General features: G+C 47.4%; 1 protein-coding gene across 3 annotated transcripts; it reads right to left on the bottom strand.

The window, feature by feature from the left end:
- Positions 1–17,104: 17,104 nt before the first annotated feature.
- On the bottom strand, positions 17,105–48,698 carry LGI2 (leucine rich repeat LGI family member 2). Of its 3 annotated transcripts, none has more exons than XM_024573803.4 (8): positions 48,263–48,698; positions 46,267–46,338; positions 44,524–44,595; positions 42,544–42,615; positions 37,290–37,361; positions 36,456–36,625; positions 30,099–30,263; positions 17,105–22,527 (listed from the first exon to the last, which is right to left on the bottom strand). In XM_024573803.4, exons 1-8 carry the CDS (start codon positions 48,463–48,465, stop codon positions 21,710–21,712), a joined length of 1,644 nt encoding a protein of 547 aa, XP_024429571.2. In that variant the 5' UTR covers positions 48,466–48,698; the 3' UTR covers positions 17,105–21,709. The 3 variants fall into 3 exon arrangements, with proteins under 3 accessions (XP_024429571.2, XP_045038957.2, XP_053779297.1); XM_045183022.2 differs by lacking the exon at positions 48,263–48,698 and adding an exon at positions 47,896–48,079; XM_053923322.2 differs by lacking the exon at positions 46,267–46,338.
- Between the last annotated feature and the right edge of the window lie 23,073 nt (positions 48,699–71,771).

The following is a 71,771-nucleotide window of genomic DNA, read 5'->3' as shown; positions in this document are numbered from 1 at the left end:
GTCTCCTGTCCTCCCACATGCACACCCCCTCCCCATTATCAGCATCCATCACCAGAAGGTCCATTTGTTAGAACAGGTGAGCCTACGTAGACACATCCAAGTCACCCAAAGTCCATCATTCACAGTACAGTTCACAGTTCACTCTTGGGGCTGAACATTCTGTGGGCTCCAGCAAATGTATAGAAACATGTAGCCATCACAATAGTACCAAACACAGTGTTTTCACTGCCCTAAAACTCCTCTGTGCTCTGCCTATGCACCCTCCCACCCCACCCCAACTTTTTCATCTTCTCACTGAAGCTCTATAACCAAAACCAATAACTCCCCATTTCCCCCTGGTAAACATCCTTCCACTTTCTGTTTCTGCGAATTCGACTACTGTAGACACCTCAATTTTGTGGAATCATAGAGTATTTGTCTTTTTTGCCACGACTTTTCATAGGGCTGGATTTCATCATTCTTGTTAGGAGGCAATTGTGACATCACCGGAGAAATCCTCGATACTTCTGCAACGCTCCGTGCGACCCACCTGCCCTCCCGCACAGCATTCCCTTCCCCAGCGACAGAGCGTGCTCCCCTTCCCACAGTTGTCCACGTCTGTGATCAGGCGGGTCCAACCTCTTGGCGTCTCTGGGCCACATTGGAAGGAGAAGATCTGTCTTGGGCCACACATTAAATACATTGCAACACGCAATCACACAAAAAGACTCAACATTTTAAGTAAATTTACAATTTTGTGTTCGGCCACATCCACAGCCATCCTGAGCACCTGGTGACAGGTCCACAGGAGTCGACCTCCTCTCCCTCGCCTGCATGGCTGCAGGGCTGTCCCGGGTTACTGTCAGCCCTGGAAGGTCCATGGCTCCTGGGGGGTAAGATAACTCCTTCCAGGCCTGAGAGACAGTGAAATCAAATGCCCCTGGTGGGGAGGCAAGGAGTGGGGAGTGTCATACCTAGACTATATTTGAAGAAGGCATTTTGAAGAAACAAAAATAAAACTCTTCTAGGAACTTCAGTTACAGGACATTACCTCCTCCCAAACTGAAGGGAAATAGGGTGGGGGGAGGATGAGGAGAGTGAAGGGGGGTCAAATATATGGCGATGGAGGGAGAGTAGACTTTGGGTGATGAGCACACAATGCAATACACAAGGATGGATGATAGAATTGTACACCTGAAACTTATAAAATGCTATTAGCCAATGTCATCCCAATAAATTTAGTTTTAAAACAGAGGAAAACAGTCTTTGCTTTCATCTTCACCCAAGAAGATGACAGGAAACTTAATGAATGTCTTAGACTCTGGAAGTGGTTCTGAAAAAATTGAGGCACAATTGTTAGACTATTGAGAGGCAAAAATATACACCTCAAAGTTTTCATGTATCTTCTACCAAATTAATTGGATCGGTGCTGAGTCATTTCTCCCTCTGCTGAGGGAGAAGCCCGAGCGCTTCCTGTGAGATGAGGGAAAACCTAGTTAACCCAACCTGACCCCATAAGGGGCAAGTTCAAGTTTCAAGGATTTTTGTGAACTCGCCCCAGGCCTGATGATCCCAACTCACCCCCTGGTGACCCTCTATTAACATATGTGAAGACTTTCAAAGTGACTTCTAAAGCTGTCCTGTTGTGTTTAAAGGCTGCTGACTCCCTTCTCCAGACTGAATTTGTGGATTTACCACACTGCCATGCTGTGCGGACTGGAGCAGATCTAGGCCATTGCAGGCTATAATGTAAATTATTTCAGTGATCCGTTACCTCAGTTCCTCCCGGTACACACCCCACACTCACACCACCTTCTGGCTCATAGAACATGGTGTTTCTTAGGGGGAGACCGCTGGGCAGCCAGCGAGTGTGCTGTTCAATATGCATCACCGGGAGGCGAAGGATGGTGAGAAGACTGAGGTCAGCCATCTTAATAGGAAGGCATGACAAGAGCTAATTAAACTCAGAGCAATCCAGGACTCACAACCCTTGCCCCATATATACCGTATGATTCCATAAACATAAAACTCTAGAATACGCTAATTAATAGAAAGTGACGGAAAACAGATCTGTAGTTACTGGGGATGGGAGAAAAGGAGGAGTGCGGTGGGGGAATTACAATGACAACTTTGTTCAAGTCATGGATACACTCGCAGTCTTGATTGCGGGGATGGTTTCATGGGTGTGTACATATGACAATGCTTATCAAACTATACATTCTAAATACATACTGCTTACTGTATATCAATTATGCCCCAATAAAAGTGTTTAAAAATTATCAGGGAGAGGAAATGTTCTTTTTGGTTGAACTTGGAGTGGTACATTCGTAAGCCTGAGGCTGCTGGCAGCCACCTTGACATTGTGAAGAGAAAACCTGCTTGACAATAACGTCAACACAGAGGAAATAGGACCAAAAGAAGGCCAGGGGAAGACCAGATTCCAGTGATTCACTGAGCACCTGGATCTAGCTATACCTGAAACTACCCTTTGAATTTTTGCTGTGTATGTGAGAGAGAGAGAGGGAGACAGAGACAAAGACAGACCCGAAGATTAATTAACTTGCTTCAAATCAGGTTTTCTCTGTAGCAGTTAGTATTCTGCACATACTGCTCACGGTCAGCCAGGCAGCCTGCAAGCCCTTCTTAATTGGCACATAGCTTAGGAGGGGACTCGTTCCAGGGCGATGGGAGTGACCAGTGCTGCCTGTCTTAAGGCAGGAAGGCTGTGCCCCTGAGCCGAGGCCCAACAGGAGGCTTCAGGGCTGTGCGCTGGGCTGTCACTGGAGAGTCACGGCCAGTTGCGCATCTGCTCTGGAGGAGTATTTTTAGAGGCAAATAGAGTGGTTTGTGAAAAAACAAACGCCTGGCACAAATCCTGAAACGGAGAGCGCCGGTGTGCAGCCCACTGTCAAACTAGGTCAGCCTCGGGCACAAGTACATGTGACAGTTCGCTCCCAGAGGTGACCTGCAGGTGCCGGCTCTGGTCCCCACCAATCAGCCGTCTGAGGTTGGAGACTCTCAGGCCTGGAAGAGACCTGGGACGCAGTGGGCTCCATGCCCCCACTTCCATGTGGGTTCACCCCCACCCCACTCAGAACCCAGGGGGGTGAAATTTCCCTGAATTCCACCAAGGGAGACCTCACTGCTTTCTCCATCAGTAAATCTGGGAGATGTCGTCTTGTCCAGCACCTACTAGAGATTAAAAGGGATTTTTTAAAAGGTGACATGAACACAGACAAAATACGTGCCACCTGATGGAGGCACACAGGACTGAACTCTAGCTCAGGCACCAGCCCGGCTACCCCCAAGGGATACAAGATAGCTAAACGCCCCTGGTAGTACCTCCCCCTGAGGTGGCATCATGATGAGGATGATGATCCAAGGTGTCTGCCTCTTAGGAACACTGACCAAATGATGATAAGCATATGAAAGCATTTTGAAACTACACAGCAACATGTTATGTTCCAAATGTCCTCCTAGAGTAGCTCCTCCTCTATGAGTAGTTCCAAATGGCTGCCCGACACAGCAGCCATCAGCCACATGTAGCTACTGAGAGCTTAAAATACGACTCGCCTGCATTTAACCGTGCTCTAAGTGTAAATGCACACTGACTTTTGGAGGCTTTTTGTATTTTTAATAGTGTAAATATCACGTTAGTAATTTTTATACTGACTACCTGTTGAAAGGATGGTATTTGTGGTAATTGGGTTAAGTGAAATATATCGCTGAAATTAATTTCACCTGTTGCTTTTCCCTCATTTGACATGAATACGAGCAAACTTTAAACTGCACGTGTGACATGCGTTTGGAGCTCGCACTGTATTTCTACTGGACACCAGGAGTCTAAATTTGAGGGGTGCTGCGTCGTGGGTGTGGGAGGTCAGTGAGTGGAGCAAACCTCAGATCAGGCGATGGGGGGTGGGCTAGGGCAGCATTTGAAACCGGTCTGCTTTGGCTGTCGGGCTGTCATCCCTGGTTCCCTGTGAACAAAATGGGCTGTCTTCCCTTTTCCCACCCTGCCTCCCACCATTCACCACCCACCAGCCTCCACAGGATGAAATGGGCTCAGCAGAGAAAACGCTGGCGATCTGGATGCAGATTCTATTCTGCAGATGCTCCCTGGTTTCCCTCCCTGAAAGGACCACATCCAGAAAGGAGCTCAGCTGACTTTTCCGAGTGGGATATGTCTTTAGGAATTCTTGAGTGACATCTGCAGTTTGCTGTCCAATGTCCACGTGCCCCTTTCTGGAAGCACCACATCTTGTTCTTAGCTTGGTTGCCCCCAAAAGATCCTGAGACAAAGATTTGGGTGCAAGTGATTTTGCAGGGAGAGAAACCCAAAGAGCACTGTGAGGTCGTGGGGATGTGACACCAGGAAAGGATGGAAACTGACAAAGGAGGAACTGATTAGACTCTGCTGTGGGCAGTGGGGCTCAGCTCTGTGGGGGACTTTGAGATGTGATGTGGAGCACATACCATAATCATCCCACTAGGAGTGAGAAGGCTAAGCTATTTATTCACTCCCTTTTATTTATTTTTCTATATTGGCAGTCATTTTGGAGGTATTAACTCTCTGGTATTTCCAGCTTATTGTGTATACATTCTCCTAGGGACAGAGAATTCCCTCAGTAAGAAAAATGTAGGGAATCTTTCTTTAAAGTGTATAAAAAAAATGTCTTCAAGTGGACTTCAAGAAAGACTGAGCAGACATGGGAAATGCACACCTTAGAAGAAACAGAGGAGAGATGGGGAGAAATGGGATTTGGGTGATGGTTCTGATCTGCTGGGTCAAGCCTTACCTGAAGCCTACTAGATCTCTCATTTATCCGAACCTATAAATTCCATATACTGTTTAAGTTGGTTTGAATTGAGTTTTCTGGTGTTTGCAACATAATAATTCCTAGCTCATTCCTTTCCTAACCTTGTTCCCGCAACTAAGAAGCTTTCCCATGGTTTCACAATGAGGAAACAGGGCTGATGGGTAAGTCACGCCATCATTTCCTTCCTGAAACCAGGGAGCAATGGTAAGGAAACGAGGAGCTGCATGAAATGATAGCTCAGTTCTCCTTGTGACCCAGCAGCCATTCCAGGGAAGGGGACCTCGCTGGAAAGCTCACACAACTCTGTCTGAACACTGTCCAAACCCCACACCCAATGAATCAAGGTTTATTCCAGAATCACATCAAGAATCTTCGTATGGAAACACAAAGTTTAATAGGTTTCTTTGATGCTCTAAGAATTTTCACAGAGCAATAAGTGCAAAATATCATATTCCATATAATATAAATACATATATTTTATATACAATATAAAACAATTATTTCCACAAATAACTCATTAAAAGCATCTAAGGAAGAATTTAAACAGGAGAAGAAAACAACTTTCTCCTGCCATTCACATCATTTCACAAAGTTTCATGGATTCAGGATGACATCCAGGCTCCAGAAAGAGTTAACATAACATGTGAGGCTGCCCCAAAGCCCGCCTCTCCAGTATCCAATCCCAGACCCACCAGCTCAGCTGGTTAGATCTCCGTTTTGCCTTTGGGGGTGAGTGTAGAGGTGGGAATTGATACAGCTCCATTGTTGAAATAGCCACAAGAGGGAGCTCCCAATGGTTGGCCGTACCTGAAAGGAAATCACTGTCCACTCCCTGGAAAGTGACAAAGAGAACTTGACAAAGAAAAGATTTCTTCTGATAAACCTCGGCATCTTCTTGCTGATGTGCAAAGAACCATCACTGAACACGTCCGGTCTGTTCAATGCATCCTCTCAGGATCTAAGGAAGAAGCCTTGTCCTATTTAATCTAGGTCATTCGATTTGGGGCATCGGTTTGTCTTAGGAGCTGCTCCTACATTTCACAGGGTGAATTTTGGAGTGACAAGATTAAAGACTCAGAAAGTGGGTAAAGTTAACGCTGAGCCCTTGGGGCCTCGTAAACTGGCGATCGAGCCAGAATGACTGTTCTCCATCCTGCAGCTCGGAGCCTCAATTCATAGGCGCTTCTGAAGAAGGCCTCCATCGCCTCCCTTCCCAGTACTGGTCTGAGTCCTTTCAACTCATGTTCCAGTTGCTCCTCTCTCCCCTTTCTCTCTTTCGCTATTTTTTTATTATTATTATCATTTTGCCAGGGACTTTGGATCATCACAAGATTGTGGGTAATGACAGACTATAATTAAGCTTAAAACAGATTTTTCTTGTAGGGGAGAGGAGACTCTGGTCTGGCTGAGACTCCAGATTGCTGGGCTGTAATTTGCGGGGCTGTCACAAAGGGGGCCTTTTTCCGCACAGTGCTCGGCGATGATGAGCGTGGAGCTAAAGTTGAGGGGTGCGTGCCTCTCCCCACGCTCTCTCGGAGCCGGAGCCAGCAGAATGGACGCCTAAATAGCTGAGTATAGCTTGAGGCTGATTACAGGCCAGATCCTGCTATTGTGCCTCATCAGTTGTCATTGTTGAGGCTGCAATTGCACGGTGTGTTTCTCTTTGTCGTCTGCTCCAAGCTCGTTTCCAGGACAGGGGGGAACTGTGCCGTGAGCCTGAGGCCGGGGTGGGGAGGCTTGTTCTTCTGGTGTGTCGCCCAGGGAAGGGCTGGCCGCTCTTTGGGAATGACAGATCGATCAGCTGGCTCCCACCACGACGTCTGTAACCTTGGTATTGGTTTGGCTCCCAGCCTTACCACGGATAATCTCCAACAAAGAGGAGGAAGTCAGGGCTCTGCCCTCACTGGCTGTGTGAACTTAGGCAAGCAGCTCAACTTCTCTGGCCTTAGTTTCCTCATCTGTACACTGGGGTTAATATTAGTTATGTTCTATTCTGATGGCAGAGTTGAGTACCAATAAAATGAAATATAAAAAGCCCTGACACACATACACACACACACTACACATATATATATGACTTGTAGATATAAATAGCAACTACTAATATATACTATTATGGGTATTGTGTGTGTGTGTATGTGTGTGTATAGTTTCTTAGTAATAGGAGTCAGATTATAGAGGGTTTTATATGCCAGGAAATGAAGTCTGGCCTTGGCTGCCTAATAATAATAACAATAATGACAAACGTGCATTGGGTGCTTCCTGTGAGCCAGGCATTTCCCTGGGCACTTCACGTGCATCAAAGGAGTGATTCTCCATAGAGGACCACTGGCATCTGGGAAAGACCGTTCTTCATCCTCTTTGGCTAGTCCTGGTCGTTTTATGACATCGAGATTCTTGTAGAATGCTCAGCTCCTGTGCCCACTGTGCACAGCTAGAGAGCATCCTTACTCATGAGAGAGCTCGACTCCTCTACACTTTTTAAAACATCCAGCAGAGAACCAGCTTCCTAAAGTGAAGGCCTAGGTTGTCCAGTACAGGAGCTACTGGCCACCTGTGGCTACGGAGCACTGGAAATGAAGCCAGTCCAAGGTGAGATGTGCCAGAAGTGTAAAATAATGCACACTTGGCTGAACAGACTTGGCATGAAAAAAAAAACCCATAAATATCTCATATATTTTTATATTGATTGCATGGTGCAATGATAACACCTTGGATATATTGCATTAAATAAGATACTTAAATTAATTTCACCTGTTTCTTGGTACTTTTAAAAAGGCGGCTACTAGGAACTGGGAAAGCCCACCTGCAGCAAGCTTTTGTGGTTTGCGTGACATTTCTTTTGGACGATGTGGAGGGGTTTTGAGCCAGGCCTTTTTTACTATAAAATGGGAATAATATTTACCTGAAAGTTTGCCGTGAGAATTAAATGAGGAAATGGTTCCTATGTGCTTAGCCCAGTGCCCGGAAATAGTACGTTGTGAGCAAATGGTAACTGCTAATTTTCTCACGTGTTCCCTGATGGCCGAGGCTCCCGGCTGCCCCGCTGACCTCCACATATTCAGGGCGCATGTGGGGACAAAGCTGACACCCGCTGCAGCATCAAGGAGGCGGGAAACCTTAGGCAACCAAGAACTCCCAGAGGTGAGATTTTGGTTCAGTTCTTCCCTAATAAAAAGGCACATTGAACTTCTCTCTGACTTTGATGCTGCCGATGGAGTTTCCTAGACAACTCTACAATGAGAAGTCTAGGCCATGTGATTAGCCAGAAATGCCACAGGCCACAGCAGGAGTTCTGAGCCGCCTCCCTCTCCTGATGCACAGACACCTGTCTGCACTGGAAAGGACTGAGGATTGGGGATCAGACAGACCCTTCCCTCAAAGTGCTCTGGGCCTCACCTCTCTCTCATTCCAGACGCTGCGCAGTGGCCAGCTCCAGGCAGACCCTGACCAGCTTGGTGCAGGGGCGAGCAGACCTGTTGTGTGGGGCACGCACTGCTGTCCTGCTGTGGGAGGACGTACATCCTGATGCCGTCCTACAGGGCACCCCTGGTGAATGCCTGCAAGGCCAACTGTGGCCAATGGGAGTCGAGGACTGGTGGATACGTGCTTCCCTTTCATCCCCTGTGCAGGCGGCCCAGAAACCCTGTTCACACAGCCATTTAGGCGGGCCTCATGGGATTGGGAGGTAGCCCGCGTGGCACCAGCCACCTTGCTTCTTCTTCCGGCCCTGTGAATTATTCCCCACAGTAGTAACCCCTTCCAACAAAGCCTTTGTCTCAGGCCCTGCATGCTGGGGGCCCAAGCCAAGACAATCCTCGTGACTCCCCTGAAATGAAATTCATTCATCCGACATCCACTCATATTTTTTTAAATCAATATAATGCCCCAACTGTATTTTAATGGAGCAATAATAGATATAGGCTATAAAATAAAATGTCTTTCAATGTGTGCAAGTTCAGGCAGAGCTCTTGTAGAAGACCACGGGAGCGGTTAGGGATGCGGGCGCCTTTGTGTGGATGTGACCTTGTGGTCAGAGCCCTGAGGAGGTCAGGGGACCTGGCTCTAGGCATCAGCTCTGCCATTAACCTCCTGTGTCATCTGAGTCCTTTACTCTGGGCCCCTGTCTTCTCAAGGATAAAATGTGGCCTTGAACCGTATGCCCGCTTAGGTCCACTTCTGCTCTATTTCTGTATGGCTTTCTGATCTTCTGACCTTTTCTGAACACTGGTTTCCTTATTCTGGTCTCCCTGCAGCTGTTAGAGCAGCCATCGACAGTTAAAGTAATAATGTTCACACTGAGGATCCACATCTTCCGGATGCAGACAGAGACACGAAGCCTGGCCATCGGGGAATTTACACGCAGGGAGGTGGTAGGGGGTGGAGAACAGGCAACAAGCAAACAGCTAAACATAAGGTGTGCCGGATAGGAAGAGTTGCAGAGAAAAGTAAAACAGGTCAGGGCTAGGGAACGTGGAGGTAGGAAGCAAGGGAGGGTTGCTGAATAAATACATCCCTTACGATGTCCATCTCAGGGAGTTATACATGAGCTCTCTCTCATTTGGAATGCCTGCTATTCCGGGTACTATTGCTGCATAAAGAATAGTCCAACATGTAGTAGCTTCAAACAGTAACCATTTCATCATCTCGAATGGTTTCTGCTGGCCAGGACTTTGGAAAGCGCACGGCAGGTGGTTCTGGTGTGGGGTCTCTTCCGCAAGGCAGTCAGACGGGGCTGGAGCTGCAGCAGCAGGGGGGGGAGGGGGTGTGAGACATCGCTCTCCTTCCCGTGGGCGCAGGGGTTTCCAGGGGGTCTCCCCACATGGGGTGGTGGGAGCTTCCTCATGGCAGGAGGTGTTTGCACAGTCAGCCCCCTTACATGGTACACGGAGCCCCTGGTGAGCATCCCAGCAAATCAATGGATATCCTAACACCTTTTGTGGTGACGGTCCCTAGAGAGGCCCCAGGATTCTTGTCCCCTAATGCCTACTCCCTGTGGAATCCCCTCCCCTCAGGGTTGGCAGGAAGTGTGACCTCATTCTAATGAGTGGACTGGGGCAAGGCAATGGGCTGTCACTCCCGATTGTGTTATCTAAATGACAAAAGAGTAAAGGTTTTTCAGATGGAAAGGTTGTAACTTTGAGTCCATGACCCTGAGCTAATGACAAGAAACCCATGGAAGGTCTAGACCTTGCCTGAAGCGAGAGGCTCCAAGGAGCAGACACTCCCTCTGTCCATTGCTCGGGGGCTGACTGTGCCCCCTTTAAATTCATACGCTGAAGAACTAACCCCTGGTACCTTAGAATGCGACTATTTGGAGAGAGCGCCTTTCAAGAGATGATTAAGCTAGAAGGAGCCATTAGAGTGGCCCTTCAGCCAATCCAACTGGCAACCTCATAAGAATAAGAACTTAGAACACAGAGGCAGACACTAGGGATACCTGTGCACAGAGAAAGGACCATGTGCAGACAAGGGCAGCAAGAAGGCCGCCATTTGCAGGCCAGACCTCAGAAGAAACTAAACCTGTGGACACCTTGATCTCAGACTTCCAGCCTCCAGACCTGTGAGATAATGAATTTCTGTGGTTTAAGCCGCCTGACCTGTGGTGTTCTGTTACAACGGCCCCAGCAGACTAATACACTTGCCTTGAAGGAGCCAGCTCCTGCGAAGTCTACAGTCACAAGGAAATAAATTCTGCCAAGAGCCTGAGGAGCCTTAGAACTACATCCTTCCCTACTGGAGCTTCTTGCAAAGAGCACGGCCCAGTCAACGCCTAGATTTCACCTGTGGGAGACCCAGCCACGGCATACTCCAACATACGACCCACAGAAAGCGCAATAGATGATACTGAATGGCGTGGTAAGCTGTGAGGCGTGCGGTCATTTGTTATGCAGCGTAGAGCCCGAACGCATCTTTTACGATTCAGCCTTGAGGGTCACAGCACCACTTCTGCTGCATTTTACTGGGTGCAAGGGAGCCATAAGCCCACCCAGACTCCAGCCTTGGGATGGGAGGTATTGCCGTGGCCAAATTCGAAAAGCACAGCCTGTGGCACCGACATAAATGAACTGCAGTTTGTGGCTCACATTCAAAACCGTAGTCTGCCCTCTGCGTTGACATCACGTTCATTGGCGCTGCCTGGTCGCTCCTGGGTCTTCCACTGAGGCCTGTCTGAGCCCCTCTGCAGGACATCTGTCTGTCCCTTTGAAGAGCCCCCAACCCACACATTATGGCATGTATTATAACACAGCTCTTCCAAGCGTGCGCTCCATTTTTGATGACCCTTCAGTCAGGCATGCTCTTGTGTAGTAGGTAGAAACATTTATTTCTCTTTATAGAAACTCCTTCCCCCCACCTTTGCCGCTGCTGCTGGCTGGTTCCATCAGCTAAGCCTGGGAAAGCATGAGTGTAGGGAGCCAATTGGAAGTGTGAGTCTTGGCACCTCATGAAGTGGCCCTGAAATCAGTTCACTCAGCCAGCCCTCGGGGGTGTAGCTGCTCTGAAAAACCCCCGGCCTGGACTGGCACTGCTCAGGGGGGCATAATGAGAAAGGCACAGTCCAGAGCCCCGGCCCCAGGCCGGAACGCCAGAGGTACCCTGGGAGCTCTCTCAGCCAGGCCTCCCTCGCTGGTGCCCCCAGCCAGGAAGGACCTTAGGCCATTCTGGCAGCTGAGGCTCAGTCCCTTCGACAACATCCCCACCTAGTGGACCTGCCAGAGTGCTTCTCCTCGGGGATAATAATAACTCCCAGTTGCCCCCAGAAGGCGAGGGCAGGTTCAACCCTGAAGAAAGAGGCTATTCATCAGCTTGAGCCTCTAAGCTGCCTTCCTTGACCTCTTTAGCAAGACCATAGTTTTGACAGCCAGGTGCTGTCAAAAGAAAAGAATTTTCTAAATGCCTCCAGTTTTATTGGCCTACTGAATCGTAGTTTTACCTCAAGACAGAGGAAAAGGGAAGTCCATTCCTTCTACTTTGGGGATGGTAGGAGGGAGAGGAGAGAAGCAGGGGCCAGATTCCGGATGTGGGGGGTATGCTGCCAAGGTCCAGGGCAGAGTCAAGAATTCTACAGAGCCAGTGACACTTCCCCACACATCCCAGGCAGAGGCTGCCAGGGTCTAGGAGAAGCCCACCAAGTGACTTCTTCCCACATGGCACAAGATAAGGGACAACAGCCGTAACAGAGCAGCCCTCCTGTCCCCTTGGGATCTCAACGTTTACCACCTGCCCTGGTGAGTGACCGTAGGTGCTGAGAGGGCTGGCAGAGCGGCCTGTGACAGGGATGAAGAGGATGCTGCAGGTGAATGCCTAAGACTGGGGCAAGTGGCCCAGATCCAGCGATGGGCCCGGCCAACAGCAACAACGTGAGACGTGTATCAAACACTCGCTACACATGAGGTATCGCTCAAAGCATTTCTCATCTGTCATCTCATTTATCCTTTGCATTCATGGGGCGAGGTAGATGCTATTACAATCACAATTTTGCAGAGGAGGGAGCTGCCCATGGTTACTTGGGAGATTATATAGGGTCAGCCAGACCTTAGTGGTCCCAAAGCCAAGTACCAAACAAGGGCAGGGGAAAAGCCAGGCAGTACCTAGAAAATTCTACATGCATGTGAGGACCTTCCCTCCCCCACCCCCTCTGCCACAAGGACCCTGAAGTTGTCCTGAAGGAGAAACCCAGAGGGTGGGAATCTGAAAAACCGTGTGTTTCATTCACCACAGCCCGAACGATCTAAGGAGAGTATAGAGACTGTTCAAGAAGACTGAGGTTACCGGTTGGCCTACCTTTCATTTACTTGTTACTCAGTGGGGTGGAGCCCATAGAAAATATTAGGTTAATCAGAGGACAAATACAGAAGCTTAATTTTTGTGCCTGTGTGAGCGGTGTGGGAGCCAGTTCATGACTTGACTTCGTCTCTTTGCCTTGGCCTGTCTAAAGCATTGTCTGTCTGTCTCAACCTGAGAGTCAGACAGCTCTGGTGTGAATTCCTGCTGAGCTGCTCACTTGCTACTTGACTTTGAACCCTCACGGGCTTTCTTTTCTTCACACGTACAAAGTGTGGGTGCTGGGTCAGGGTTGCCAGCGTTAGCAAATAAAATACAAGATGTTGTATCTGTTAAAATTTGAATTTTAGAAAAACAAGGAATCGTTTTTAGCCTAAGTATATCCCATGCACTATTTGGGACACCCTTATGCTTTGAGATTTTGTCGTTTATCTGAAATGCAAATTTAACTGGGCACTCTGCATTTTCAACCCTGTTTTGGAGGTGAACTAGGTGTGTTCATATCCCAGGTCTTATTCACTCCACAGATGCGGGCAAGTTACCTCGCTGCTCTGGACCATGGTTTCCCAGCTTTGCTGGTCTTCAGCTGTACAACCCAGGGAATCCCTCAACCTCTCTGTGCCTCTGTTTTCTCATCTGTAAAATGGGTGTATGAGAGTGCCCACTTCACAGAATAGTTTTGAGAATAAGAGAGTTAAGGCATGTCATACACTCTACCTACTGCCCAACACTCAACAATCACATGCTTTCAGAAAATATCCATTGGGGACCCCTTTTGGGCTAGGTGACATACTGGGTCCTAGAAAACCAGTGGTGACCAACGCAGACACAGCCTCTGGAACGAGCGTCCCATCCTGCTGTGGCCACTTTCCTCACCCACGACTTGATTGGTTATAGAAATCCCACATCAGTTCCGTCTTTCATTTCCTTAATGGCTCAGTGAGCAGTTGTTTGAATTAACTTATTTTTTTCTTTGCCAATGTCCACTCTTTTCTTTCTCTGAGCCATCACGACGATAAGTTATTGTCTGTGGCTCCACGCTTAGAAAGAGCTGCTCTGGAAGCTCTGGAGGGTTTTACCGGGCTATTTATTGTGACCGAAATGCAAATGCGTCGGCAGCACACACAGGGGGAAAAGCTACCTCAGCAGCACGCGCAGAACGTACATGCAGATGGAAGCGGTGGGAGAAAGTGTCATTTTTAGTAAGTAGAGCAGATACTCCACTTTGCTGAAAATCTGAAATGCCAGAAAATTCTCTTGATTTTCTGTGTTACTGAAAGAAATTTAAAATTGACCTGTTTCTTCTTCAGGATCCCAGGATGACATTATAGTTCACTACATTCAATGTGAAAAGATAAAATGGCCAATAAAATCTAGAAAGGGATTGTGGGGAAGAACAGAGCTTTACCCAATTCTATCAATTCCTGTCACCTGCAAAACAGGTCCTCTCTCGGGGCTGGCAAATTTCCCTTGTCTCCGGGTCTCTTTCGGAGCAAAAAGATCTTTTCCACGTGGTTAAGATACACTGCTCTGTGGACAACTTGCAAAAAGACCCTAAGAAATGGAAAGCTTGAGCTCCCCAGATCTGCTCAAGGATAAAGACACATTGCCTAGTCCCGAGGTGTTGACGTCAGGGGGCAAAAAGGCTTCTTCCCCACTCCTGGTGTGGCCTTCCCTGTGGGGGACACCCCAAGAGCATGCTGCTCCCAGCGCCAACCTGCACGCTTCACTCCCCTCCCAAGCCAGCATGGGATGTCCTACTGTGGCTGGTGAGTGCAGACAGAGAAACTGGACATGCTGAAGCCGGCCTCCCTTGCCCCTCCCAATGTGCATGCTGAGAGTGAGTGTGCCCCCTGCTTCTCCACACTCTGAGTCTGCGGCCAGGTATGTCTGTCTGCTTTGGGGTTCTGTGTTAGGAAACCCACCTGCCTGCAGATAGTAAGCCACAGTCTCCAATCTAACCCTTAGCAATAATAAAGGTGCTATTCTGACATTCTCCCATTTCTCAATGGGTACAGTCTTTAAAGAATAGGGGCTTGTGTCTTAGTTCAGGCTGCTCTAACAGAATACCATAGACTGGATGGCTTATAAACAGGAATTTACTTCTCATAGTTCTGGAGGCTGGAAGTCCAAGACCAAGGTGCTGGCAGATTAGGTGTCCGGGGAGAGCCCACATCTGGCTTGCAGATGACTGCCTTTCCTTATACCCTCGCATGACAGGGCGCAGAGAGATCACGTGTTTCTTCTTCTTTCTCTAAGGGCACTCATCCCCTTCCTGAGGGCTCCACTCTCACGACCTACTCACCTCCCAAAAGCCTCATCTCCGAATACCATCGCATTGGGGTTAGCCTTCAACAGATGGATTCTAGGGGGGACACACACATTCAGTCCCTAGCAGCTAGTGACAGGCTGAGTATCCTGGACGGTCTTCAGAGCAATGTCATCTTTCCCTGGGTCAGACACAACCCTCAAAACAAAGGCAGAAGATTGGGAGCAAATCACACCAGGGCAGAGCAGAGTTGAGCCTGGGGCCAGGACAAGAGCCAAGGCTGCTCTTCCCCTCCAGGCCCCAACCTGACATCCACAAGCCCTTCAGCCCACGCTGCCCTTGAGAGAAAAGAGGGAGAGGACAGGGCTCACTGGGCTGGTGATGCAACCTGGCGTCTCTCAGTCCTACGGAGTAGAGATGCTGATCGCAGCTCTGGGCGACTTCAGGGGATGGTGGACATGGTGAGGTGGAGAGGGACCGGAAACCAGGGCAGCTTTCTCTCTCTCTCTCTGCCCTAACAATTATTTATTGCAAAGCGAAAGGACACAGCTGGACTTTTTCTCTTGGTTCCTAGTAGACTTCCTGGAGCAGATACCTGGAGGTGTATGCAGGAGAATGTTCTTCAGGGCTCACGTACGAATTTCAGAAAGTACTGGGGACTCTGGGGTACGCGTCCATTACTGAAGGCCTCTTTTCCTGAGTTGCTTTGGTTTGCTGTCTGGCTGAGGGCAGAAGCAGCTCAGGTTTAACAAGAGACTGCCTGGGGCAGTGGCCACGAGGTGGGGTTCGTCTAAAGTCTTCAGCCTCTGAGGGGCTACCAATTTGTTGGGAAAAGTCATTCGTGCCAATTAGACCCTGCTCAGTAGAGGGTTGTCCTGCCTGGGAGGCAGGTAAAGAAGCCATCTGTGGGAATAGGTGATCAATGAAAGTGACACATTACTTATGCCTCCAATTCTTCTTAGACAGTTAGCCCTCAATTAGCTCTCTGAGAAGCAGAGAAAATACGTGTACTTGCCTTGATAATGGGCACATGGTCGGCACTGGGCAATTTACACAAAGCATTGAGGTTTAAGATGAAATGCACCAAGATATTGGGATTAATGAGTTTCTGACTTGCAAGTTTGGAAAAACTGTGTTTTTTCATACTTCTCCACAAGCAATGATTTAACGGTAAAACAATAATGAAAAGGAACCAGGCTCCTTTTCCACCTTTATCATGCTCAAAAGAGAACTTGTCCAGGAGGGACATTTTCTCCTGTGCATTTAACGTCCGTATTCACAGCTCACATCCCACAGGAACGCACTGGGCCCAGGTCAGTGGTGGTTTCTGGTTAATATCTATTCTGGTCAGCTGGGCATCCATTCTGTTTGTGGGTGCCTGTGGTGGACACACCAGCACCAGGAGCTCACGAACATGTTTTGTTTTAAGCCCCTACACTTGTGGTCATTTGTTACATAGCAACAAAAACCAAATTCATTGCACATGCCGTACCAGTTGGGGAACATTCGATGATCACCCCTGTTTTGTTTATGGCATAATTAGCTACTCACCGCCTTGGAATACAGCACAGTACAGAGACCTTGTGCCGTGACTATGGACTCAGGCCATTATGATTTTGCCTCCTAATGGGATTGTGAGTCCCATGAGAGTGAGACGCTGTTCTTGCACTTCTTAAAAGTCCCACAGTGCATCAACGTGCTTGGCACACAGTAGGTACAGAGTCGTATGTGTTTTGAGTTTTTGACCCTTCATTTGTCCAACCAAACTAAATGGGTCTTAGATTAAAGAGGTAGAGGCATGCAGCAACCTTTACTGAATGCCTGGGGTATAGCAGGTTAGGTCCCAGACATACAGAGAACAAGTCAAAACTCCTGCCCTGCCCGCTGTTCGTGGTTCAATCCAACCCATGAGGTCTTGCAATCTCATCTCCTTACCGAGTGGAGTCAGAAGACACCCAAAGATTCCTAGAGTTCTTTGTCAGTCTGTCAAATTCTGATTCTGCAAGTCAGGTAAAGGCGCAACTGGAAAGATCTTCGGTGACTCTTTGTGAGTTTACAGTTTGCAACTAGAAGACGCAAAAGGCCCCTGCGGTGCCCATCGTCCAGGGAAACAGGAAGTGAACCATGAGCACACATGGCCACCCTCTGCTCTTCCTCAACAGGCCGGGCAGTCATCCCTTCAACTCTGTGACTCAGGGGGACGTATCCACACTCAAGCAGACCAGAGATCAAAGCTGTAATAGGCAGGAGCTACTCTTTATTCAGAGGTTTACAGAATGGATCGAATTAAGAGGCATATCATTTGTTAACTCTATTTACCAAGAAGAGCTAAATATATATTCAGCCTTAAAATGAATTCATTGTAGCTCACACACTGCAAAATCCGCTTTCATATACACATGAACTATTCTTACTTTGCCTAAATTATGCGTTTAAAATACATAAAAAATGGTACCAAATGGCACATTGGCCTATTTTATCACAGGTCGTGTACATTCCTGATAGTCGAAGGGGCTGATGGGGAATGCATAGTTTCCTACTAGAAAAAAGGCAGATTCTCACACAAGCAATGGTGTAATGTAAGGATAAGAGTGCCTCGGTTTAGATTTCAGTAGCTTTCCAGATACTTCTTATTCTAATTAGTGTTATAATTGGTTTTCTTTGTGAATAATTGGGATGCTATTAATTTGCCTGATCATTCCACCGTCTATTTGCCTTGCTGAGGCAAAGAAAATCATTATGACTTTTTCTTTTCTTCCAGCTTATTTCCACTTTCCCCAAAGAGTTTCCTCCACCACAGCCATCTGCCCTGCTTTTCTGCCCATTTCCTTTACTTTTCCCCCAGGCCCAGGCCGTCTTACTCACTGTGTCAACAACTAGATCATTGCCCTGTAGTCCAGGGTGCTGTTGAACAGAACCTCTGGCCACTGCCTAATTGAAGAACTCTTCTAAAGCTGCGAGCCAGGGGCTGAGGCTTCTGTAGAAGAATCGGAAAGCCAGTTCAAGACGCTTTCGTTAGGTGGCATGCAAACAGACTGCCCTCCCGCAGACCTTCCTCTCTCTTTCATTATACCCCAGTGGAGAAATTTCCATCCTGAGTGTTCCTGGCAGCCAAACCTCCAGCAGCCCACACTGATTTCTTTCCTAAAAATATGCAGCCTCTCACTCCGTGGGGGAGAAAAATGCAACCCTGCCATTTCTAGTGCGCTCCCCAAAGGCTGATGGCAGCCCGGAGCAATTCATCATCACTCATGCATTCAAGTTCTCGGCTTCCCCTCTCACGGAACTGTTCTTGTTTATCTTGTGGACATTGTGACAAGAACCAGATGCGTCTCGACCTCAGCATCCTTCCCACAGGTATGTGAGGGGAGAGACAACCGTGCCAGCTAGAAACCGCCTTTAGAACAGAACATTATCTGAAACTTCTGGAAGACATTCAAGAGTGGGGGCGTGCCTGTAACGGCGGTTCCGTGGTGTTTAATTGTTAAATGGACCGGTTGATTGGATGGTGTCTATTCAGCACTATTTCCCTTCAGGCTATGCACATTTTGTTCCACTTTTCATTTTATCTCAAGGTGCTGCTATATTCAAAACCACGATTAGAACGTTTTTGCTCAGAGGACACGGCAGAGTCACAGAAAGAAAGCACAAGGCCTGCTGCTCGGAGGGGAAGTTCTAGGCTCGCGGCTCTCCATTGGCTAATTTCGAGTGAGCAATTGACTTAGAATGTCTGGGTCTATTTCCTTCTCTCCGAAATTGGAATAATATGTGCCCTCCAATCAACTGAAGAACTCTTTATGAGCAAATGAGATGAACACAAATATATGTTGAAAAATATGAAGCTTTGCTGAAATACAAGTTGGCCTTATTACCCACCGCCCATGAGCACAGCGCCATCCACACAGAAGGCTTATTTTTAGAGTCCTGATAAGAGATCTATTCCTGGCTCCATGGCTTTTGGGGACAAGTCCTCGCTTTAAGGCTGTGTATCCTGGCCACATGGCCATGTGGAGGGACTTGGTGTGGGAGCCCAGCCACCAAGGCTGTAAAGAGAAAACAAGCTAAGATGATCGACCAGTGGGTGATGGGAATGGATGGAGAAAGAAGCACATCCCCTCCTAAAGCTCCCTCCACAGGGATGGTCCCCCATGTCCCTCGGCTTTGGATTTTTGTCGTTGCTCATTTTTTTTCCTCTCACATTATTACTGGAAGAAATCTTCTTGCAGAAATTGTTTAAAACTTGAGGGACTCTTGGGATGGAGCAGTAAGATTAATGAAGCAAAGCTTCCCTCGCCTCGCGCCAAGAACATCTACACTCCTTAAGTAAGTCGGCCAGAACAAATATCTCCTCCCTCAGCGCAGGGACTCTGCAGGCTGCAGACTCGAATCCTGCCTGAAAGTTTTTAGACAAGCAGGTAAAAGAAAAGAAATTCTGATTGCAGCTGAGTGGCTTGCCCACTCTCTCACCCTCTGACCCCCACCCCCATCATAAGCTTTAGATTTTTCTTTCACCCTGTCTCACCTGGACTCTGCAAGTCCCCCCACCTGTCCCCACACCTAGCCCAGCACCCTATTATCCCCGGTTTTCAAGATTCTGGGCACTGGGGACCAGGGTGGTGAGTGCATATGGTTAGCCCCTAATTTCACCCTCAGAGGTGAAGCTGGGAAGCTGGTGCGCTGCTCAGTAGAGGCAGCACTGTGACGATGGACCAGGTGCCTTCTCTACAAACATCTGAATCGGGACATCATTTCAATCTGGCCCCAGCACCGTCTAAACGTCTCCTACTTATTTGCCCAGAGCCTGTTTTCCCACCTAGCCTTGTCTGAGGGCTGCCGTGTGCCAGATAGAATAGTTTGCCCATCTTGACAGCCGAGAAACAGCAGAGCTAGCCCACTTTCAGCCTGCCCGGTGCAGGGAGCTGGGCGTTTGCTGTCCATTCAGACAACCAGGAAGGCACAAGAACGCAGAAGAAAGAGAAAGAGTCACTTGTGCTTTAAAAGATAAAAACCCACCACTTTTCTCCTATTCGTTTGGTGCTTAGTAGGAATGTTTCAAGCAACAAAGCCACTGTGTGGATGAGTTCGTTCGTTAAAACCCCTGGTGTCCTAGGCTGGAAGCCCTCAGCCTACAGTCCCAGAATGTACCCAAGAGAGCTGCGGTGACATCAACGCATTGTTCTCTAAGTGCTATTTATTGCCTCGATCTGCATTGCTTAAAGTCTGGAAACAACAAACACATTCATATCTGCGGCAAAACATCTACCTACTCGTGACTTGGCCAACAGAAAATCACTAAAAGAAATAACAATACAGCACAATGATTATGCTGCGCTCGTGGCTAGAAGTTGTGGGTTACTCTTTGAGAGCCACTCCTGAAAAGCATTCACTTCATGTTCTCTGAAGAGACCCAGCTAACCAGGCAGAACATCCCCTGGGACCCTTCCACAACAGCAGACTCCCCCACCGCCCCACGATGATCTTCCCGGAGGTCTACACCAGAGAGGCCCATTGAAACAGTCCACCTGGGCCCCTGGGTGCGGACCCACTCTGTGGGGTTCAGAGTGTCTGGCTCCAAAGCTGGTCCCTACTGATCAGCTGGTCCCCACCCCCATCCTGTATGGGATGAGCCCCCCTGGCAGCACATGGCCCCCACTGAGCAAAGGACAGGGAGAGGAAGGAGCGTGCCATCCAGAGTACCCCACCTTCTACAGTTTGGTGCTATAGCACCTTGGGAAGGGCTGTGCTGGCAGCAGCAATATCAGCACATCAACAAAGCAGACTGTTACATGAGTAGGGAGGTAGGCAGGTGGGCAGGTAGGTAGATTGCTGTTCAATTACTTGGAATATTAAGTTGTCCAGAGGGCAAAGACATGCATCAGTCAAAGGGCTATCACTCGGTTTCAAAGTACATCGAGATTTGTGTCAAGTCCTCCCTGACTCCACAAAATCTTACTTCAAAAATTCTCCCCAGATGGAAATACCTGCTCCACAGGACAGAATAAAAAGCACCATGCAGTCTCCGGGCTGTCTGCTGGTTACCCGCACCCTCAAAGGACGGGGTCGGAGAAGCAGGTGAGTCTCGGAGAGCATCAAATAAGCACTGTTTCTCCTGCCACCACGGGGGTCAGCTCTGAACCACAAAAGGAGAAAGTAACTCCTTTGTCTCACTCCTGGGCCCACAGCCTGTGCTGGGCCTAGACATGTATCAGCAGAATATTTTCTTTGTAGCAGAGGAGGCCATTTGTCAAACACTATTTGTTGACACGCCCCTGACAAGCATCCATATGAGCCAATGAAATAAATAGCCAGGGTTTGGCTAATAAGGTGGGGGGGCAGGTTCGGGAAATTGGGATGGCTCAAAATAGCACTGCTGAGTGTTATCAGATTTTTAAACTTATCATCAGCAAATCTTTTCAGCTGACTTTGGCTTTAAGAGTTCTTACTAGAAAGATTGCTAAAACAGGATGAGAAAGGCCCATAGTTTGTTTGGTCTTTTTTAAAAATTGTTCATTTTAAGAGCTGTCACATCTTATCCAATTTTCTCATTTAAAAAAAAAAAAAAAGCACATTCCTTTCCTAGATGGTAAGAGTTAATACTATACTCTTTTCTCAAGAATTACAGGCTTTAAGATGGGTTGTTTTTTTTTTAATGGGAGAATGGGCATGTCATGCAGTTAGCCAATAAATGCAATCCCTGATTAAAATGTGAGTTCTAAAAGTTTGAAAAATTCTAACTATTTTCCCAATGCATGTTTAATTTCAGACCTCAGAACCTGGCTTCTTTTTAAATTTTTGTCCTTGTCCTGTCTCGGGAGAGCTAGTGCTATGTGTCTCTCACATTCATCTAGCACACCTTTCACAAGCTTAAGTCAACCACTATGTGTTCAAAAATCTTTGTTTTCCCTTTGAAACTGGATGCAAAAAAGAAATCTCTCCTATCAGTAGAGACCGCTGTGAAGCAACGAGGTGCCTGCACATAAATCTCCTTAAATTTCTTGAATAGCTGCTTCTCTTTATCCCACTGGTAGATCTGAGAGAACGTATAGTCACTGCCCAGGGCCAGGTAGTGGTTCTCTTTGAAAGAAAAGGGCTGCAGGGCCATGGCCCCCCGGGAGGGGAGAGCCTGGATCTCCACAAACTGCTTACTGTTCCACCTCATGACCCTGGAGTCCCCGATGAAGCGGGTGAGGGAGAGGTAGAGGGCGTTCTGCATCCGGAAGCTCTTCACAGCCAGCACATCCTCCATGTTGGGGATATCACTGTGGGGGACAAACTTCTTGGAGCTTTTATTCCACTGCAGGATGATGGGGACCTGGGAGCGGCTGGACAGGATCAGGTGCGATTTCCCGTCGATGTCCACGAACTCCGCGTCCGTGTCCCTGAACCACTCATGTAGAGATTGGTACGAGTAGAACCCTTTGCTGTTCCACTTGTAAACCGTCGACAGGCCGGCTTTCGAGCTGTCGGCAATGACGAAGAACGTCTCCTCATCAATCTGAAACAGCTCGATGTCGTTGGGCTTGGAAATGCGAGAGACTTCGATGTCTTGGAATTTGACAAACTTGGTCCAGCTCTCGTCGTACTTGTAAATATGAGAACCGCCAAAGAGCTGGGCCACCACCACGAAGACCTGGTCGTCGATGAGGATGGCCTTACAGCCCACGATGGACTGACCTGTGCTCCAGAAGAAAGGAGAGGGGGTTAGGGCAGCCACGGTTACAGGTGCTCCTCCACGGTGACATTGGGACCCTGAGGAACTGTTGGTGACAAACGTGTAATGGGGCACCTCCTATGGAAACCACAGAAACATTAAACCATGGAAAAATTAAACAAAGAATTATCATATGATCCAGAAATTCTATCTCTGGATCCTTAGCCAAAAGAATTCAGAGCAGGGTCTTAAAGAGAGATGTGTACACCCATGTCCACAGAAGCATTGTTCCATTGCCACTGCCATTGCCATTGTTCTTGGCAATAGCCAAGAGGCGAAAGCAACCCAGGTATCCACTGAGGGATGAATGCATAAGCAAATGTGGGTTGTCCCTACAATGGAGCATTATTCAGCCTTTAAAAGGAAGGAAATTCTGACTCGTGCTACACCGTGGATGGGTGGTGAGGACGTTAGTCAAGTGAAATAAGCCAGTTCACAAATAAACAAATGCCGTACGATTCCACTTATATGAGGTACCTAGAGTAGTGAGACCCACAGAGACCGGAAGTAGAGGGTGGCGGCCTGGTCTGGGAGGAGGGGACAGTGGAGAGCTATTGTTTAATGGCTGTCAATGTTCAGTATTTCCAGACGAAAGGTTCTCGAGTGCGGCTGCACGGTAACGTGAATGTACTTAACACAGCTGAACAGTACACTTCAAAACGGTTAAGGTGGCCGATGTTACGCTATCTCTGTTTTCCCATAATTAAAGAATTTTAAACCCTCTTTAATGCATGGCGGCTCCATAGAAATAGGGAAATGCTGGTCACCTGGGTCTCCAAGTCTTTAGAGGCAGGCGTCCAATTCAGGAAATTCACTGCCACACCAAAGGGATTGTCTTCATGCTGTTCAAAAAACTGTTCCCAACTCCACAGGGCAGCATGAGGCCATTAAACGGGCTTCCTCTCTCAGCGGGTGGGGGTGGGGGTGGGGAGCCGGTGTTAAAGGGAGGCCTGAGGCCTCATAGGCAGGGGCGAACATTGTTAATGAGGGCTCTTGAAGACACTTGGCCTCTCCTGATTTCCAGAGCTAAATGAAACCGAGGCAGCATGGTGTTAAACCCTGTGGCTCCAGACCACTGCCCAGGGTTCCAAACGAAGCCCCGGACCTGAAAAGCTTTGTGACCCCGGGCCAGTCACCCAGACACTGTGTGCTCAGGCTCCTCATCTATGAAACGAGACTCAGGATGCGGCCAGCCCCGACCTTACAGGGCTGCCACAGAGACGCAGTGAGACGTGTCCTCGTTCGGGTTTTAGTTCAGAGCGCCCGCACACAAGGAGTTGGTAACTAGCAGCCATCATTACCGAGTCACTGAAGCGACTGTCTCGATAATCAAAAGACCTAGCTCCCTGAGAGACTGCCCATTGCCCAAACGTCTGTTGGAGAGCAATGATCGGATGATGTGGCCCAGGCAGCACAAAACTAGACCTTTGCAGCAAAAGGGAACATTTTCAGCAGTGACTCCCCCAAAGGTCTGGGCCACCTCCTACCAACCTCTCCCACTCTGCTTTCAGACCCCCAGGCGACCCCCACCATCCTCCCCATTCCAGCCAGCAAGCAATAGGACCACCCATGTTTCAAAAGTATTGACCTCCATCTACGTCATTTTATTAAAAGTTCTTTCCTCTAGTTTTCTAGGCAATTTGGACCAAAGTGCATCTGATCTGTAAATTGCAAGGGAAGCCACCCAGTTTCTGTTCTCGGTAATAACTCTGGGGGCAGACAGTAGGTGGTTTTTACAGCGGTGTTAACTTTTCTCTTTCACTACGCTGGCCTTCATGCAAGAACCTGGTCCCTTTCCTCTGCGTATTGCATTTTTTCTGAGTATCCAAGTTTTAAATGTTCACCAAAGCAAGTTTTAAAAATAGTAATAATAGGTAACACTTACAAAGTGTGTACTATGACCAAGCACTGCACTAAGCACTTTATATGTATTTTTACTCATTCAATCCTTATACCGACAAGATGAGGCAAATACTACTGTTATCATGATCCCCATTTTACAAAGGGTGAAACTGAGGCACAATGCTTACACAAGGTCACACAGCTAGAATGTGATAGAGATGGGAAATCCATCTCTACCTAGTCTGGCTCCAGTCTACACTCCGTCAACCACATACTGAAAGGCACAAAGAAGAAAATCGAAATCACTGGTATTGCAAATGCTGAAATAATTATATCTTGATGTATTAACCTCAATCTATGCTCATATACAAATGCACTTTTTAAAAATAAGTTTGAGCTTATAGTATATATACACAGGTTTCCTATAACCTACGTGCTTTTCACTTGACCGGTATGTTGTGAACATTTTTCCATGTTATTGCTTCTTCTGTAACTAGATTTTTAAATACTACACAGAACTCTACTGCATGAATGCACCATAGTTTAACTAGTCCCCTATTGTTGGGCATTGCAGTTATTTCTAGCCTTTCATTATTGTGAGTAACATGCTTCCTCGTAGAGAAATCTTTTTTGGAAAACCATCTGGCAGTGTTCTTCGGTGTTTGCTGAGTCAAACATTGTGCACATTTTTAAAGGCTTCTGGGTTTAAACTACCAAGCTGCTCTTCGAAAGCTGGACTGACTCCTCCCCCCCACCCCCCACGGCAGACTCTAATTGAGAGTGCGTGCTCCTGGTCTCCTTCCCGAACCACCTGGCCGTGGAGGTCCCTGCTGCCCAGAAGCACCCTCCTGGCCTGGCGGCCTCAGTGGAGGGGCCCCTGAGGCAGATAGAACACATGCTTTAGGAATGCTCCACAGTGCCTCCCTGCACGGAGGTGTCAGTAGGAGCGGAGATCATCGTGTGTGTGCGTGTGTGTGGTCTAACGTAGGAAAGAGAGAATAGAGACTGGACCATACTTTGTATACAGACATCAAAAGGCAAACAAAATAAGTCAAAACCAGAAGGGCTGAGAAGAGATGTAGAAAGAAAAAGATATGAGGAGTAAAACCTTGGGGTGACCATGACCATGGGTTCCCCGCGCCCCTAGAAGATGATGCACAGCTGGAGCTGGCCCTTTTGCCCCGTGCTCATTGGGGTCACGGGGGAGGAAGCAGATGTCCCCCCGCCCACTCTTCAGAACTCCAGTCTTGCCAGGCAGGACTGAGAAAATCCTGCCCAGCCCTTGCCTGACTCTGGGATCACCCCGTGATCAAACAAGATGACAAATGAGACATGCACGCCCCGTGAAGGGAAACAGTCCATATTTGCCTCGGTCTTCTTCAGGGCAAGTGGCTACATGGCTGTTCCCTTGCTTATCTATCTGCCCAGCACATGCGTGCTGCAGGGCTGCCTTCAGGCCAGGCTCAGGTCCAGCTGGCCATGGTCCTTCCTGCACCCAGGGGTCCACCTACTTCTGCAGACACTCCCTTCCCCTATCTCCCTCAGGCCCTTCCCTGCTGATCCCTGCCAGTTCCTACACTAATGAACATTGTGGAGAGGTTTTAATTGAAGTCAAAGAGTTGGGGTCTGTGGGGGAAGGAGGCCTGTTCCTGTCTCTTTTTCACTATAAAATGGAGACAATAGTACACGTTAAGAGGTTATGCGGTTTACGAGAGAGAAGGCTTATAAATCACTGTATACATAAATGCTAGTTGTCTTCCTTTGAGTGAAAAATTGTGTGGCAATGAATGTTATCTGTGTTTAATAGAAATTCATGTACTGAGGGAGGAGAGAAGACAGGTATTCTAATCAGGTCATCAAGGAGTGCTTCCTGTAGGAGGCTGCATTTGAGACTGGAGACCCAGGTGAAGGGAGAAATATAAGCAAGTGAGACGGTTGAATTGTAAGATGTGATCTGAAATCTATAAATGACATAAAACAGGCCGTACATGTCAGGCAGGCGTGTTGGGACCCTGCTGCAGGGATTTCTGTGCTTTCATTAAGAGTAAACAATCTTTTGTTGATTATGCTCCAGTTAAAGGTGAGGTCATATGGTATTTGTCCCTCACCGTCTGGCTTATTTCACTTAGCATAATGCTCTCCAGTTCCATCCACACTGTCGCAAATGGTATAAGCTCCTTCTTTCTCTCTGCTGCATAGAATTCCATTGTGTAAATGTACCACAGTTTTTTGATACACGCATTTGCTGATGGGCACTTAGGTGGCTTCCAGTACTTAACTGGAACATAATCAACAAAAGAAAAAAGCAAACAAAATATAACTAGAGACTTTGAAGTTAAGAACAATCTAACAATAGACAGAGGGGAGGGGGGAAGGGATAGTGGGGAGAAGGGTTTTCAGGAACTACTATAAAGGACACATGAACAAAACCAAGGGGGAAGGTGGAGGCAGGGGAGGGAGGTGGGTTTGGCTGGGATGGGGTGGAGGGGTGGGGAGAAAGTGCAGACAACTGTAATTGAACAACAATTTAAAAAAAAAGGAAAAGAAAGAGTAAACAATCTGCAGCTGGCGGCTTCCCCTAGTGGTGGTGGCAAGGAATGGAAATCAAATACCTATTTTTCACTCCCAACAATTCATTGAGAATTTACTATATACCGGGCTCTGTGCTGTGTTATACCCATTACCCCCATCCAATTCCCGTGGGCCCAATAATGCTACCATGGCCCCCATTTTACAGATGAAATGGGAATTCATGAAATTCCCATTTTACAGAGGAAAGTGACCCATGGAAGTTAACTAGCTTGGCCAAGGTCACCAGCTATAAAGATCTGGAGCCACTTTTATCAAATACTAGTGTGATGTTCACACTCGTAAGCTTAATTACCACTGTTGGAGTTCATTTCTTGAGCTTGGCTGTGAAGAGAATCCCAATGAGCTTCGCAACTGGCTGCCACCTCTCAGGCTCAAACTTCGAGGCCGAGGGGTACAGAAATCCCTGGAAACTAGCAAGGTCCAGCCAGCCCTGCCTCTGGCCATGGCCACACCCACTCCGACCTCATTGACCACTTCCTACCCACCACCTGTGTGACTTCTGTTGGGTCCAGACCATCAGTGGCCACCTGAAATTCTTGCAACAGCCTCTCAACCCTTCACGCTCTTTCCACTTCTGTTCCTCCTCCCACAGGCTACTCTCAACCCAGCTGGACACAACACACCACTCTGCTGGGCACCTGCCTCTTCCTGGGCCGCCCTCAGATCTCTGCAAGAAGCCCTCCAAGGCTCTGTAGAGCCCTCCGAGAAAATGCCTGAGCCCTTTGCAAGACCTGCAAGGCCCTGGGATCAGCCCTTCTTACCTCTCTGACTTTGTCTTCGCAACTCTAACCTGGATCGTTTTGCTCATGCCAAACTGGCCTCCTGAATTGCCCAAACAGGAAAGATACCCTCCCACCTCTAGACGTTAGCACTGCTGTTCCCTCTGTCTGGAATGCTCTTCCCCAAGATCTTCACGTGGATCAAGCCCTCGTGTCCCACAGGTCTAACTCAAATAACACCTTCTCAATGAGGCCTCTGCCAGACACCATCTAAAATTTCAACCTCCCATACCCAGCTCACCTTCATTTCACTTCTTGGCATGCTGCTATCTAAGTGTTATATGTATTACAATTATTTGTCCTTTTTATTCTCTCTCCCTCCCGTTAGAATGTAAACTCCTTGAAGGCGGAGGTTTTCATCTGGCTTGTTTGTTGCTGTGGCCCCAGCACCAAGACTGTGTCTGGCTCAGAGTAAGTGCTCGAGAAATCTCTGGGAATGAATGAATGAACGGCTTGAACTCGGGCATTCCATGAGCTGTAGGTAGAGGGCAGTGCCAGCCCTTCCCACCTAGGTCAACTTGGGAGAGGGAAGGAGTGTGATGCACCAGTGAGAAACCCTGGGCTCTGCCAAGTTATCTGCAAAAGTCACAGTGGAGTGACTCATCCATAATGGAGTGAAGAGGAAGCCAGCATGAAGAGCTGCCTGCCCTGTGCCTGGCACTCGTCAACCCTCACAACTTCCACATGGGGTGTATCTGCCCATTTTGCAGATGAGGAAACTGAGCTTCGGGGGCCACCAGGACTTCCAAGCACATGGCAGAGTCAGGAGTAGAACCCACATTCGTCACTTTTCAAAACCCATGCTCTTTAGAGTCTGGATGCCAGCTCCCTCTTGAATGGAGGGCTCTTGTCCTCTACCTAAGGGCAGACAACCCACAGTAATACCCCCAGCAGTTGCTGTGAGTTTCCAATGAGACAAACCAGCATCTGACACCTCGCAGGCCCACAACCAGCACTGGCAATGAAAGTGGACACTGGGAACTCCCGGCACAAGAGCAAAGCATCACTCTGCTCCCACCTCATATCATGGCAGAAGACAGGGGGGCCAGCTCTCTCACCCTTCACCTACCTTCCAAGTCAGAGAAAAGAGGGAAAAAAATACATGGGTAGCAAGACCCTCTCTCGCCTCCCTTTTTCCTTTAATGTGGACTCGGTTTAGGGTCCGAAGGCCTCAGCTTCCCTGGACAGGTTCACCTGTGCTGCTCTATGCTGAATCTGCACTTGGACAAGCAGGGCTGCTCTCAAGAATGTGAGCTCAGCACCAGGTGGCCAGATGGCTCGACAGCAACGAGGCTCATCTGAAAGGGCCTCTTGGTGGCATCTGCATGTGCGCCTCACAGGCCTCTCAGGGCTGCGAGATGAGGCTCGTTACGACGCTTTCCCTGCCTCTCTGCATCCTGCACCTGCTGCGAAGCCACTTGGTGCCGGAGAGATTCCTGGGAGCCTCCCCATCCAGAAATTCTACCTAGATACGCTTCTTGCTGCAACAGCAAAACGCTGCTCTAACTCCAAATTGGGAAACGCTAAAGGAAACGCTTCTCTCAGGGGGTAACAGTTGGGCCATTGTGATGCTGTTTATAAAGTTAGTATCATTATCAGGTTGCACTTGATAAATGAGAAGTCTTTGAAATATTATTTTGACTTTATCCACTTATTTAAAAAGCAAATAGACCATCCATTTTTAGTAGCACTAAGGCCCTGGGATCCCCTGCCAGCGCTGAAAGAAGCATGAACTCTTGTCCCAAAGGCCTGAATCTAAGAGCCATGTGTTCTTATTTGTTTGCACTTATAAAAAAAGGAAGCAGTGATCACCAGGACCTGACAAGGGGGCAGGAAGAACAGCTAGAGAGTGCACACGTGTTTGCATGTGTGTCTACATGTGTGTGCACGAACACTGTGTGCCTGCCCATGCATGCACAAGCACAAGTGTGTTCGTTACATGTTAGTTAACAATCAGCTTTTAAAATGTCAAAGGAGTCAGGTAGCGGCTGCAGAGCTGGTGCAGACTTAGGCAGCCATGACCGCTCAAGATCAAGGGGTTCTAGGGGCCACTTCTCACCCCTCCAGGAAAATGTCCCCCACCACACGCAACCTGTCACCCTCTCCCTTTCAAAAGGATCACCAGCAATAAACAGGATACCACACAAAGCTTCTGGTCTCATCAACAATGGACGACGTCATGAAAAAACCAGAGAGACGGGGTTAGGCTGGAACATGTCCCCCAAATCTAACCAAGTGAGAGAGCAAGCGGTCCCTCGACAGAGAACATTTCTTCTCTCGCTGTAATGAGGCCAGCACACCCGATCAAAGCCACAACACACCTGTAATGTTGTCGTAGCTCCGGAAGTTCATTTCGATGTGGTCCCACTCGAGCACCATGCAGTTCTCCATGCTGGGCTGGGCGATGGCCACGTACACGTCATTCTTGGAGTTAAACGTATCCACCGAGACGGACTGGTAGGGCAAGGTCTGATGCACAACAAAATCTGGGGATGGGGTTGGGACAGAAAGTCTCCATGAGAGCTCTTGCGGGAATTACCGACTACCCCTTCTTTCCTTTCTCTCATCAGTTCCCAAAGAAAGGGGAAGGGGGAGGACAGGAGAGACACAACGCAAACATCACAGTGTGTTTGGCTTTGGGAAAAGGTTCTGGCGTGCACAGGATTATCAAACTGAACGCACAGCTTCTAATACAACTTCTTTGAGATAAACAGATGATGGGTTTGGCTAAAAGATCTCAGTGTTATAAACAAATTGGGTGAGACCTTGACTTTCAAAAAGGCAAGACGGAACGGATGCCATGAAGCAGCATTCCCGAAACTGACTTGAACATTCCTCCATGAACAAGGATGGGCTGTGGGCAAGTTCATTCGGGGGACACTGTATTTCCAGCCCTCTCAGAAGAAACCTCGGTAATAAAGAACCCTGTTTGTGGAGTTTGCTGCGGTGGGCCTCCAGCTTACCTGACAATAGGGTCCTTTTAGCCCTTTAGCACACTCCCCTGCTCTGCAATAACCCGGCGCAAAACGGTTGTGGCGGGGTCACAATGAAGAGTTGACCCCCAAATGGCACACTGCACATTTGGAAGCCAAACCAAACCCTCTGATACAGTCTCAGAGGTTTAAAAGGCCCCTCGTGCAGGGAATTTAAGCATGTTTCCTGGTTCCTGGACCCAGTGCAATGTGAGTGGCGGCGATGCCCGCGGTCTGGAAATCTATTGGAGCTTCAGGCATGTGCCTGACTCTTATACTTAGTGGCAAATTAATACCCCTCATCCACATCACTCCCCTGACTCACTGTATTGAATCTCGGGAGGGCATGTACAATTTCACCATGGAACAGGGTGCAGATGCTCTCAGATAGTGTGCAGAGCAGCCAGAGAACCAACGAAGAAAAGGAAGAAAAGAACACTAATGAAGTGTAAGAGAAGTTCTTTCTCTGGCCAGAGAGCTTTCCATGAGCACTGCTTCATGGCAGGTTAAATGCGCCCAGGACAAAGTGATGGTGGGCATCTGACTAAGGAAAGTCACTCCTACGGAAAAGTCCTGGTTTTGCCCATCTATTCCCCACCCCGTCCTTAACGGCCTGTCTCCTCTGCAAAGCCTTCCCTGACCCTTCCAATCTTCGGGACTCTTCCTAATTCGTTGGACACATAAGCAGGCCCTGTTGTTTACACCTTATTATTCACAATGATTGAATCTTCAGTGTGGTGGCATCGGGGTCAGATTTGGAGAAGTGGGAAAGATCTAGAGCCTCGAGTAATTTTACAGAGCCAGGAGCCCAGAGAGGGTGTGTGTCTGCCCATGGGCACACAGCATGGTGCATCTCCTGAACAACAGGCTTTAAGGTCAGAACTGGGTCTTACACTTCTCAGAGCCCCCATGGCACGAGCCCACAGCAGCCACTCAAGAAATAACTCTGACATGGAAGCCTCTTAAAGCTGTTACACGAGACAGGCAATAAAGGGACAGGCCACCCCACAAGTAAGTAAAAAGGGGCAGTGCTGAAGGAGTAGAGGCGGGAATGGAGGTGAGAACAGCACTGAGCAAGTACTGGCGTAGGAAGCACGGTGGCGGGAAGAGCAGGTGCCGGTCAGGGCAGCAACAAGGGGCACAACTGAGGGAGTGAGGGCGACGTGAGGCTCTGGAAAGGGCCCTGCACCCAGAGTCGGACCACCTGAAACCACTTCCTGCACAGGAAAGACGCTGCGTGCGTGCTTCCCCCGTACAAGGCCTCAGTTTACTGATCTGCACTATGGGTACACGGGTGCCCACCTCCCAAGCTTAATGGCAGAGGGACACATGGGCCAATGTTGGTGGAAATGCCTACCTCAGGGCTTAGCACATTGTAGTTGCTTAATAAATACAGAATTAAGGTCCGAGAAAGGTTGGTCCAGCTCCCTTGTCCCAGCCACCACTGGGCTGTCACTTAGGGGAGTGTCCATTTTAACATCATCAGAGATAAGATGCCAGAACTGTGACTCCATCTGCCTGCTGAGTGACCTTGAGGAAATTACTTAACCTCTCTCTGCCTCAGTTTCCTCATTGTATATTATGACTCATACTCACTTAAACCTGTACAAAGTTAGTGCTCGATGCACATTAACTTTCAGAGGTGTCCCTCCCTGTGTACAGTAGGTGCTTAATCAGTGCTGCTGGCTCATTCTGAAGACTGTGGGGGGTTCATGCAAGGACAAGGCTGAGCGGATGATGCTTGCAGGTGTAGCAAGAAGAGGGAGAAGCAAAGCAGAGGCTGTCCCCACATGCCGACAGCAAGAGAGAGCCAAGGGGGAGTGGGGACAAGTGGCATTGTGGACGGGGCCCCTGCCCCAGGAAGTGGACTGTCCAGAAGAGCTGGGGCTCTGAGGTAAACCAGACTGGGTGTCAGGTTCCTGTTATCCTTGTAGTCTGTGACCTTGGGCAAGAAACTTGAGCCTCAGGTTCCTCCTGAGTAAAATTAGGGCGACATTTATGTCATAGGCTGTTGTAGAGACTAAATAAGAGAGAGCACGTAAGTGTTCACGCAGAGCCCCGTCTGTGGTCACCCCTCAGGAGGGTTACGTATGTAACTATACAGGTGCATGTAGTCTTATGGTCAGAGTTCCAATGACCATAACAGATAACATTAGGCCACCTGCATGAAGATATGGAAGAGTCACAATGGCCCCTAGCCCCAACCCTCTACCAACATCCCCAAAATGCCACCGTTCAGCAATCAAAGAGCAAAGCAGAAAACATCAGCCTCAGCTCTTGCCTGCTGGCATGGGCAGAACCAGGGCGGAAGCCAGAGGGCACTGGCCTACAACATGAGTCCCCTCTGTGCTCACACATTGCTACACAGGGAGTGGCAGCAGGCCCTGCCTGCGTCCTCTTGTGGCGTCAGAAAAGGACTCAGAGAATACCGGTGAGCTCTTTCAGAGACAACCGAGCCGGCTACAAACACCTCCCCAACATACTGTGGCACCCCTCTGATCCAAGTCTGCAGGAGCTTCTAAACACGTGTGTGACTCCTGTAACTCCCTTCTTCTAGTCTGTCTCCTGGCTACACATTGCATTCTGACATGAGCATCTTCTTACACACAGAGGTCCTCTAAAGTGCTCACCAAAAAGTCAGTTTTTTATGAATGAAGCCCAGAATGAGAAAGAGCTGCCAGAGTGGACAGCATTTTAAAAATCTAGCCTTCAGTGGTCTAATGATCATTTATTTTCCCAAACATCATTTCCATCATATTTTCTATAAATTGAGTATCTGGCACAAAACAAACTGTTAAGTCATTTGACTCATAAATCTAATTCTAAGGTGACTCCTTTTCCCCTCCTCTCTCCCTCCCCCCCAAATTAAAAAAGGAGGAGGAAGAGAAGAAAAAGAGGAAGAAACGGGGTGGAAGAAAATGATGGATGCAGATGTGTGCTTGTGTGTAGGGGGGAGGGGGTTGGAATTTAAAGATCTTCTTCCATCCTCATCTTAATTTGTCTTTCACAAATGGCAAACGCACATTCATGTGGAAAGCTCTCAGAGAATGCACATATTGATATGACATCAATTTACTAGTGTTTAAGTATTATTGGTATTCTCTGCAAAAACCTGCCACTTCCCTTCGCACTGGATTAGTTCCTGATGTCAGTGGGACGCTTTCAGTTCAGGCACGGCTCCCACTGGAATCAACAGATTTTTACACAGCTATTTATAGCACTTGCTGAAAATAAATTATACATGATGCCTATCCTATTGGGAGAGAAACTGCACATTAATGCATTATTTCTCTTTGCATTTTCATCAGCCCTGAAATAGGGAAGCTAACAGGACCATTAGGATGCAAAATTCACTCCCTCTAAGGAATTTAGTGAATTATCCACCTAATGTGGGGAATCATGAGCAGGTAACAGGGATTTCTGAGGTGGTTAAAAATAGACTGGAGGTGGAGGGTGCTGGCAGGACGGTGATTAAACTGGAGAGCTGAAACAGTCCAGGGCTTGCTTCGTGGTGTTAATTACACCCCTGTGCCTGCAACAGTATCTGCCTCCCTTCTTCCACCTGAAGAACTCACTCTTTGCCTGCAAATCTGAGCTCAGAGGAAAACAATGCACTAAGGAGATGTGCTTCTCCCCAAACCTTTGGCGAGGATGCGCTGACAGTAAGTACCCTGACTCGAGCATGGGCTTTCCGTGTTCCTCAGCCCTGAATAAGGCGGCAGAGGATGACGCTTGATCTGAGTGGAATATAGGAACCCCCAAACCTCCCAATTTATTAACATATGTTTCTACAAGTCAGGGACTCTATTTGGGGACTGGTCACAACCTGGCTGTGCCACTGTTTTTCATGATGGAAGAAACCTGAAGCAAGATAATTTGCCTGTGAGTCTTCAAGGGAGAAAAAAACAACCAAGAGTCATCAGCTCCCAGTTACCAGGGGAGAGCCCTGACTATCTCAATCGTAACTGGAAGCTTTTCAGCAAAGACATGTATATATATAAGAGAGAGAATGCCCTAAAATGCATTAGGAGCTCACACTGCCCCGTGGATCCTGGCTGTAAGACACATTTCGGACCGGCCACCTCGGTTCCCAGCCCTCTCCATTCCCCCCTGGCAGTTCTCAGAGCCCAGATTGTTTCCACAGCCAACCATAGGGCTCTAAGGTCAGAACACGCTGTGTCTCACGTAAGTTATTCCCCATTCCCCAAGGCCCTCTAGAGCCATGTCATTTCTCTCAGATCTGGGCAAGCTTTCCATCCATTACAGCCGGGTGTGAAGAGCACAACAGAAAAGCTGCTAACTTCATGTGGGAGTTTGGAGAACGCTCCAGAAAACCTGGAGAAGAGGTTGAGAGGAGCCCCAATGAGCTTTGGTTTAGCATTGTGTACCAAACGGCCTTGAACGCCACCTTTGGGTGCAAATGTCCTTGACTCAACCTCTGATTTATTACACTGCCCCGCAATACAGTAAATAACCCTCAAGTGGCCTCGGCTGGCTACAGGGCACCTGCCAATTACACAGCTGAACAAGCTCCCACTCCGCGATGAAAGACAAGGTCATTTCCGCAAGAGTTCAGGTGTTCTCTCAGAAAGGAACAGGACTTGTAGGATGCCTTATTTATAAAGGTATCTAGAAATAATTTTTACTTTCTGAGTGTTTGTTTATTTGGAAGACGGCAGCAACTGGCCTAAATGTGATATTTTATTCTTGAAGTTCTTTTGTCTTTTTAGTTTCTGGAACTATTTTCTGAGTTCTCATTCCTGCTGCTCCCACTGACATGCCTGGAGGCCCTGTAGATATCAAATCTCGGCCTAAACATTTATTTTTTCTAAGTCTGAAGAGCAAGGGTCATGCTGTGGATTGCTCCTCTCTCCTTTAAAACCGGACTTCAGCAGCTGTGGCCACCCCATCGAAGCCCGTCCCACGGAAACACTCGGCTGCCCTGTTCAGGGTGTGCGGAGTGGGAGCAGTTAGAGCAGTGGAGCCTCAGTTCTCCAACTTACTTCGTTTCCGAAGGCTGTTCGAGAACCAAATTGTTCGAGATGGGAGACATTCAAGAACTGAGGTTTGACTGTATTTTAATTTTATCTTTATAGCCTGAAAAATGTATGAACTGAAAACTTAAGGTAGCCCCTCAAGTTTTTAGTTCATACAAAATCAAACTTTACACTTTTCCCTCAATATGAGTTGTATCTTTTGACAACCAACTGTTAGCTTATATTTCTACTTTGCCATTGGTTATAATTTAGCTAGTTATCTTCTTTTACCTGGAACTATGAACACAATTTATAGATTTTAAAGTCTATAAACTTGAACTTTAAATATTCAATAAAATTCATATAATTCAATAATTTTGGTCTCTCTGCACTAGCTTTCTACAGAAACCCAAACTGATTCGAAAGGATTTCTGTGCCGAACTCACTAGTTTATACTTCATTCTTTTTAAAAAATCTTTTGAGAAATTTGAATATTGTAAAGAATCAACAAGACCCAAAATTAAAGCCAGTGCGGTCAACAAAAACCTAAGCTGTTGAGATATTTTTTGTACCACATCAATTCATATCTTTTAGAATGCTTAAATGTTGCCTAAACCGATTTTGATAGAAAATTTTTACACCCACTTTTCTCCACTCCCTGTTAACAATCTAAAAGAAAACTAATGGATTATTCCACAGCACGGTCTTCGGTGACAGAGGTTCTGAATACCTGTAGTTGTGCATTCGTAGTCAAAGCTGGTCACGTCATTTAGCTTCTTTTCCTGGTACTCAGGTGGACCAATACACAGCACATCCGAAACAGTGGAATTTGTCATCTTCAACCACAGGTACAACCACTTGGCTTTGCAGTCACATTCAAATTTATTGCCCCTCAAGTCTCTAAAAAAAATAAATAAAACAAAACACAAACACAGAGAAACAGGCATGTTTTGGCAGTAATATGAGACTCCAGAATCATTAACATCTTGATATATTTAATACCCCCCAAAAAATGTAATTTAAATTTTTTTCTATCTAACACATCCTATTTCTTGTTCTTACCACTGCCTTTATTTAATAATCTTCAGTGCCTATGAATTAAACTATAGGGCCTACAGAGGGCTTTTGGAGCCAACATACCACCATTTCTCCAGACTGTTGAAACTGTTCCCGTGCCGCGCTGAATACGGGAGACACGGAGGGAGGACACCGCCCAACCCAGGTTCTCACAAACGAAAACACAGTGTCTACGGGACACCGTAGGAAGCCAGTTTTCACAAATGCTGCTGAAGCGCTAAGATCTCGTTAAACGGGACCCAGTGAGAAATGACCAACACCAGAAGGCAAAACACTATCTCCAGGGCCTAATGCTCTGATGTCTATTCTAAACTGGCAAAATCCAATCCAATACAGACTCTATGCTGCTTCCCAGTGAGCACCTCCTTTTCATAGAGTCTTTAGCTACAACATAACAGAAATGCAGTAAAGAGAGAGAAAGTATTTAAAGACATGATTAACTGGGGCACAATGACAAGCAGCCATAACCTTGATTTTCATTACTTACAGTTCAATCAGAGAGTCTAAATCACTGAAGACATCTCTTGGGAGTGCTTTTATGTGGTTATTGGCCAAAGAACTAGAACAAGAAAGTAACATTTTAATGTGGTTATTATCTTCATGCCCTATTACCCTGAAGTCCCTTAAATAACGTAATGATTTCAAATAGAGCTCTAAACCTCTTCAGCACAATGTGGTTCGGTTTCCGGTTTTGGTCATCAATACTGGGTGAAAGAAATGAGTTTAGTTATATAGAAATAACATTATAAATGCTGGAGTACAATGTAAATCTTTTGCTTTGTTTTTAAAGCAAGCATTTATTAAGCTCTTGATATACATTTGTTAAACCTCAGACAACACTCACATGTCTCAGAGTAAAAGCCACAGTCCCTTCGATGGCATGCAACACCTTCCATTTATTTGCTAGCTTACCTCCACTCCCACCTATCCGTGGGACCAGGTCTAAACCACCAAGATCCAGCCACACTGGCCTCTCTTTTAAAAATATTCTTTAACTGATTTTAGTGAGAGATGAAGGGGGGAGGAAGAGAGAGAAAGAGAGGGAAAGAGAGAAACGCTGATTTATTTGCTTTTCCACTTATTACGCATTCACTGGTTGATATTCTTGTATGTGCCCTGACCAGGGATCACACCCACAACCTTGGAGTATTAGGATGACATTCTAACCAACTGACACCTGGCCAGGGCACACTGGCCTTTTTGTTACTCCTCAAGCAGGAGAAACACAGTCCCAGCTCAAGGCCTCTGAATTTGCTGTCCTTCTGCCCAGAATGTCCTTCCCCCCAGAGCCCCCACAGCTCACTCCATCCCCTCTTACCTCCATCCTCAACTATCTCTGACCTCCACACATCTTTCTCCCTGTCTCTGCTCTTCCCTGCACGACTGTTACTTGGCACACTATGCATTTTATTTATCTATTTGTTTATCGACTGTGTATTTTTCCTATATGTAAGACTTCTCTGTCCACATTTGCATCCTCAGCTCATAGAACAGTGCCTGGCACATAGTAGGTACTCAATAAATCTTTGTTGAATGAATGAATTATGCACTAAAATGACAATGATTTTAAAAAAAGATGTGCAGTCTTGTGCCAAGAAGTTCCCTAATGGTCCATTTAAGTGAATGCTATCACTTGTGACTCTAAGAAAGGACTCTGTAAATACCTGTTTCCATAAAGACTTCCAGCTCTAACCCTAACAATAATATAAAATCTCAATGAACCACGTGTACGAAAGGAATGACGGTGATCAATTTCATTTTCTCATTAACGAAGTTTGGCTAGAAACCTCTCTGCATGTGTGCTCTTAGTGTTGAAGAGCTCTCTAAAAGGTCCTAGTCCACCCCCTGGCTCACCCAGAAGGAGACTAAATGAACACCATCAACAACTTCTCCGAAGATCCCAGACTTTGCAGTGCCCTGCCATCATCCTGCTACAGACGAATGTCCGCGGGCCGGGCTGCCGACGCTGAAAGACGCTGGTGCTGAAGTGCTGCGCACCAAGCCTGCCGTTCCCCCGGCATTCTGCTCTGCTGCGAGTCGGCCACGAACCCGATGCCTACCGTTTTTCTCTTACACAGGAGTACAAACAGCAAGACTACAAAGGATAAAGACGTAGGCAATTCAGCACCAACCTCTTTAAATATATATATGAAATTAGTCTTTTTGTAGCAGCAGAATGACCCATCACAGAAAGAGGAATTAAAGAAATGAGTATTCCTCCTTAGACTCAGCTGGAGTGGACAGCTCTGAACCCATTTTACACTGACCATTCTGGCTTCAAGATACTAACAGAATAAGGGGAGACCCCTTCCCTTATAGATAAACACCACTGAACTAGAATACCACTTCATGTATTGTTAAACCTTTCTTTCCTAAATGATTTATCTGTACCTTTTTAAAGATGTTGGAAAATAGACTAAATAGGTAATCGGATTAAACATACTCTAGAACAGATTTCTGAAATTAAAAAAGAACATGTTTGTTTTGATTTTTTTTTCCTGGTTGACAGTTGCTTTACCTGAAAAGTACAAATTTCTTTCTAGCTAATTAAAGGTTAATTATTTAGCTAAATGTGTTGTTACTTGAAATGTATCGTATAGAAGTGATAAGACCATACAGATTGGTCAAGGCCAAAAAAGCAGACTGTTTAGCAACCGTTCCAAGTGCTCCATTTAGATTTCAGGAAGCTGAATTATTTACATGGGCCAGCCACCCCACTCACACTCAGCGCCTAATGTCTTACTTTCCACTTCATTTTATCTACCAATTCACGGCACTTACTTCATTTCTAAAACTACTTGACAGCAACCTGTCCCTTGGGCTTTAGAGGCCGGCTGGAAAACAAATGTCCTAGATTTTAGTTACAGATTGGCACTGCTCCTGCAGGGCTCCGAAACCCGATCTTTGTTTCTTTACATATAAACGTGACCCTGCAGGTGTTGGAAAAGTTCATAAAAGATAAAAATCTGATACATAAGCAAGCAAATTCCATATAGTGACTTCCTTAATCACAGGAGTGAACTTTAAAGAGCGGGTGTGCTCTCTCTGCTTAGAAGTTTACAAAATGGGGGGCTGGAGGGGTTCCCATAGAAGGATCAGTCCATTCTTAAACAATGTATTAAATGTTTTAAATACAACATACATCCCCAGCCTGGGGGAGTCCACTTTAAAAGTCACCTCACGTGCCAAGAAGTAGAGTCCCTATGGAAAATCCAGCTCAGTGAGGAACATACTGGTCAACCAGCAAATCAGAAACAAGTCCTGCTGGCTTAGCCTGGAGCTAGGGGCTGGGCGCAGGGCAGAGCTGATGGAAGATCCTTACCAACCGTCCGTCCCCTCGGGGGACTTGCAGTGATGCTGGCGAGATAAAACTAATGTCCATGAAATGGCACAACCCGTATGGCCTGCTTCTACAGGGAAGTGTGTGGGTGTGTGGAGCCAACAGGGAGGGCTATAGGAGGCCTGAAGGGGCAATCCGAACAGCTCCATGGCGGAGACAGAACTTCATCTGGACTTTGAAGGAAAAGTGGATGGATTCCAGGAGATCGCAGGTGAAAGAAACAGCATCCAGGGCAAGAGAAAGGGTGTAAGGAAAAGCCCAGGATGCGATGACCTGGGTCTGCATGGGGGCCCCCTGAGAGCCCAGGATTCTGAGGACTTTAGGGATATGAGGCTGCAGAGCTGGGGAGAGAAGGCCCTGTTGGCTTGGCTGTCAGATGGCAACACATGCTAGGAATGGGCGTATCAGTGCAGCCGTGCACTCTGGACCCAAGCTGAAGAATCCTTTATTCCCTCTGCATTTCACACAGAGGAGGAGGTGCCTCTTACACATATGTACGTCTGACACATACAGATATGGTTGTGTGTGCAGATGCACAGGCATGCACACACAAAGCAGTTATGTACACACGTAGAGAAGTCCATGCACCCATGGGCACACGTGCGCAAAGCTAAACAAATATACATGCATGATACCTCCATGTTCTCACCAGTTTTCAGACCAGGGACCGAAGCCAATTGGTGGAATAAAAGTTGACATCTGGGCTAACTCAGTCACATGAGCTTTGCTTTAGGTTCACAATCTGCCCAGAGTCTTTGCTTAAAACAAAGACCCTCATTCCTGACTTCTGGGAACTGGGTTTTTCCGGCCACAGCTGTACCTCTTCAGACACCCACAGCTGTCTTCTTAGCGGGCCCTGTCTGGCCACCCAAACTGCCAACACTACTCAGCAGTCATGGAGAAAACTGAGACTTCTTAATGAGTGTAGGAAGGGAATGATATTGTTGTTGATCATGATGAAGATGATAACAATGCCAACCATAACTTGAGCATTTACCTGGGTGATGGGCTAAATGCTTTGCAAACAGCAGTACCCCACTTTGCAGAGCAATCCTCGGGGGTCAGTATGATCATCACCATATTTAGGATGAGGAGGAGTCAGGCTCAAGTGGCTGAGTAACTAATAAATGACAGCACCGAGATTTGTACCCAAGCCTATGTGACTCCAAGCCCATCGTCTTAGCCTTTACAGGACTGTGCAGATTCAGCATCTAGGTTGAATGTGGGGAAAACTCGAGGCTTCTACAGGAAGAAAAGAAAGCCTGGAGCAGTGACGCCAATAAGAGTCTGACTCGCTCCAGGATCGACTGTGCTGATCCAGAGGTTTAGACCTCCCACTTCTGCCACCTCATCACCTTCCTCTGCGAGCCTGAACTCAGGCAGAGCTTCTGCCCAGGAGGATTCCAGAACCACGGGCTCCCTGAGCCTGGAGACAGACACCTTCGCCTATGTCAGGGTTTGACGTAAACAACGATCTCTTGAGAGGCTATTTCAGTCGGGTGACACCAGCTGAGGGCATTGCCACCCCTGCCCAACACCCCATTCAAAGCCCCCCAGTTTTCTCCCTTCACTTTTTATCACACACAAGCTGATCTGACTCAAACACAAAATATCTGTCACACAAATGGGACCTGGCCCTGGCTAATACATGGCTCCTACAAGACAATGACCATTTTTCTGTTTTCATAAACATAGTCCCTATTTTTTCCAATTTTCTACATTTGCTAAGTAAGTGTATGTACTTGCTTTATTCTGATATGCCAATTCAAATCAATCTGTTTAACTTTTTTTCTCCAGAAAGCTATTAAAAAACCCAGAGAGCTCAGCTTAAGCCACCGATTAATCCAACATAAAGGGAAAAGCTACTTGCATTCAAATTAGAGGAACCACAAAATGTCTTTATTCCATTTTGTCCTATTTCTGACCCTGCATCCAACATTCTTCTACAACTCATGTAAGTCTCAGTTCCTAAATCTGTAAAATGGGGACTCACAGGTTATTGTGAAAGACAGAAGGAGGCTCACGAAGCACCCAGCCCTGTGCCGGGCACAGAGCAGGAGTATATTGCATATCAGTTTCCTTCCCAGCCCCTCCATCACTCCGACAGGCACTCACAGCTCAGAGGGCTCCCTGCTTGACATGCAGGCATGTGGTCCATGACAATGATCCAGAGTGACGGAAAAGATGATAAAGACAAGTGCGTCTTTATTATCTTGGGATGGTGCCTGATCAGCAATATAGAAACCTCCAGGGTAACCTGGAAATTAGTTTCACTTGAATGTTCACACTATGGACAAAACAGTCAAAAAAAAAAAACCAAACAGAAAAAATAGAGAGTCACCAGGAAGTGAATCTGACTTTACACCTTAAAGGATTTTACAGCACTTTTCATAGGACTTACAGGTGAGTCAGGTCACGGAGGCCACGGAAGGCATTTCTTGAAATGGTTTCTATTTTGTTCCCTTCGATGAACCTAAGGAGAACAGCAGTATAATTAAACTGAATTTTCTTAGCTTACCATCTCTGAAAAATGACATTGGAATGCTTTTGGAATAAAATCTAAAAACGTTCGTGAACTTTAACAATTCAACTCTGAAGAGTAGGTCAGCTGCCCCCGGCTCCAGGTGGGAGCAGGTGTGCGTGCGAGCACACGTGTATGCTCCCCGTGCTCCTAGGAAGCAGCACGGTGGTCTTCGTATTCAGAGCTGGCAATGTGGGTAAAATCATCTTGGGGACAAAGAGAAGAAAGCACTTTACAAAGGCAAGAAATGTTCGCATCTCTGCAAGCCTGGCATGCCCCCAGATGGTCAACCCTTCTTACATTTCACAGCCTGGCTATTAATACTTTTGTTAACATCACTGTCCCTTGGGGGAGCCCATTGTTGCACATCTCCTTACTGAAGTTTTTGCCCAGGGAGAATTCCATTAAGCTTGGCTTCTGGCAACTTTGAGTTCATCACATCCTACTCTGAACAGACCCGTGATGAGGTAGGATCCACTTGGGACCTGCAAGGCACTGGGAAGTAGGAAGTGTAATGACATTGAGTATGGGCTGAGCTTCTCTCTCTGCACTGAAACGTCTTAGGGCTTGAGCATTGGACCCTGCAATATAATTCAGGCCATGCTTGAAAGTCTCAGTGAGAAAAGTAAGCACTGCGACTGTGCCCCAGTGCCACACAGGCCTACAGTTTACTTTAAGGCATCTCATTTCCTTAAACGGAAGAGAGTCTTTGATGAGATGGTCCAAGGGACAGGCTTTGCTACATGATGCCATTAGTTAGTGAAATTGCTCTTGGTTCTTGTACTGAGAATGCTCCAATGCCTGCTTGTAAAAGTCTGGGGTCTATTCAGTGATAGACTCCCGTATAAATGAAGCTAACCTCCTGCTCAATCACCTTGACAGTAAGACGAACTAACTGCTCATAAGAGAAAACGGGTAGCTTCACATGCACTCCCTCCATCACCGGTTCACGTACTTTGGTAGAACCTAGTTGGGCTTAGCGCTTCAGTCCCACATACCTTTCCATGTTAAGCATACTATCCCCTGTCATGAGAGCCTACGTATTAGGTGCACTCTGGAGAAGGAACTCCAGAAACACACTTCTAGGACACAAAATCAGCAGGGAGCTTTCTTAGACCCAGGGTGTGTTTAGAACTCAAACATCTACAATACCTGTCTACCTCAGATAAGAAAGCAGAGACAAGGCTTTAAAAATCCCTCTGAATGCTATGTAAGGAAATCCCATCTGATAGCAGGATTAATATTATTACAAAGTTACAAAAGACGAGGATGAAAGAACCTAAGGGGGGGAAAGACAGAAACCAGAGGGAGGGCAAAGCTCATTGCTGAGGGGAAATGGCACATCTGAGGAGAGAAAAAGAACTTCTTTTGAAAGGAGGAGAAAGAAAATTAGCCTCTCGTCAGCAGCTCACGGGAGATACTGCAAACGGGACGTAGGCCAACCGAATTAAAAACATGAAGTTGGATTCCCATCTAGGGAGACTTTATTTCAAAATAAGTAACCCCCAGAATCCTTCAGCTTTATTTCTGGCTGATCAGCAAATCCATGCCCAGTTATGAGAGGTAAAAATATCCAACACAATTTCCAATTGTGCTTACTACATGACAAATTAAATGTCAGCAGAGAATGGATGTCTTTCCTTCTTTGTTTCCTTTCCCCCCTTTGTCCCCAACCTCCTCCTGCCCCAGCATGTTTATACACAAGTAAACTATAAAAGGTCAGTGCTGAAAAGAGAATGGGGTTTTCTCCGTTTCCTCCACCCCTAAGTTCTCTAAGAGATTCTGTTCAGCCTGGAAAGCAATCCAGCAATTCTACTGAAATACCAAATGCTCAGCAAAGGGACAAAGCTCAGCACTTACAGGTATTCGAGATGAAAAAGTCCAGCAAAAGCATCATCCCGGATGACCGTAAATGAGTTAGAATTCAGCAATCTGAAAATAAAGGACAGATTTCAATGCAGAGATGTAAAACTGGAATCCCATAGTGAAGCCATTTCTGTTTCTTTTCCTATGTTCTGATCGGTGGGCAAATATGGGCTCTTCTCAACCTAAGACTGGCCCATTAGATGCACAACCCAACTCACAGATGCTGACAGAAAATGGCAAGTGGATCCCCGCTGATGCGATTTTCTGCTCACCCCCATTACTCTACCCGCTCTTGCCCCTGGGTCTCAGTAAACACGACCTGAGAGCTTATTTCAAAACATTCTAACGCCAGCACACAACTAAACAGCCAAGGAGTGCTCTGTGGTACATAAGCAATCACAGAGTTAGAGATCTAAAAGGAGCTAATCTAACTCTATTTTTAGAGAAATTTGAGCCCAGAGAAGTTGTTACTTCACAAAAGTCATACAGCTGAGACAAAAAAAAATTATAAGCCTTTCTACTGTATTATACATTCCCATGAGGGAAAAAAAAAGTTCAGGAAAACTTCAGAAGACTCTTTATCACCAAATATTTTTTTTATGAGTCACTACCTAAGTCTACTTGGTAAAAGTTCATGTAGTCTATGTAGTTACCACTTAAGTCTATTTGGTAAAATACCTAACACAGTATTTCTATCATATGGAAAGTGTGTTTTATTAGAACTAGAATTTCCAAGAAATTTCAGAACTTAATGTATGTTGCTTAATTTTGATCTCATCTCAAATTTAAGAACCCAATACAGATACAGAGAGTAGGCCATGTACTCATGACTTTGCCTGTCACTGATTCGCTTTGGAAAGCTGCTTTCTGGACATTTTTTCATTAGCAAACATCAGCTGACGTGGGCAGCAGGGCACAACCTAGGCACTGGCCAAAGCAGCTGGGATGCAGAGCAGTTACGAGGGTGGGTTAGAATCCTAACTGTGACTTTGAGCAAGTTGCTTAACTTCTCTGAGCCTCAATTTTCTCATCTGTCAAATGGGGAAGTAAAAATACCCTTCTTGTAGGGATAACAAAATGATTAAATAAAATATTGCATATAAATGCATAGTATGCTTCCCAATAGTTCATGGATTCATTCAACTAGAAATACTGACATTTCCAGAGTAACAGTAAGAATTTAAACTGTAGGTTTTCTCTTAGAGTAAAGGAAACAGTTCATTTAAGTGAAGTTCTGGTCAAAATTCAATGTAAGCCCTGGCTGGTGTGGCTCAGTATATTAAGCGCCAGCCTGAGAACCAAAAGGTCGCCGGTTCAATCCCCAGTCGGGGCATGTGTCTGGGTTGTGGGCCAGGTCCCCAGCTGGAGGTGTGTGAGATGTTTCTCTCTCACCTCCATGTTTCTCGCCCTCTCTATCTCCCTCCTTTCCCCTCTCTCTGGAACTAAATAAATAAAATCTTTTTTTTTAATTTGACATAACCACGGCCCCAGTTGCTAGAATTGGGGGTTGGGATCTACAATAAAGTCTTTGAGGAAAGCATTTGCCAGAAGAAGGACGGGACACTGAGCCAAGAGCCTTCGGACTCAGCTTGGTGGCAACACCACAGGCCAAGTTACCACTAAGATCCAGCCATGCTTTACTCATGGACCTTGAGTGACATCAAAGACACAGAGATCACTCCTCCCAGGACTGCACGTCCGGGACCCCCGTTTTCAGGGAGAGCTTCCCCTACTCACAGCAGCTGCAGGGAAGGCAGATGGGAAAACATTCGGTCCTTGATCTCTGAAAACGTTCCGTTTACCAGGCTCCTAAGGCAAAAGAGGAACACAACGAGGCCCAGGCTATTTGAGAAGTGCTGGGCAGGGCGGGCAATCAGCCTTATCCTCCACCTGTACTCCAAACGCCTCCACCAGGGAATGAGTCGTAAAACAGTTGGCCAGGGACTTCTTGGGGTAGGAACAAGAGGGAGTCAAGTTCGTGTTCCCGTGAACTGGATCAATATGAAACTAGTCTGAATAACAGAAACCTTTACCACCTGTCCAGCTCCCTCCACAGAGGTTACCTCAGCCAGTTTGAATCAATTACCCCTGCTTCGTTTTTCTTAACTACAGGAGGCCCGCGCTGCAAATGGATAATTATTTCACCTCCGCCCATGTTTCTGTTTGTGCAGACACATTGTTAATGTTGGCCAACGAAACTCCGGGGTAGGATTAAGCATTCCCCTTGGGAGCCCATCTCTGAAAGACACTCAGAGCACTTCTGATTAAATGCACCGTGAAAGCCTTGGGGGAAAGCTCAGAGACACCTGAACTTGAATGTGCAGTGGGAGGCAATGCCATCTGCCAGATTTGACCATCAATGTGGGGGCAAGAGGATTGGCTCTGTTATCCATGTACCCCATCCTTTCTGGCCACAGCAGGACCTCAGCACATTACTCAGAATGGCTTCAGTCAGCATGCAGATAAATTGAGCAGCTGCTGGTCTAAAGGATTTAACAAGGGGAATTCTAAATTCTGGGATCCTCCATGTCACCAGATTTAGCAATATCAGGAGCCAAAAAGGTCCTCTTTCCCTGCCAGCCAGACTCCTAACTTTTTAGAAATGCAAACAGGATGTCCATCACTCCTGAGTCCAGGCCCTGGGCTTTGCCAAGGGGTTGGAGGCAGGACAGGGTAATTCCAAGAGGAAGTGTCCTGAGCAGAGCAGCTTCACCTGGGAATTCCCTGCCTCTGCAACTGAGAGGGCATCCCCCAGCACAAGGCCTGCCACAAGGGAGTCATTTCCCCAGGAAACATTTCCCAGCAGTGAGGATAGAGCCCAGTAGCCCCCTTTCACAGCCATTATGAGAGCTGGTCACGTGGCTTGAGTGGCAGTGTGCGGGCAGGTTGAAAGCATCTCTTAGCAGGTGGATAAATGATGTGGAGCCTTTCCCATCAGTGCCTCTGGCACTGGAAAAGCAGCCAATATAATATGTGGTGCAGAGACAGGGTGAGAAACCCTTGTGGACTCAAGGCAAGAAGTCAGGCTGACTTCCAGCACCTGACCACTAGGCTGGGTGCCCTACATGCCCCAACGCTCTGCCAAGCCCTCTGTGGTCTCTTCCAGGTCACATAGGGAAGCACCCCCACCCCCAACCCACTTCCAGAGGCTGTATGACTTTACCCAGGTTCTTCCCGGCCTGTACTATAGAGAGGTCGGGATGAGGCCACAGTGTAAACCACAGCCCCAGACCTGAGGTGGGACAATGGGGCCTCACCCCTTCCCAGGTGCACTCACACCAGTCATGGTCACTGCACATACATGCCCATACACAACGCCCCCAACACACACACATCCTCTCAAACTTTAATGCGTCCCAGATTCACCTGGGGATGCCAAATGCAGACTCCAAGGCTCCTCTCCAGAGCCCCTGCTTCATTCAGCGTGGACCCCAGAATTGCCTTGGCACAAGCTCTGCCAGGTAGGTGGGTCTGATGCAGGTGGCCCGAGGGCCACACTTGGAGAAACACTGCCACAGGGACTTGTCCGGGTTCCCAGACTCTGCGTCTCGGTTCCCTCCATAAACCCCAGGGCCGGAGACTCCACCCCCGTCCCGCAGCGCTCCCCCACCCAAACAGAAAGAAACGGGCTAGGGAGTGGGGTCGGGTCAGGGCGTCCCAAGGCCAGAAGCAACTCCCTGGCGACGGCGGACACAGGGTGGGGCAGGGAGCTGGAGAGGTCCCACTCACTCACAGGGAGCTGATGTCGCCCGGCACGACCCTGGGCACCCAGGAAGAGCCCACGCAGATGATGGACTCCTTGGTACAGCTGCAAGTGGCGGGGCAGCGCGCCAACCGCCTCACCTGCGCGCTCGGCGGGACCCAGCACGCGGCGCTCAGCAGCAGCAGCAGCAGCAGCCGCCCCGGAACCCCGTTGCCGCCCCTCGGCAGCGCCATGCCGGGTCCCCTCACCCCGCCCCAGTCCAGACTCCCACCGCCTCCGCCGCGCGCCTGGACCGGGCGCCTCTGCAGACACGGGCGCCGCTCGCTGCTCCGCCGCCGCCGCTGCTGGCGAGGACTAGGGCGCACCGGGTGTGGGAGGCCGAGCTGCAGCCCAGCAGCATGCTGGCCGCCGCCCCCACTCGGCGCCCTCCCACCGGAGCCCGGGCTGCTGGGCGGCCGCCGCTGTGCCCGCAGCACCCGCAGCCCGCTCTGGCCAATGAAGAATGCAGGGCGGACGCCCGCCCCGCCCCCGCCGCGCCCCGGGGCCGCCACCCCCTCCGGACCCTCCCGGACCCTCCCCGGCTGCTGCGGGAAGAGGAAAAAGTTGGGTGACCTTGGGGGATGGCCGGCCGTGGACGGAGACCCCCTGGGGGCCCGCTGAGAGGCAGGGCATCAGATGCCCGCAGTCCCTCTGGCGGGCTTTTTTGCCCGACCAAAACAGGAGGGGGGTAAAAGTAGGGCCAAGGGAACTGGCTTGATGACTTGGGAAGGGAGATTTTCTTCCCGGGTGCTTTGAAGAGTGCAGAATTTTGAGCAGCCTTTACTAATTTTTTAAAAAAGAAATCAAACGAATGCTGCCGTAGAGTTGAGGGGCGAGGGGAGGGTGGCTTTGCTCGTCTTTTGCGGTGGGGCTGTGGGGTCTGGGTCCCGTTTCCCCAGCGCCGTGGGACTGCTGAAACCAGCCACCTTTCCCTGCGGAAGGAATGGAGAAGAGAGAGCCTGCTACGGCAGTGTGCGCCCCTGCTACTCTGCGGCCTGCCTGCTGCTGGCTACGGAGCTGAGAAGCCCGCCAAAGTTTCCCCTCAATTCAGCACGCTCTCCGGCACCGCACCCACCCCAATTACAAGGCAGGAGTGCCTTGTTAATAGAGATTGAGGGCGTGATACGCTCTGGGCGCTGTACATTTAATCTACTCCTAACCCTTTGAGGCAGGTCGTATTTATCTCCTTAATGTACTGGTGAGGACACTGAGGCACAGAAAGCACCAGAAACTGGTTGATGGTTCAGGAGTAGACAGCTGGGCAGAGATGGGGGTTGGAACCTGGGCCCTGTGTTGCAGCCTGGGGTGGGGATCCGTAGCCAGTCCCTAGGGAGCCCCCCCTCCATTCTGCATGTTTGCTACACTGAGCTTGAATCTTATTACCACAAGGTAGTGTCGACTGGGGAAATCAAAGAAAATGGCCAAAACAGAACCAAAAAGATGGTTCATAGCCTGAACTGGCAGAGCGGGGAGTCCAGGGTGCCATCATCAGGTTACTACCAAGGCAAACCATTGCCTCTGGTAAGATTCACCCAGAGGAGGCAGTGCCGAGACCAAAGGTTATTCCTGCAGGAATTGCCGTTACTATCCCTTCTTCAGCCATCCTTCTGAGAGTGTCTCAGGCTGGCCACTGTGGGAGGGGACAAAGGGCGCAGGCCCTAACCTCAGGGAACTTGAAGTCTAGCTGGGCAGACAGCCCTGAGAAGTATCTGCACATGGTGCACAGGGGTCACGCACTGACCAAAGGGGTCAGGAAGTGAAAGAGAGCTGTCACCCATAACCGCAGGGAGGAAGTGGACTTTCACTGCGGGAAGCTTTTATCCAACACCTGGCATCTACGTGCACCAGTCTACGTTCACCATCATTTCGTTCTCACAGCTCCCCTGAGAAATGGGTCTTCCCATTGTATAGATGGGAAAATCGAGCTCAGAGACGTTGTTATCTTGCCCAAGTTCCCCAGGAGATGGCCAGGAGGATCCTTCTCCAGAACTGGCTGCTGTGTTCAGCCCTCACTTCTGTGTTGGCATGCATTCCGTAAATGCTCTACTCAGCAAGGCCCAGTGCTGGGTGTGAGGACACAGACCACAGTCTGGGTAGGGCGACAGACACGTGGACCCACTATCATGGATGTGTGTCCCGCACCCCTGAAAGACTCCTGCCTAGACCGATGGGCTACTGGAGGGGGAGGGGACAAGGCTTCTCTAATGGAGTACCTTCCTTCTGACCCAAGGAAAGAAAATCCGCTTCTCACTTCTCACTGTGCTGGGTGGAGTGAGGAGCAGGGTGGGGAAGGTAAGCTCTCTGTCCCCGGGGATTAGATAGGTTTGGGTTAGCGTCCCAGCATGCCACCCACTGACTGCAAGCACAGGCAAGTTTTAGGCCCCCGTTTGAGGGGTTAAATGTGATCAGGATGTAAAGCACCCACTGCCACACAGGAAGTACTGGGTATCTATTTGTTCAGAACTCTGAGTGATATTCTGGACAGAGCAATTCTCAGCTAAGTCCCATGACTGGGGGAACAGCCAAGGGTGGGGGAGGGGCTGTGAAAGGAGATGAGTTTTATTAACTTTTGTGCTTCCTTTATAATCAAGGACAAGGAAGCAGTCTAGCACAGCGGTTCTCAATCAGGGGTGACACTGGGCAATGCCTGGAGATATGTGGAGTTGTCACAGTGGGATAAGTGCCACTGGCATCTGGGGTAGAGACCAGGGATGCTGTGAAATACCCTGCAATGCACAGCAAAGAATGATACAGCCCAAAGGTCACCAGTGCCCAGGTGGAGAGACCCTGGCTTGGTGTCCTGGAAAGACGTTTGGCATGAGGAGTGCCAGAGACAGATTCCAGGCCTGGCTCCACCGCTCATCGGCAATCCTTGCTCACCTTGCTCCCATCTCAGCCTCTGCTTCCTCATTTATGAAGTGGGAATAATGAGACAACGGGACCTTCCTTTCTCTTCCCTATGTAAATACAACATATCATTATTCCTATCCTTCCCCTCCCCAAGCCAGGGCTGACTCCGGCCCATCCTCTCCAACCTGAAAGACTAGGAAGTTCCTCATAGGAAGGCTGCAGAGAGAAGACTTGGGGAGCATAGCTGGCAGGGTTGGTATTTGTTTTGCGTCTATTAGAGACACTGAGTGCTTGTAAATTATAAGTTCAGTTTGTAAATTAAGATATAAAAATGGAAATGCAGATTATTTTGGTTTGGTTGCAACATCTTCAGCCATTGGGGGGAAAAAACTTAGTAGACAATCAGAGAAAATCTGTTTGCAAGAAATAGCAAGAGTTTTTCAAAATGTAAAACTCCTTGTTCAGATGTACACTTGCTCGAGCTATCTCCATGACATGAGCACACACTTGTCCCTACAGGGGCTGACGCGGTGCCAGCTGCAGTGGCAGCTCCAAGCGTTGTCCATGCAGCCCCCAGCTCATTTAACCACCTGGCAGTTCGGTCAGTATTGACTGAGAGTCTACTAGGTGCTGGGTTGAATTAGCTTTGAAATCAGTGGAACGTCAAGAACGCCTCCCACGTTTTAGCTTGAGCCAGGGGGTAGGTAAGTAGAGGCACTATTTTTTTTGTGCTGAGAAAGCCTAGAAAAGGAGAGGGGTTTGGCTGGGAGAGAGGTATAAAAAAAATTGGTTTTGGAGACGTTGGCTCTGAAATAGCCAGGAGGTATCACATGCAGCTGAGTGGGCAGCTAGACGGCCACTGGGGATGGTAAAGAGGAAATGGGAGGGCGGTAGATGGGAAATCTTTGCACCCTTGATGAAATGTTGATTATCCCTCAGTAAGCCTTCAATGTAATGGTGGTTATTTGAATGAATGAATGAATGACATTTTGGACATACAAACATTGAAGAGAAAATATTTCTCAGGTGCCGTCAGTAAGAAACAATAGAAATCTCACAGAACAGGGTGAATCTAGGAATACTACATTTTGGGGAAATCTATTTTTAGACCAAAAAAATAGTTTGGTCTAAATAATAGTTTCAAATACTAAACCAAACTGTGAATCTCTTATGAATCTCAGAGACTTCATCATGCTTCTCATCTCCCTCCCCTATTTTCCAACAAAACGCCACTCCTGCCCCGCAGCCGGCTTTCCCACCAGACTATAAGCTTTGGAAAGCTTTCACTAATGTCGAACACTTCTGGCTCCGAGGCTTGCTGTAACAACCACCGGAAGGAAAACTATTCATCCAAACCTCAAAGGCACTCACTCGGTTTGAATGGCTACAAATTAGATCCCCTGGGGTAGAAAAAAATAAATAAAAAACAAAACCATCTTGCCCATTTTTTTTATCAGAGAATTGGCCAATCCCTCTTTGACCACATCACCCCAATATGCCACTCCTGTGGTTGGCTGTTGGTCAAATGTAGATGCCACTTCTGGCTTCCTACCATGTCCTTTCTTCACAAACTCGGTTGGGGGGGTTGGTCACAAGTCTGGAGCTCGCTCTGAATCTGCCTCTGAGTGGCCTCCTGATTTTCGATCGTGTCCTTGAAGGGCTGCCTGTGGATATCTTGTGCAGTTTCCTGAATCAGCTGAAAGGCCCTCAGGCCCCTGGCCATGGTTTCCGGGGACCTTTGCCACCTCCTCCCCACCCCAGTGTCATGGAGCCCTGTGGGATATTTGCCACCCAGCCTCAGTCGCCCCATCTCATGACAACTGGTCACATTTTTGCATGGGAGGAAATGTAGTTTCCTCAAAATTCAATTCACGTGGCTCACTTGAATATTTCCAACAGCCATGCACATCTTCTAGACCAAAGCATTCCAGAACATTCCATTCTCCCAGCCACAGTGACTAGTTTCGTGATGAACGCATCGCCCACCTGGGACCACCCTGGGAAGCGTGAATTCCCTCTCTGCTGGAGCGAGAACATCTGTCTTCTCCTGTCCTCAGACATTGACGCTCCTATTTCCCAGGGTTTTGGACTCAAACCAGGACTTGCACCATCTCACTGCGCCCTGCCCTTTACCCCCTCCCCGATGCTTAGGCCTTTGGACTCAGCTGAATTACACTGTCGGTTTTCCTGGGTCTCCAGTTTACAGACGGTGGATTATGGAGCCTCTCAGCCTCCATAACTGTGTTGGCTAAGTCTTATAGTAAATCCTCTAATATATATTAAATATATATGATACGTATATATATTATAATATATATCATATATAATATATAAAATACATATCATATATACATAATCTTATTGGTTCTGCTTCTCTGGAGAACCCTGACTAATACATCACTTTATATTAATAAGACTGAATGACTTTAGCTACGTTCCTAGTTCTAGGAACCCAATCATAGCTGGGTTGAATTGGTTAGAAATACATGTGTGAGTCACAGACAGTGGGACTGAGTAAAGTCAGTCCCCTTAAAGTAAGGACAGTTTTCTAAGTAACAAACTTTCACGGTCTCACATTTACAAGTCAGTATAATAATTTTATGGGAAATCTCCTTGTTCTTGTTAGCAGACTTAGAAATTCTACTTCAGAACAAGCTGCACAAGGAGTACAGATATAACTTAAATTTAAATAATGGGTCTGAAAATATCCTTTAAGCTCTAAAACATTGGCTTATTCAATGCTTTGCATTCTCAAGGGACATATATTCTCTCAAGATTCCTGCTACTGAAGCCTGTGGCCTCTGGTCTCAATTTTAATCAAGGTGAAGTCAGGGATACTTGGGGCTTATAATTTTTCCATTCTACAACATTTGAGTTATTCTGTGCTCTTACGTCCTCTGCTGAACCCACCCCAGCCCCCCGTCAAAATGTGTTCGGAGGGAAGTACCGGAAATGCATCCACAGCGAATCCCAAGGGCCGGTTACTCATTGGACTGCCCTTCCAAGGGACGTTCGTGTTTGAACATTGCTCTCAGAAATAAACTAAACACCAAGGGGGAATTTCAGAGAGTCCCTGAAATCAGAACATGAACTAAGGCTTCCACTGTACCTACACGCCTGGCGATAGGTCTACCCTCTCCACCCCACCTATGTCTTAGAGGAAGGGTTGCTCTGAAAAAAAGCATCCAGAACTTATCCTCAGAGCCCCTATCCCGGCCCCAGCCTCACTTTCCTGAGCTCGTCAGAACCCGGTACAAGAAACTCTGGTGGTCTCTGGCCGTACCGCCCTGAACGCGCCCTATCTCGTCTAAGAAACTCTGGTGTCTGAGGGCGTCATGCAATGTGCTCTCGGAAGGCTATTGGAATCTCAGTTTCACCTTCGGTCACCTTGGCGGGTCTTATCTCCCAGGGGCTGTGGTTCCCAATTCTGCAAATGGAAGAGGATGATGCGCAACACTCTGGGTTGCTTGAAGGATGAAATCAGTTGAAGAGTGTGAAACTCCTTTATAAGCTGTACAAGTTAGTTAATTCAGTAGTTCGCTAGGGGGTCTCTACCTGTTCGTTGAGCCATAAATCACTGTAGATACAGTTATGGATGTGGGTATGGACAGATATAAATATAGTTATAGACATGGATATGGGTATGGATAGACGTAGATTTGCAAACAGAGAGATATAAATATGGGTATACATATTGATAGGCATAAATACAGATATAGGTATGGATATGGATACAGATCAATATAGATATGGATATAGATCTAGATAGGTATATATTTAAATATATTTCCCTTCAAGAAGCTTAACATGCACCCAAGGAAATAAGACTTTTCTATGTAATAATAGAAGTGTTTTAGTTCTTCCATAACCCAAGAGATAGAATCTGTGCATCAATCTGAAAACTGGACAGATCAGTTTAATTGGTCAGCAAATATTATTGAATGGCTCCCCAGAGCCAGGTGCTGTGGTAGACTCTGGGAATACAGTGGTGGACAAGGCAGATGCGGTCTAGCTATGGACTCCAGCTGCCCCAGCCTGCCCTGCTTCTCATGCCGCCAATCCAGCTGCACATCCTGCCTGTACCCTTGGATTGGCAACCCCCAGGCAACTGGGCAGAAGCTCAGGAGCCCAGCCAGGGGGCCAAAGTGGGGGTGACACCACCACACACACCCTCTGGTCCCCTTACTCCAGGACAAGACCAGACCCACCACTACGCTGAGATACATTCACCCCTTAAACAAACCAAATGGCTCCTCGTTCTCAATCATTAGAAAGACACTGGAGCTTAGAATTTATATGGCTCCCAAAGACCACTGATTCGGTAGGAGAGCAGATGATGGGCCATTTAAGGAAGGGCAAAGAATGTGTCCACTGGCCTGAGTGCTGGCCCACAGGAGCAGGCATTTCAGGAAGAGGCCGTTGTAAATCCCAAGCTGGTCCTCAGCAGGCCATTGTAGCTCATGTCAGACAAAGGCTTGCCCTCTGTTGAAGGAAAGTCCTGGAGTGTTTCTATCTCAAGGATATTTCCCTTCTGTGGCAGGAGAAGTTAAGTAGCTCCTAGGGGTACAATGAGAAGATCTGACATTTACACAGCAGTTTCACACTTAACAAGGCCTTTCACCCTTGTGCTCTCAATTGTAGCCTCCTAACCACCCTGGCCCAGAAGGCATTTCCCGAGGAGGAAGCTGAAGTATGGACAAGTTAAGTGTCCTGCCCAAGATCAGGCAGCCAATGCCATAGTGCCAGAGGCCACAGTGATCAGAGTTGTCTCACTCTGTCCCCACGCTGAAGGGTATTGGGGCAGGGTTAGGGGAGGCTCTGGATAAAGAATGTGTCAGTGCCTTCCACAAGATTCGAGAAAGCAAAAGCCCTGCCATTTCTCCCTCCATCTTTCCCCCAAGGTATTTAAAGACATATCTTTTATGTTCCCCTTGTGCGCTGTTGGTGGGAATGCAAATTGCTGCAGCCGCTATGGGAAATAGTATAGAGGTTTCTCCAAAATTTAAAGCTAGGGCTACCATATGATCCAGCAGCCCCACTACTGGGTATATAGCCAAAGGAGGCCCAGTCAGGATCTCAGAGAGGTGTCTGCACTCCCATGCTCACCGCAGTGTTATTCACAATAGCCAGGAATGGAAACCACCCAAGTGGCTGTTGATGAAGGCATATCTCTGTCATTGGACTGGTGTCTAAAAGCAACATTAAATGTTACTACTCTATAAGCCCTCAGGGACTTATCCAAGCCCTTGGGGGCTGGGTCTTGATGATTTTCAGGTCACACATGACCTACAAGATAAACCTGTCCAAATATGCCAGGAAGCACCAGCTGAGTGCCAAAGGGCAAGTGGCAGGATGAAAGCCCTCTATGAATTTCCCCTTGATGCACATGTCACCTGGCTTGAGACAAGAATCTCCAGGACCCAGAGAGACTTGTCAAAGGATGACAAGGGCAGGGAGAGGAAAAGACATAGTCACACTTGGAGATCACAGACAATCCAGGAAGCCTCCAGACCAAAGAAGGGCCAGCTGGAGAAATTGCCCCAGCCACCCTCCACACCCCTCCCCATCCAGGACGAGATGCGACAATTCCTCAGGGTGTACAATCCAAGACAGCACTATTTATTTTTATCTCTTATCCTAGAAAGGAATAATAGGATTCATCAATAATGTCTTGTTTTTAGACTCATTTGGGAAATCAGGAAATTCGCCACACGAATAGCACTCCCTCAGGTTGATGTTACTATGATTTTTTTGGACAATGTAATTACAGTTGGATTTTCCCATGAAAACCGAAGGACCCTTAGCGCCCTTTCTGATATACAGGCAGGTCACTGGATAAGGCTTCCAATGGCCAGAGTGTGGCCAAAATTGGTGCTGTTAGATCAGCTCAAGATTCTGTATTTCTTCACCCACCATAAACGTGCACAGCTCCTGGAAAATGAGTCAATCTTCCTTCTGGCTCTTTCTAGGCTCTCTTGGGATACTGGTCTGCAGTAGTGTGCTGCTTAGGACCTTTGGGAAGCAGTGGCTTAGCTGAAATTGAAAGGACAAAAGTCTTATTAGGGAATAACACCTGTAACAGAAAAAGGGGATAAGTAGGTCAGGGCCCGGGAGCCATCGGTCTGTGACACGGACCCCACAGTTCAGGTAGAGGAGCCCCGCACTGGACAGAAATGGCTGGCCCTGTACCACCACCTTGCTCAGTCACAGCCCAGGGGTTCCCTGCGAGAAGAGTGAATTCAGCTTGCAAGCTGAGGAGGATCCAGAGGAGCTAGCAGCTGAAGACTGACCCCTGGCCACTGGGCCTCCAGGCCTTTCAGGAAGAGCTATGTGAGCTGTGATTCCTCAGGTCTGCAAAACCTGATAAAAAAGACATTTGGCCTTTGCCAGTTAACGTGAATGGAGAGGAACTTGGTGAAAGTTGGTACAGATCTCCTGGTCTTTCTGGGCCCAAAAGAATATTAGCAGTGACTTCTTCCTTGAAATTCACTGTGAAACAGGAGCTAAGAACTCCTGTTTATTGAATTTCATTTTTCATAGATGAGCATTTCATGTTTTATTTTTTATTTATTTTTTATCAAGGTATAGTTGACATCAATATTATGTTAGCTTCAGGTGTACAACGTAGTGACTCAACATTTATATGCCTTACGACGTGATCACCACTATAAGTCTGGTGCCCACCTGTCACCACACAAAGTTATGACAAGATTACTTCCTACATGGCCTGTGCTGCCCACTACAGTCCCGTGACTTCTTTAGTTTAATTGGATGTTTGTACCTCTTAGTCCCCTTCACCCTTTTCACCCTCTCCCCCTGCCCCTCTGGCAACCATCAGTTTCTGAGCACTTGTAGTATACATCCACTGAGTTCCTTGAATGTGTCAACTCCTGGGTGCAGGACTGAGGCCACAAAGATTCCTGGCCCCTAAGCCCTGCCCTCAAAGAGCCAGCACTCAAACAACAGATAAATACCTGAAGAAATGACAATATATGACAATTGCTATTGAAAAGAAAGACACTTGGGCTTGATCAGTTGACCAAAAGTTAGAGGGGCTCAGTAAAAGTTGCTAAGGAAGATCTTCAGGTCTTTCTGGACCCAAGAGACTATTGGCAATGATTTCTTCTTATAAATTCACTGCTTACTCGGAGTTCAGAACCCAGAGAGCCATGAATGCACAGAAGCGGGAGCGCACGGCTTCCCAGCGGCGGCTTCCCAGGGCGGCTGTCACTGGAGCTGGGCCATGGTGATGGGCAGGATCTAAACAGACAGGTACAGGAGAGAGCCATTCGGCATGGAGGAAATGAAATGAGCAAAGTCCCTGATTAATAACAACTGCAGGAATAATAGCTAACACTCTTCTAAGGCCTACTTGTGCAGGGCCCTTTGGGTAAGTTTGTCTTACTTAAGACTGGAAATGCATCTGCCAAGAAGGTGTTAATATCACCAACATACAGGGGAAGAGTCTGAGGCTGGGGGTCAGGGGTGGGGGGCGGTTAAGTAATTTGCCTTAGGTTGCACAGGCTATGGCAGAGTCAGAATTCAAAGTTGGGTTTTCTGATCTGAAAGCCCATTTCCAATCCTGTGCTGTTCCCTAACCCTCATGCAGGTGACTTTGAGACCAATGACAGTGTTGGCCAGGGAGAGCACACAGCAGGGGGAGGAAGGGGAGGAAGAGGGCTTCCAAGTGAGACGAATAGTGGGCCTAGAGCTGGGCTGTCTGTGGAACATGTGGTGGATGGGCCTGGGAACAAAGTGGAGGAGACTGGGAGGAAGGGGCTTTGGGATCGACATGGGGAGAGATCATTGCTGTGTTAGTAGGTGGGGACCTGTTTATTTACCCAGGAGACAAATGGCTGGCTTAGAAAAATACTATGAGAGTGAGACTCGGAAGGTTGGCTAAATGCCTTGCAGGAGAAGAGGGGCAGAATCTGTTTTCCCAGGAGTGAGCATGGGATAGAAAGCATGGGGAGAGAAGGAAGGGCAGAGACAGAGGAATGAGGAAGGCCACTAGCTGTATGATTCTTCACTGTGACCACTCCCCACCAGTCTTTGGGAAAACTACCAAAAGCACACATGCTCAGGATGAATGGTTTTGTTTGTTTGTTTGTTAATTTTGGTGGAAACCAAGAATGGAGCCTTTCACATCAGGCCCACAACAGGTGAAGCAGAGACTCCGTGCGCAGACCAGGGGCCCAAGGCCGAGGGACCCTGACAACCAAGCCCCGGGGATTTGTAGAAATCACGGGCAGGGCTCTGGCCTTTCACAGGCTAGAGATTCAAGTCAGATCTACCAAGTGCTCCGTGGACGCAGGAGGCCCTGGCTAAGCGAGAGCAGGTTGCAGATGACACTTTTGCCACCGCTTATGGAGCTCCGTGGAGACCAAATCCAGTGAAGGAGAAAGCAAAGGGCAGAATAGAGAGGGGATAGAGGTGACATTGAGCAGAGGGAAGAGCCTGGGGCCTGGCTCTGCCCCGAACCAATTGTTGGGCATTAGAGAAATCAACTGAATGCCTCTGGGTCTCATGTCTCTTAACAAGAGCATCAGACCACACAACCCCAGAGCTTTTCAATTTATGAGGCTCTGGGCTTTGGGGCTGAATACACAGGAAGAGAGCAGCAACAGGAAGACCTAAGGTCCCAGATGCAAAGAGGGGAGATAGAAGGAGGCAGCTTCCAATGCTGTTGTGGGGTGAGACCGAGAAGGTCGCAGACTTAGATTTGCCCACTGAGTTTGGATAGAGGCAGTGCTTTCCAGGAGAGTAGCAGGGCCACATCACTGGTGTCCTGTCTATGACATTGTGTCCCCAATTCCTCTTTTTAATAAGGTGCCAAGCAAAGGTGTGTTCAGTTGGAAAAGTGTCTCTGTACCAAAGCCGAGTGGCCAGCCCTGACGTGTACATGACAGCGGCACGTTCTGTCCTGGCCGCTGACCCATTTCTCAACGCCAGGTGACAGGAACCCCACTGCTCAAACTCGTGGCTCCAGGGATAATTAGATTCTGATCAAGCAGTTCTCGGAAATGATGCTCTCCTCTCCTAAATGGATGAAGGACTCCCGGGAGGCCGGAGGGATGTGATCTCAGGTGGCGAGTCCCCTTTCTGTCACTCTGACTTTGACTATTCCAGCTGGCTCTCCACAGTCCCCCCAACTGGACTGTCTCCAGCTGAAGAGGACATTGAGCAACTTTGGACACAACTTCGTGAGCCCAGGAGAGCAGTCGGAGGGGCATTGGGAAGACCCTCATCTCACTGGTAAACCCCTCCTCCACTCAGACGCCACAGGGACTGAGAGACACAGATTCCTTCTTTGTCAATTCTTCCCTCAGAAGGAATAATAACTAACCTTTTACTCATCTCCACCCGGCAGTGGCTCATCTAGGTCTTTCCTTAGGTGTCTCCCAAGTATGCCTGAATTGCTTACAGTTGTGTTTATCAGATGATTTACTCTAAACTTTCATTTGTACTCAATGTTCCCCACACCCTGTTGACTGGCTTTTGATTCTTCTTTACTATCCCAAGTCCACGGTTTTATACTGTGGCGCTGCCCCCTCCCCCTAGAGCACCCAGGGGTAGGATTGCAGGAAGTAATTGACTGCATAGGGCCAGAGGCATGTTTCATTTGGACAACCTTTGGTGTGTTCTTCCATCCTAAGGGCTCAGGCCAGGAGCTGAGCTTTTTCTCTTTCTGAGTGTTTGGTCAAGACTGTTCCCTCTGCCAGGAGCTCTCTGCCTTCCCACATCCCACAGGCCAGCACCCTCACTTAACTGAGCCCTAATGATTCTCTAGCTCTGGTTTGGCCAATGAGAGGGATTGAGGGGGACGGGAGGGCAGTGGAAGGAGAATCTGGGCTATTTCTTCCCCGCACCTCCACCTCAGGTGGCATTGCTGCCACCCCAGCCCACCATGGCTCCAGCTTCTTATAGATGACCCTGACCTCAGAGCACCACGTCCTCCCTAGGGCCAGCCATGGGTTCTCGCAGCCGCTGGTCTCTGGCTTGTTCCTCTGTCTCCTTTTTAGCTTCTGCCTCAGGGCTGTAACACATTCCTTTAATGAATGCCCTCTCTATAAACACCCACAGTGGCTTCTGTTTCCCTACTTGGACTCTGGTGCATACAGGTGGGGAGAAACTATTTTAAGTAGACTTTGCCAGAAAATAAGACAGTTATCTCAATGATACTGTTACTGCTCAAATTAATTATGAAATTCCTCTCTCTTTGGGAATTGTCTGAAAACCAAGTTTTTAAGCCCAGTAAAGAACACCAGTGTATTAACTTTCTGGAGCTGCTACAACAAATTACCCCGAACACAGTGGCTTAAGACAAAAGAAATTCTCTTCATTCTGTCAGACAGACATCAGAAATCAGGGTGTTGACCAGGCTGCGCTCCCTCCGAAGGTGGTAACAGAGAATCTTCTGTGGTTTGCTCCAGCTCCTGCGGGCTCCAGGTGCTCCGAGGCTCCCGGCTGCTTCACTCCAGTCTCTGCCTTCATCCTCACATGGTCTTTTCCTCTGTGCACTCGCAAACCTCCCTCTGCCTTGTCTCTAAGATACTTGCCATTGGATTCAAGGCCCACTTGGATACTCCGGGATAATCTCATTTTGAGATCTTTAACTTTACCTCTTATTTTTTTCAATAAGGTCACATCCACGGGTTCCTCAAATTGGGACATAGACAGATCTTTTGGGAGAGGGGACACTATTGCACACACTACAGTCGATTTTATTGCTTTATTAGCAGTTAGGAAAACCTTTCTCTTTCTCACACACATGCACATTCATTACTCCACTTGATCATCAACTTTCTTCACCCGACTTAACTCTCAATGTTTTTTACTATTTTCCTAAATTTAAATTAATGTTTAAAAGATGAGGAGTGTGTGTGTTCTACAGCAAATAGTGAAAAACTCTATCATAGCAGCATCGTGGAGAGAAAAGGCGATTGGCTAACATCCACAAAAGCTGGTCAATGGGAAGTTATGTTTGAACTGTCTTTCACTCCAGATGACTCCTCCAATCAGCAGAAAACGGATTTGAACGAGACGCTCCGTCCACTTTACACTGCTTCTCTGCCCTCACTCAGCAGTTGCTTTTTCTGTTTTTAATCCAAATATACTCGTATGTTTTCTTGATTATTCTTAGTACACATGCATCTGCCAAGTTAAATATGGCGAAGACAGCTATTTATTGGTCTTGTGATATTTTTAAGGGTTCAGGGAGGTCCTTCACAAAGGCATAATTTTTCACAGAATCATCTAACGGCTTAATTTACATCACTTCTCTTGTCCTGGCTCAAGTCAATGAACAACAGTGACGTAAATGAAGGCTGCAGATGACTTAACTGAGATTATACTCCAGTTACTGGTTTGGAGGAAATAGAGTCCTTTACTGAAAAAGAGTGGCACTGACTAATGCTCCCCAAGAATAAACTGGAAAGAGCATGAGATGTAGAAATAGAGCAAGTAATTGCCCTGACTTTGAAAGAGACATGCTTTGTAGATGACTCAAATGACATATAATTTTTAAAGGTAAGGTAGAAGCAAGGTCCTGCGTAGATTATTTGTAGCATCTTTAGGAAATAGGGGAAAGGGGAAAAAAACTGAGTTTTAAGAGCACACCCTAGTGACCACTTACACAGCGCTTCTCCCCGTGGCTATCGGTGATGAAAGTTTGCCTCACAAAGCATGGATACTAGAAAGAGGTTTTATGCAGCATTAATTAAAATGTAAAGAAGAATGAGCCCCTAAAATCTTCCCTCTCATTTTCTTGTTAAAATGGTGAATAACCAAATGCGTGACTGACCATGCAAGGGTATGGATTATTCTAGCAACACACTAGTCAGATGCATATTTTAGGAAACTCATAATAGACTCGCTGTTGATGAGTTAAAGCTACCCATCACTGTACTGCGGCCATTATATTCATCTCCGATATTCATGACAGCCCTGCCCTTTTCAGATAAGGAAATTAGGCCTCAGAAAAGCAAAGACTTTACCCAAGGCCACAAACAGAATTACCTCAATTCCAAAACGCCATTGACTGTGGGACTCTCCATTGATTTCACAACTGCTTTACAGGGACCAACAAAAAGCACACTTCATTAAGTGGACGGCTCTGTGGTAAGATCAATTGCGCTTTCAAAAACATTAAAATGTGAAGGGGAAAAAAAGAGCATCTGAAATACACAGAAATGTGGGAGAATACCAGGCCTGAGGACAGGCTTCACAGCAAGGTCCTTCGGTCCCAGGGTCCAGGCTCTCTCCAGGGTAGCCCACCCTCCCCCTGCTCTGGGCATCAGGGCCAATGACAGCAGGTCAAGTCAGAACTAGAACCAACACAACAAAACCACAGTTTTGGTCCTCCTCATCTCTTGCTAGCTCTTCTGTGCTCCCATATCAGACATCACTGATTCATCAGCATCCTCTTCGTCTGTTTCCTTACTCTGTAAAGATTCTGAGCCAGACTACACGCTGGGTCCTGGAGGGTCAGCAGAGAGCAGAATGCTGTCCTCAGGAAGCTTGCCCATGGGTTGGAGGAAGTGAGGGGAAGGGAAGCAAGGGCGTTATCAACTTATCACCCAAACCAATGAGAGGTAGAGCTGAGGTATGTGGTGTGGGGAAGTTCTCAGTGCCCTGGAAGCCTCGCTAGGGAGACCTGATCTACTGGGGGATACCATGGATGCCATTCTCGAATCGAGATCTGGGAAGAATTACCTTTGCTAAGACAGAAAAGAAGAGTGTGCTTAGCAGATCAGAGTGTGTGCAATGGGCCTGTGGTGAGTGAGAGCAGGAGATATACAAGGAAGCAGAAGCAGACCAGTGTTGCCAGAATACAGGGAGTTAGGAGGCTAGCGAAGTAGCAGGGGCATCATGGAGAGTTTCAAAGGCCATTAGGCCACTGTCCAGAGCAGCAGGTAAGAGGACAGACTCTGCAGCCTGTCTCCTTGGGTTTGAGTTCCCATTCTACCACTTACTAGCTATGTCACTTAATCTCTCTGTTTGCTCATGTGAAATATGAGGGTGTTAATAGTAGGATTAAAATAACTAATACTGGTATATATAAAACTTTTTAGAACAGTGTTTGACACACGTCCAGTGCTATATCCATATTTGTTATTATTCTAAGAGCAACAGGAACAAAGTATAGTTTAGTAGCGAGAAGGGAACATCATCAGGTCTGGGTTTCAAACATTCTCTAGCCTCCATGGAGAAAATGGGTTGTGGGGAGGCAAAAAGCTGTGGTTTAGCCAATTAGGATGTTTGCAATAGGGCTCATCTGAGGTACCGTCATCATTCTTCCCCCATCACAGCTTTAAAAACCTGCAAAAGGAAACTCAGAAGCAAAAGCAAGAAGTCTACTTTCAAAGAATTGCAAGGATGTCAGAAAATTAAAATAACACAACAGGTTTTTTTTTTTAAACCACTGCAAAAACTGCCAAGGTTGCCAACTTTCTATTTGTCTGTTCATGGTGGAATAAGAGCAATTTTCAGATGTGATTTTTATCTCCACATCTGTAGAAACCAACATTGCACAAGTCAGGGATAAAGGCATTTTGCTAGGTAATCAGCAACTGTCAGGAAATGCTCAAGGACTCATTTATTTTGGGCATGAGAACTAGACAGGGTGATCCTGTTCTTTAGTTGTTTTCTTTCATTGTTATTTTATCTCAGGATGCAAAGTGTTGTATATATTTGTGATCTGTGAGGCATGATGGTTACCCTTATTTAGTCCTAGTGGAAATGGGCCAAGAATCAGGTTTGCTTCTACGCTCCCTGTCCCTTACTCCCTCCTGCCACCTGCAGAGCTGAGGGGCCTTCTGTTCTGCACGTCCTTCAGTGGTCTTTTCTGGCTCCTCCTGCCATTTGAAAGGCCCTAAAGGAGCTACCTGAGCTCTTCGCTGGTGCTGGGTTTCCCACATGCAAGGGGTTTCGAACCCAGAAATTCAGGGACATGGGAGAGGAGGCGGGGGAGTGGTTGGAAGGTTCCTGGCCATGATTCAGAGTCCTAGTAAGAGAGTGTAGTGAATTGAATAGTGTCCCCCAAACCCACGTCCACCTGGAACCTCAGAATGTGACCTTATTTGGAAATAGGGTCTTTGCAGGTATAATTAATTAAGGATCTTGAGAATAAATCATCCTGGATTTAGCATGGACCCTAAATCCAATGACTGGCATCCTTATAAGCAGAGCTAAGGACACAGAGAACTAGAGAGAAGATGATGTGAAGATGGGATTGATGGGTGTACAAGCCATGGATGGCCAGGAGCTAGGCCAGGAGCTAGAAGAGGCAGGGGAGGGCTCCCCCTGAGGACTCTGGAGGGAGTGTGGCCCCACTGGCACCTTGATTTCGGACTCTTGGCTTCCAGAACTATGAGAGAGTAAACTGCTGTTGTTTCGGCCACCCAGTGTGTGGTCATTGCACCGCAGCCCTGAGAAATTGACACAGAGTGTTGGTGCTGGGGGTGGACAGGGACTCAGAGGAATGGCAGACACATGCAGGGCGTCAAGGAGAGAAAGACAGATCTGAACAGAATCCCACTCTCGTTCCCATCCGAACACACTGACTTTCAGGACCACCCTAGGCCAAGGTACAGTTTCAGAATGAGAGTCAAATAAAACTTAAATGGTATCGCAAAAATTGCTATCAACCAATACCTTTCCCCCCTTCTTCCTCTTAGTGAAGTGGTGGAACGCTTCCTGCCAAGCGTTAGCTGGGCACGTGGCCACCCAGCCAGAGACTACATTCCCCACTCGCCTTTGCAGCTGGATGTGTCCAAGTGACTGGATTCTCACTAATGTTAGGTCCAGCAAAGTGACGTATGTGACTTTGAAGTCTTGACTCTACAAAAATTGGGCACATGTTCCCCTTCCTGCTGCCCAGGATCTGGAATGCAAGAGTCGTGTCAGTGAGCCAGCTTTAACCACGTGGACGAGAGCTACGTGCACTACAAGCACTTGAGGTGTGGCTCAGCCAAACTGAGATCTGTTTCAGTGTGTACTACATGCTGGATACCAAAGCCTCTGTACCCCCCAAAAGGCTGTAAAGTATCTCATTAATACTTATTTATTTTGATTACATGTTGAAATGATAAAATTTTAGATATGAGTTCAATACAATGTAATATGAAAACGAATTTGACCGGCTTCATTGTACTTTTTTTAATGCGGTTGTTGAATTAAAAATTATATATATGTGACTCGCATTATACTCCCATTGGACTGCACTGCTCCAGACCCCAGTGAGGAAACTGCCATCCACAGGCTAAATCCCACCCACCAGTTGTTTTTGTCAATAAAGTTTTATTGGAACACAACTGTGGCCATATGTTTGGGTGTAGTCTCCAGCTGCTTTAGTGCGGCAATGACAGAATTGAGTAGTCACAGCAGAGGCCATTTGGATCACAAAGCTGGAAATATTTATCGTCTGAGCCCGTACAGAAAATATTCGCTGACTCCTGATCCAAAGGACGATCACCTTCAGGAGAGAAGCCACATGGGTCCCAAGGACCAGGCCTCAACAGGCCATAGTCACCCATGCCACCTGCACCATTTTCCTACAACTGAGGTGTTATGTGAGAGAGAAGTAAATTTAAATCTTGTGTAAGGCTGTGCATTTTTTGGTATTATTGCAATGGTTTAGCATTTACCCTAAAAAATTATGGGATCCCCACAAGAGGAAGCTGTAGTGAGAGTCCCCAAAGATGGGTGTTTATGGTGAGGCAGTGAAGTATGAGTTAAGAAAAGACATTTCTCCAGCTTTGCCCAGGAACTTGGGCCCAGAGTGTTAATTGTCACCATAAGCCACGAGCCTGTAATGTAGGGTCAAAACTTCATCTTGGGTTGGCATCTAATTCTGAGAAAACCAGTAGATAATAGGGGTCATGGAGGTTAATTGCCAGCTTTTACTCAACGGTCACACTCTTGGCATTTTAATCCCCTTTGTCACCAGGCTACGGGTCATGTAAAGCCCTCAGTAATAATGACAGTGCTGTTTGGAAACAGGCCCCAAAACGTGCAACCATCTCTCTCTCCCAGGCTTCACCAGGGCTGAATATCTGAATTCCCCAAGTGACCATGACAGTGTCCCCAAATGGGAGATGTTCAAACACATAAGCCGGATGGTCTCTTCTTTCCCATATCTCCCAGCCCTTGAGCTTCCCTTTGCATCCCCCACCCCTGCCGACTTTGAACAGAGGCCCGTCCCCTTCACACTACATTTACGGTGCAGTTACTTACCTGTATTCCCAGTGACAGCAGTGCCTGGAGTGATAACTCTCCTCTCTGCGACATGCCCCAGAAGGCAGCCTCTGTAAGGATATTTTTGGCAGAAGTAACCTATACACTGAGGGCCTTATTACCCAGCACAGCTTGCAACCCTGCGGGTCAACCCTAACCCTCTCCTTTTCCCTTATTATATAAAGAATGTCACAGTCATATATGCGACTGTTTCCGTGGGCACTCAGATCAGCTTTGCAAATGCTCAGCCTTTAAAGGAAGACACACAAATGTAGGCAGGCTGGGTTGGATAGAGTGCTCTGCGTGTGTATGCCTGCATGTGTGTACACACATGTGTGTATGTGTGTGTGTGTGTGTACATGCACAACCGAGTTCCAGTGTCCAAAATTACCCATCTATTTCAGGGAGGGGTTCCTGTAGATGTTCATAGAAAATCCATATTTTGAGTTTGGCCAGCAACTCTCTCATCTGTAGCAAATTCAAAGGTGGTATTTTATGAATTTTCACTTCTTCCACTGTAAAGGAAAACTGATGGAGAAAAGTCTAGAATGAGGTAGGCTCTAGAGACATGTGGACATCTGCCTGCCCTTTCAGGGTCTTGGGTGTGCACTCAGTTTCCTGGACGCATTCCAGAGAGGACCAGAGGTTTTATTTTCCTTGGATAAGGCTGGCGCTGGATGGGAAGACATTCTTCTGGAATTCCTACTGCTTGGGGCAATAATTTCCCAAACTCCCAGTTTTACTGTCTTCCTCATTAGTGCCCCTCCCATTCTTTATGTTTTAATTTTTTTTTTTTCCATTACCGTTCACATTCAACATTCTTTTGTATTAGTTTCAGGTGCACTGCATCGCAGTCAGACAATCCTGTACTTCATAAAGTGTTCCCGCTGGTATTTCCAGTCCCCCCGGCACAGTACATAGCTATTACAGTATTACTGACTATGTCCCCTGCGCTGTACTCTACATCCTCATTTCTATTCCGTAACTACCAGTGTATACTTCCCAACCCCTTCGCCTTTGTCACCCAGTCTCCCAACCCCCTCCCTGCTGGCAACCATCTGCCCATTCTCTGTATTTGTAAGTCTATCGCTGTGTTGTTTGTTTGTTTATATTGTCCTTTAAATCCCACATATAAGTGAAATCAGATAGTATTTGTCTTTCTCTGACTTATTTCACTTAGCATAATGCCTTCTAGGTCTATCCGTGCTGTTGCAAATGGTAAAATTCTGTTCTTTTTATGGCCAAGTATTATTCCATTGTATATATGTTCCACAGCTTTTTATCTACTCATCTATGGATGGGCACTTGGGCTGCTTCCACATCTTGGCTACTGTAAATAACTAATAAACATTTCTCCGAAGAGGACATACAGATGGCCAATAGACATGTGAAAAGATGTTCGACATCATCAGAGCAATGCAAATTAAAACCACAATGAGATCACCTCACACCTGTCAGATTGACTATCATCAATAAGTCAACATCAAATGTTGGCAAAAATGTCACAGAAAGGGACCCCTCGTGCGCTGTTGGTGGGAATGCAGACTGGTGCAGCCACTGTAGAAAGCACTATGGAGGTTCCTCGAAAATTTTAAAACGGAACTCATCTTATGACCCAGCAATCCCACTCCCAGGTACATATCTGAAGAAACCCAAAACACTGACTCAAAAGAATGGATGCACCCCATGCATTCTTGAGCACAACTGTATTCTTGAGTGTAATTGTATTCTAATTATTTGTTCCCTTTTGTCTCAAAAATTTGCAAGTCCAGGAATTAAGTCTTTGTGTCTCCATGCCTTGGCAGTCCTGCTTTCTCCTACCTCTCTAAACCTTCTCCACCTTTGCCTTGGGCCAAACCTCAGCAAACCTCGGCTGGCCCCTCTCCAGAGCCTCCTACCTGTCCCTCTGCCTCCCAGGTGCCTCACGACCTTCCTGAAATGGAAGTGCTCCTTCCACAATTCCACTTGCAAATCTGAATTGACCATCCAACGTCGAATTCTCAGGATGGTACCAAAGCCCTTCGGACCCCACTTCCCTTCTCCCCTTTCACCTTCCCTCCCTGTCCTAACATTCACAATCTACGTTCTTGCCACATCAAATGCCTTACTGCTCCTTAAATGTGCTCTTTCGGGCCTCCTGCACATTTATACATCTTCTTTCTGCCTGGACCCTCCTCTGATCTACCCGGGAAAACTCTATTCACCCTGCAGGACCCAATTTAAATATCACGTTTTCCTTAGACTTCCCTGACTCCTCCAGGCAGAGTGTTCCCTGTCTCGTCTGGATTCTTATTTTTATTGGCCCTCGCCTTTGTTACGAAGCACATTTATCTCATTGTGCAGTAACTACTGCAGGATGTGAGATGCGTGATTGCTACACAGCAAAGCTACCGAACACAGGCTACTTTCAGATTTTCCTTCTAAGTAAATAAGCAGAGATGCTTTCTTTACTTGGGATAGAGTCCTAAAAGTAGTATTAGAGAACAAAAGTCATAAAGCAGATACAGAGCAGCAACAATGCTAAGAAGAAAAATGCCAGAAAACTTGCCTCATTCTGAACTGAACAGGACCTCTTACCCGACCGTGGAAGTCGAGGACAGTGGCTCCCTCTGCTACAGAGCAGAGCGAGCAGGAAGGGCTCCAAGAGCAACAGAAGCAACATGCGTCTTCCCTTTTTTTCTTTTTCTTTTTTAGCTTGGCAGTGTTATTTATTTCTAAATGGAGAAATTAAGGAAATGAGATAAGTGAAGTCAACAAGTGAAAAAGCAACCCACAATAGAAGGCAAATTAACAGACTTCAGCAACTCTTCCTAATGGCACCTCTCCCATCCCCAGCAGCAGAGGGATCGATAGGGATGGCTAAGTGCTTGGGGAGCCAGGGGTGGACCGCGGGGGAGGCATGGTGAGCCAAGCATCGCTGCAATTTCATTAAAGACCCAGGGGTGACACCAGCCATCGATTTTGTTTTTCCCAGAACTTTTCTCTGATTCGGTGCTTTGTGAAGATGGATGGCTGGGGTACTGAGCAGCAAGTGGGCAGAGAGGAAGTCCAGGGAGCGGGATACACACGTGAGCTGCTGGGTCTCAGACTTAGCCAGGGTTCCACAGCAGAGAGAAAACAGCAAAGATATAGAAAGATGACTTAGGGATGCTGCCCTTGGCTTCAACACTCCAAATTAAGATTCGGAGAAGTATAAAGAAGCTTTATGTGTTTTGCTTTGGGAATAGAAAAGCCAGGTGAAGTTCTGAGCTCAGAAGCTAACTTGTAAATTTGGACAAATTAGCCAACCTCCCTATGACTCAGTTTCCTCATCTGGAGAAGATTACCTGTCTCCAAGGACTATTCTGAGGGTTAAATGAGATGATTCATGTAAAGTGCTTTACCTTAGAATGAGCATTCAGGAAATGCTGGCCACTGCTATTTTTAGTGGTATTGTTTCATTGTTATTGTGTGGGTATTGCAGAGCTGATCCATACTTTTGCATGCGCTGTATTTCCTGCCTGAAATGTGTTTCTCCTTTATCTCGTTCCCCTCTTTAACATCCACTCTTTCTTCAAGACCTAAGTCAAATGCTACCTCCTCCAGGAAGCCTTCCCTGACCCCCACAGGTCTGAGTTGGCTGACCTTCCTTTGCATCACTATGGCACAGAGAGGAGGGGATATGGGGAGAAAATAGGAGGTACCTTCTCAGAGGGGGGAAACCCCTCACTCAAACAGAAACCCAGCTACTCCCACACAAGATCAAGTTCAAGGAAAGGGAACATTTCTTCTGATTCCTCTGCTTCTCCCTAAGGTGCCATTTCCCCCTCTGGCCCATCCAAACCTCCTACTTCATCTCCTGAGCAAGGCTCCTGGTACTTTGGCTGCTCCATGCTTTCAAGAGGCCGGACTTTGCTGAGGAGCAACACTTAACCTCCAGGAAAGGTGATTTAAATGAAGGAAGGGCACCTACTGTGTGCTGGGCACTTCGCACACAATTCACTAATGCCTCCAAGAATCCTAAAAGGTAGATGTCATTAGCTCCATTTTACGGATGAGGAAAGGGAGACTCAGAGAAACTCACGCCTTGTCCAAAGTCACACAGCAAGTAAGGTGTGGAGCGTTCGCACCACAACACCAGACATCTGAGGGGCTCTTGGTGGCTGCATGTGTTTTATCCGCACAGTCTGGCCACCCCCTCTATTTCACTGGGTGGGCCAGTGAAACAACAAGTACTTACCTTGCTGTCCTGTTAAGTTCAGAATGTGAAAAGTTTCCTGGCATTTTCCTTCTTAGTATTGTTGCCGTTCTGCCTCCAGCTTTGCTTTCCTGTTTCCAAGTTCCCAAATTTATGTGCTATCTCTCGGTCATTTTTCGGCACCTTCCTCTTCACAGTTTTAAAAGGGTTATCAAGCACTGGGCTTGCTGTATGTGT

This window comes from Desmodus rotundus, chromosome 4, assembly GCF_022682495.2.
Source record: "Desmodus rotundus isolate HL8 chromosome 4, HLdesRot8A.1, whole genome shotgun sequence".
Classification (NCBI taxonomy): Eukaryota; Metazoa; Chordata; class Mammalia; order Chiroptera; family Phyllostomidae; genus Desmodus; species Desmodus rotundus.
This window is presented reverse-complemented; position numbering and strand designations above follow the sequence as displayed.

Coding starts and splice junctions, on each gene's coding strand:
- LGI2 (XM_024573803.4), bottom strand. CDS start 48,465: ATGGCGCTGCCGAGGGGCGGCAACGGGGTTCCGGGGCGGCTGCTGCTG. Junction 36,626..37,289: donor TTAGACTCTCTGATTGAACT/GTAAGTAATGAA, acceptor TATTTTTTTTAG/AGACTTGAGGGGCAATAAAT. Junction 30,264..36,455: donor CTACGAATGCACAACTACAG/GTATTCAGAACC, acceptor CCCCATCCCCAG/ATTTTGTTGTGCATCAGACC.